Genomic DNA, 72,089 nt, shown 5'->3' with positions numbered 1-72,089 from the left:
CCAATTTCATGTGTTAAAATTGTGTTTTGATATGTTTAATATCTCTTTTACAATCTTAGTCTATTAATTGATTGAAACACTTTTATGAATGAATATCTTTGAAAAACAATTTCGTGTGTTGAAATTGTGTTTTCATATGTTTAACATATTTTTTACAATCTAAGGTCTATCGATTGATTCAAACACTTATGATGATACCTTTGAAAAACCATTTCATGTGCTCAAATTGTATTTTGATATGTTTAATACTTCTTTTACAATCTAAGGTCTGTTAATTGATTGAAGCACTTATGATATCTTTGAAGAACAATTTCATGTGTTAAAATGATACGTTTAATACTTCTTTCATTTACAATCTAAGGTTTTATAGCCTAGGAAACTATAAGAAAGTGAATGTTCTGTATAATAATAGTTTAAAAGCATCTTAACTATTGAAAACAAGCGTATTATTACTTAACTAAATGTTTGCAACTTGTTCTTTTCGCTATTAATTGATTGAGAACACTTATTATGAATGAATATCTTTGAAAACCAATTTCATGTGTTAAAATTGTGTTTTGATATGTTTAATATCTCTTTTACAATCTTAGTCTATTAATTGATTGAAACACTTTTATGAATGAATAATATCTTTGAAAAACAATTTCATGTGTTGAAATTGTGTTTTCATATGTTTAACATATTTTTTACAATCTAAGGTCTATTGATTGATTCAAACACTTATGATGATACCTTTGAAAAACCATTTCATGTGCTCAAATTGTATTTTGATATGTTTAATACTTCTTTTACAATCTAAGGTCTGTTAATTGATTGAAGCACTTATGATATCTTTGAAGAACAATTTCATGTGTTAAAATGATACGTTTAATACTTCTTTCATTTACAATCTAAGGGTTTATAGCCTAGGAAACTATAAGAAAGTGAATGTTCTGTATAATAATAGTTTAAAAGCATCTTAACTATTGAAAACAAGCGTATTATTACTTAACTAAATGTTTGCAACTTGTTCTTTTCGCTATTAATTGATTGAGAACACTTATTATGAATGAATATCTTTGAAAACCAATTTCATGTGTTAAAATTGTGTTTTGATATGTTTAATATCTCTTTTACAATCTTAGTCTATTAATTGATTGAAACACTTTTATGAATGAATATCTTTGAAAAACAATTTCATGTGTTGAAATTGTGTTTTCATATGTTTAACATATTTTTTACAATCTAAGGTCTATTGATTGATTCAAACACTTATGATGATACCTTTGAAAAACCATTTCATGTGCTCAAATTGTATTTTGATATGTTTAATACTTCTTTTACAATCTAAGGTCTGTTAATTGATTGAAGCACTTATGATATCTTTGAAAAACAATTTCATGTGTTAAAATGATACGTTTAATACTTCTTTCATTTACAATCTAAGGTTTTATAGCCTAGGAAACTATAAGAAAGTGAATGTTCTGTATAATAATAGTTTAAAAGCATCTTAACTGCAGAAAACAATTACTTAACTAAATGTTTGCAACTTGTTCTTTTCGCTATTAATTGATTGAGAACACTTATTATGAATGAATATCTTTGAAAACCAATTTCATGTGTTAAAATTGTGTTTTGATATGTTTAATATCTCTTTTACAATCTTAGTCTATTAATTGATTGAAACACTTTTATGAATGAATAATATCTTTGAAAAACAATTTCATGTGTTGAAATTGTGTTTTCATATGTTTAACATATTTTTTACAATCTAAGGTCTATTGATTGATTCAAACACTTATGATGATACCTTTGAAAAACCATTTCATGTGCTCAAATTGTATTTTGATATGTTTAATACTTCTTTTACAATCTAAGGTCTGTTAATTGATTGAAGCACTTATGATATCTTTGAAGAACAATTTCATGTGTTAAAATGATACGTTTAATACTTCTTTCATTTACAATCTAAGGGTTTATAGCCTAGGAAACTATAAGAAAGTGAATGTTCTGTATAATAATAGTTTAAAAGCATCTTAACTATTGAAAACAAGCGTATTATTACTTAACTAAATGTTTGCAACTTGTTCTTTTCGCTATTAATTGATTGAGAACACTTATTATGAATGAATATCTTTGAAAACCAATTTCATGTGTTAAAATTGTGTTTTGATATGTTTAATATCTCTTTTACAATCTTAGTCTATTAATTGATTGAAACACTTTTATGAATGAATATCTTTGAAAAACAATTTCATGTGTTGAAATTGTGTTTTCATATGTTTAACATATTTTTTACAATCTAAGGTCTATTGATTGATTCAAACAATACCTTTGAAAAACCACTTCATGTGCTCAAATTGTATTTTGATATGTTTAATACTTCTTTTACAATCTAAGGTCTGTTAATTGATTGAAGCACTTATGATATCTTTGAAGAACAATTTCATGTGTTAAAATGATACGTTTAATACTTCTTTCATTTACAATCTAAGGTTTTATAGCCTAGGAAACTATAAGAAAGTGAATGTTCTGTATAATAATAGTTTAAAAGCATCTTAACTGCAGAAAACAATTACTTAACTAAATGTTTGCAACTTGTTCTTTTCGCTATTAATTGATTGAGAACACTTATTATGAATGAATATCTTTGAAAACCAATTTCATGTGTTAAAATTGTGTTTTGATATGTTTAATATCTCTTTTACAATCTTAGTCTATTAATTGATTGAAACACTTTTATGAATGAATATCTTTGAAAAACAATTTCATGTGTTGAAATTGTGTTTTCATATGTTTAACATATTTTTTACAATCTAAGGTCTATTGATTGATTCAAACACTTATGATGATACCTTTGAAAAACCATTTCATGTGCTCAAATTGTATTTTGATATGTTTAATACTTCTTTTACAATCTAAGGTCTGTTAATTGATTGAAGCACTTATGATATCTTTGAAAAACAATTTCATGTGTTAAAATGATACGTTTAATACTTCTTTCATTTACAATCTAAGGTTTTATAGCCTAGGAAACTATAAGAAAGTGAATGTTCTGTATAATAATAGTTTAAAAGCATCTTAACTGCAGAAAACAATTACTTAACTAAATGTTTGCAACTTGTTCTTTTCGCTATTAATTGATTGAGAACACTTATTATGAATGAATATCTTTGAAAACCAATTTCATGTGTTAAAATTGTGTTTTGATATGTTTAATATCTCTTTTACAATCTTAGTCTATTAATTGATTGAAACACTTTTATGAATGAATATCTTTGAAAAACAATTTCATGTGTTGAAATTGTGTTTTCATATGTTTAACATATTTTTTACAATCTAAGGTCTATTGATTGATTCAAACACTTATGATGATACCTTTGAAAAACCATTTCATGTGCTCAAATTGTATTTTGATATGTTTAATACTTCTTTTACAATCTAAGGTCTGTTAATTGATTGAAGCACTTATGATATCTTTGAAGAACAATTTCATGTGTTAAAATGATACGTTTAATACTTCTTTCATTTACAATCTAAGGGTTTATAGCCTAGGAAACTATAAGAAAGTGAATGTTCTGTATAATAATAGTTTAAAAGCATCTTAACTATTGAAAACAAGCGTATTATTACTTAACTAAATGTTTGCAACTTGTTCTTTTCGCTATTAATTGATTGAGAACACTTATTATGAATGAATATCTTTGAAAACCAATTTCATGTGTTAAAATTGTGTTTTGATATGTTTAATATCTCTTTTACAATCTTAGTCTATTAATTGATTGAAACACTTTTATGAATGAATATCTTTGAAAAACAATTTCATGTGTTGAAATTGTGTTTTCATATGTTTAACATATTTTTTACAATCTAAGGTCTATTGATTGATTCAAACACTTATGATGATACCTTTGAAAAACCATTTCATGTGCTCAAATTGTATTTTGATATGTTTAATACTTCTTTTACAATCTAAGGTCTGTTAATTGATTGAAGCACTTATGATATCTTTGAAGAACAATTTCATGTGTTAAAATGATACGTTTAATACTTCTTTCATTTACAATCTAAGGTTTTATAGCCTAGGAAACTATAAGAAAGTGAATGTTCTGTATAATAATAGTTTAAAAGCATCTTAACTATTGAAAACAAGCGTATTATTACTTAACTAAATGTTTGCAACTTGTTCTTTTCGCTATTAATTGATTGAGAACACTTATTATGAATGAATATCTTTGAAAACCAATTTCATGTGTTAAAATTGTGTTTTGATATGTTTAATATCTCTTTTACAATCTTAGTCTATTAATTGATTGAAACACTTTTATGAATGAATATCTTTGAAAAACAATTTCATGTGTTGAAATTGTGTTTTCATATGTTTAACATATTTTTTACAATCTAAGGTCTATTGATTGATTCAAACAATACCTTTGAAAAACCACTTCATGTGCTCAAATTGTATTTTGATATGTTTAATACTTCTTTTACAATCTAAGGTCTGTTAATTGATTGAAGCACTTATGATATCTTTGAAGAACAATTTCATGTGTTAAAATGATACGTTTAATACTTCTTTCATTTACAATCTAAGGTTTTATAGCCTAGGAAACTATAAGAAAGTGAATGTTCTGTATAATAATAGTTTAAAAGCATCTTAACTGCAGAAAACAATTACTTAACTAAATGTTTGCAACTTGTTCTTTTCGCTATTAATTGATTGAGAACACTTATTATGAATGAATATCTTTGAAAACCAATTTCATGTGTTAAAATTGTGTTTTGATATGTTTAATATCTCTTTTACAATCTTAGTCTATTAATTGATTGAAACACTTTTATGAATGAATATCTTTGAAAAACAATTTCGTGTGTTGAAATTGTGTTTTCATATGTTTAACATATTTTTTACAATCTAAGGTCTATTGATTGATTCAAACACTTATGATGATACCTTTGAAAAACCATTTCATGTGCTCAAATTGTATTTTGATATGTTTAATACTTCTTTTACAATCTAAGGTCTGTTAATTGATTGAAGCACTTATGATATCTTTGAAGAACAATTTCATGTGTTAAAATGATACGTTTAATACTTCTTTCATTTACAATCTAAGGTTTTATAGCCTAGGAAACTATAAGAAAGTGAATGTACTGTATAATAATAGTTTAAAAGCATCTTAACTATTGAAAAGAAGCGTATTATTACTTAACTAAATGTTTGCAACTTGTTCTTTTCGCTATTAATTGATTGAGAACACTTATTATGAATGAATATCTTTGAAAACCAATTTCATGTGTTAAAATTGTGTTTTGATATGTTTAATATCTCTTTTACAATCTTAGTCTATTAATTGATTGAAACACTTTTATGAATGAATATCTTTGAAAAACAATTTCATGTGTTGAAATTGTGTTTTCATATGTTTAACATATTTTTTACAATCTAAGGTCTATTGATTGATTCAAACAATACCTTTGAAAAACCACTTCATGTGCTCAAATTGTATTTTGATATGTTTAATACTTCTTTTACAATCTAAGGTCTGTTAATTGATTGAAGCACTTATGATATCTTTGAAAAACAATTTCATGTGTTAAAATGATACGTTTAATACTTCTTTCATTTACAATCTAAGGTTTTATAGCCTAGGAAACTATAAGAAAGTGAATGTTCTGTATAATAATAGTTTAAAAGCATCTTAACTATTGAAAACAAGCGTATTATTACTTAACTAAATGTTTGCAACTTGTTCTTTTCGCTATTAATTGATTGAGAACACTTATTATGAATGAATATCTTTGAAAACCAATTTCATGTGTTAAAATTGTGTTTTGATATGTTTAATATCTCTTTTACAATCTTAGTCTATTAATTGATTGAAACACTTTTATGAATGAATATCTTTGAAAAACAATTTCATGTGTTGAAATTGTGTTTTCATATGTTTAACATATTTTTTACAATCTAAGGTCTATTGATTGATTCAAACAATACCTTTGAAAAACCACTTCATGTGCTCAAATTGTATTTTGATATGTTTAATACTTCTTTTACAATCTAAGGTCTGTTAATTGATTGAAGCACTTATGATATCTTTGAAGAACAATTTCATGTGTTAAAATGATACGTTTAATACTTCTTTCATTTACAATCTAAGGTTTTATAGCCTAGGAAACTATAAGAAAGTGAATGTTCTGTATAATAATAGTTTAAAAGCATCTTAACTGCAGAAAACAATTACTTAACTAAATGTTTGCAACTTGTTCTTTTCGCTATTAATTGATTGAGAACACTTATTATGAATGAATATCTTTGAAAACCAATTTCATGTGTTAAAATTGTGTTTTGATATGTTTAATATCTCTTTTACAATCTTAGTCTATTAATTGATTGAAACACTTTTATGAATGAATATCTTTGAAAAACAATTTCATGTGTTGAAATTGTGTTTTCATATGTTTAACATATTTTTTAAAATCTAAGGTCTATTGATTGATTCAAACACTTATGATGATACCTTTGAAAAACCATTTCATGTGCTCAAATTGTATTTTGATATGTTTAATACTTCTTTTACAATCTAAGGTCTGTTAATTGATTGAAGCACTTATGATATCTTTGAAAAACAATTTCATGTGTTAAAATGATACGTTTAATACTTCTTTCATTTACAATCTAAGGTTTTATAGCCTAGGAAACTATAAGAAAGTGAATGTTCTGTATAATAATAGTTTAAAAGCATCTTAACTGCAGAAAACAATTACTTAACTAAATGTTTGCAACTTGTTCTTTTCGCTATTAATTGATTGAGAACACTTATTATGAATGAATATCTTTGAAAACCAATTTCATGTGTTAAAATTGTGTTTTGATATGTTTAATATCTCTTTTACAATCTTAGTCTATTAATTGATTGAAACACTTTTATGAATGAATATCTTTGAAAAACAATTTCATGTGTTGAAATTGTGTTTTCATATGTTTAACATATTTTTTACAATCTAAAGTCTATTGATTGATTCAAACAATACCTTTGAAAAACCACTTCATGTGCTCAAATTGTATTTTGATATGTTTAATACTTCTTTTACAATCTAAGGTCTGTTAATTGATTGAAGCACTTATGATATCTTTGAAAAACAATTTCATGTGTTAAAATGATACGTTTAATACTTCTTTCATTTACAATCTAAGGTTTTATAGCCTAGGAAACTATAAGAAAGTGAATGTTCTGTATAATAATAGTTTAAAAGCATCTTAACTGCAGAAAACAATTACTTAACTAAATGTTTGCAACTTGTTCTTTTCGCTATTAATTGATTGAGAACACTTATTATGAATGAATATCTTTGAAAACCAATTTCATGTGTTAAAATTGTGTTTTGATATGTTTAATATCTCTTTTACAATCTTAGTCTATTAATTGATTGAAACACTTTTATGAATGAATATCTTTGAAAAACAATTTCATGTGTTGAAATTGTGTTTTCATATGTTTAACATATTTTTTACAATCTAAGGTCTATTGATTGATTCAAACACTTATGATGATACCTTTGAAAAACCATTTCATGTGCTCAAATTGTATTTTGATATGTTTAATACTTCTTTTACAATCTAAGGTCTGTTAATTGATTGAAGCACTTATGATATCTTTGAAAAACAATTTCATGTGTTAAAATGATACGTTTAATACTTCTTTCATTTACAATCTAAGGTTTTATAGCCTAGGAAACTATAAGAAAGTGAATGTTCTGTATAATAATAGTTTAAAAGCATCTTAACTGCAGAAAACAATTACTTAACTAAATGTTTGCAACTTGTTCTTTTCGCTATTAATTGATTGAGAACACTTATTATGAATGAATATCTTTGAAAACCAATTTCATGTGTTAAAATTGTGTTTTGATATGTTTAATATCTCTTTTACAATCTTAGTCTATTAATTGATTGAAACACTTTTATGAATGAATATCTTTGAAAAACAATTTCATGTGTTGAAATTGTGTTTTCATATGTTTAACATATTTTTTACAATCTAAGGTCTATTGATTGATTCAAACACTTATGATGATACCTTTGAAAAACCATTTCATGTGCTCAAATTGTATTTTGATATGTTTAATACTTCTTTTACAATCTAAGGCCTGTTAATTGATTGAAGCACTTATGATATCTTTGAAAAACAATTTCATGTGTTAAAATGATACGTTTAATACTTCTTTCATTTACAATCTAAGGTTTTATAGCCTAGGAAACTATAAGAAAGTGAATGTTCTGTATAATAATAGTTTAAAAGCATCTTAACTGCAGAAAACAATTACTTAACTAAATGTTTGCAACTTGTTCTTTTCGCTATTAATTGATTGAGAACACTTATTATGAATGAATATCTTTGAAAACCAATTTCATGTGTTAAAATTGTGTTTTGATATGTTTAATATCTCTTTTACAATCTTAGTCTATTAATTGATTGAAACACTTTTATGAATGAATATCTTTGAAAAACAATTTCATGTGTTGAAATTGTGTTTTCATATGTTTAACATATTTTTTACAATCTAAGGTCTATTGATTGATTCAAACACTTATGATGATACCTTTGAAAAACCATTTCATGTGCTCAAATTGTATTTTGATATTTTTAATACTTCTTTTACAATCTAAGGCCTGTTAATTGATTGAAGCACTTATGATATCTTTGAAAAACAATTTCATGTGTTAAAATGATACGTTTAATACTTCTTTCATTTACAATCTAAGGTTTTATAGCCTAGGAAACTATAAGAAAGTGAATGTTCTGTATAATAATAGTTTAAAAGCATCTTAACTATTGAAAACAAGCGTATTATTACTTAACTAAATGTTTGCAACTTGTTCTTTTCGCTATTAATTGATTGAGAACACTTATTATGAATGAATATCTTTGAAAACCAATTTCATGTGTTAAAATTGTGTTTTGATATGTTTAATATCTCTTTTACAATCTTAGTCTATTAATTGATTGAAACACTTTTATGAATGAATATCTCTGAAAAACAATTTCATGTGTTGAAATTGTGTTTTCATATGTTTAACATATTTTTTACAATCTAAGGTCTATTGATTGATTCAAACACTTATGATGATACCTTTGAAAAACCATTTCATGTGCTCAAATTGTATTTTGATATGTTTAATACTTCTTTTACAATCTAAGGCCTGTTAATTGATTGAAGCACTTATGATATCTTTGAAAAACAATTTCATGTGTTAAAATGATACGTTTAATACTTCTTTCATTTACAATCTAAGGTTATATAGCCTAGGAAACTATAAGAAAGTGAATGTTCTGTATAATAATAGTTTAAAAGCATCTTAACTATTGAAAACAAGCGTATTATTACTTAACTAAATGTTTGCAACTTGTTCTTTTCGCTATTAATTGATTGAGAACACTTATTATGAATGAATATCTTTGAAAACCAATTTCATGTGTTAAAATTGTGTTTTGATATGTTTAATATCTCTTTTACAATCTTAGTATATTAATTGATTGAAACACTTTTATGAATGAATATCTTTGAAAAACAATTTCATGTGTTGAAATTGTGTTTTCATATGTTTAACATATTTTTTACAATCTAAGGTCTATTGATTGATTCAAACACTTATGATGATACCTTTGAAAAACCATTTCATGTGCTCAAATTGTATTTTGATATGTTTAATACTTCTTTTACAATCTAAGGCCTGTTAATTGATTGAAGCACTTATGATATCTTTGAAAAACAATTTCATGTGTTAAAATGATACGTTTAATACTTCTTTCATTTACAATCTAAGGTTTTATAGCCTAGGAAACTATAAGAAAGTGAATGTTCTGTATAATAATAGTTTAAAAGCATCTTAACTGCAGAAAACAATTACTTAACTAAATGTTTGCAACTTGTTCTTTTCGCTATTAATTGATTGACAACACTTATGAATGAATATCTTTGAAAACCAATTTCATGTGTTAAAATTGTGTTTTGATATGTTTAATATCTCTTTTACAATCTTAGTCTATTAATTGATTGAAACACTTTTATGAATGAATATCTTTGAAAAACAATTTCATGTGTTGAAATTGTGTTTTCATATGTTTAACATATTTTTTACAATCTAAGGTCTATTGATTGATTCAAACACTTATGATGATACCTTTGAAAAACCATTTCATGTGCTCAAATTGTATTTTGATATGTTTAATACTTCTTTTACAATCTAAGGTCTGTTAATTGATTGAAGCACTTATGATATCTTTGAAAAATATTTTCATGTGTTAAAATGATACGTTTCATACTTCTTTCATTTACAATCTAAGGTTTTATAGCCTAGGAAACAATAAGAAAGTGAATGTTCTGTATAATAATAGTTTAAAAGCATCTTAACTATTGAAAACAAGCGTATTATTACTTAACTAAATGTTTGCAACTTGTTCTTTTCGCTATTAATTGATTGAGAACACTTATTATGAATGAATATCTTTGAAAACCAATTTCATGTGTTAAAATTGTGTTTTGATATGTTTAATATCTCTTTTACAATCTTAGTATATTAATTGATTGAAACACTTTTATGAATGAATATCTTTGAAAAACAATTTCATGTGTTGAAATTGTGTTTTCATATGTTTAACATATTTTTTACAATCTAAGGTCTATTGATTGATTCAAACACTTATGATGATACCTTTGAAAAACCATTTCATGTGCTCAAATTGTATTTTGATATGTTTAATACTTCTTTTACAATCTAAGGCCTGTTAATTGATTGAAGCACTTATGATATCTTTGAAAAACAATTTCATGTGTTAAAATGATACGTTTAATACTTCTTTCATTTACAATCTAAGGTTTTATAGCCTAGGAAACTATAAGAAAGTGAATGTTCTGTATAATAATAGTTTAAAAGCATCTTAACTGCAGAAAACAATTACTTAACTAAATGTTTGCAACTTGTTCTTTTCGCTATTAATTGATTGAGAACACTTATGAATGAATATCTTTGAAAACCAATTTCATGTGTTAAAATTGTGTTTTGATATGTTTAATATCTCTTTTACAATCTTAGTCTATTAATTGATTGAAACACTTTTATGAATAAATATCTTTGAAACACAATTTCATGTGTTGAAATTGTGTTTTCATATGTTTAACATATTTTTTACAATCTAAGGTCTATTGATTGATTCAAACACTTATGATGATACCTTTGAAAAACCATTTCATGTGCTCAAATTGTATTTTGATATGTTTAATACTTCTTTTACAATCTAAGGTCTGTTAATTGATTGAAGCACTTATGATATCTTTGAAAAATATTTTCATGTGTTAAAATGATACGTTTCATACTTCTTTCATTTACAATCTAAGGTTTTATAGCCTAGGAAACAATAAGAAAGTGAATGTTCTGTATAATAATAGTTTAAAAGCATCTTAACTATTGAAAACAAGCGTATTATTACTTAACTAAATGTTTGCAACTTGTTCTTTTCGCTATTAATTGATTGAGAACACTTATTATGAATGAATATCTTTGAAAACCAATTTCATGTGTTAAAATTGTGTTTTGATATGTTTAATATCTCTTTTACAATCTTAGTCTATTAATTGATTGAAACACTTTTATGAATGAATATCTTTGAAAAACAATTTCATGTGTTGAAATTGTGTTTTCATATGTTTAACATATTTTTTACAATCTAAGGTCTATTGATTGATTCAAACACTTATGATGATACCATTGAAAAACCATTTCATGTGCTCAAATTGTATTTTGATATGTTTAATACTTCTTTTACAATCTAAGGTCTGTTAATTGATTGAAGCACTTATGATATCTTTGAAAAACAATTTCATGTGTTAAAATGATACGTTTAATACTTCTTTCATTTACAATCTAAGGTTTTATAGCCTAGGAAACTATAAGAAAGTGAATGTTATGTTCTGTATAATAATAGTTTAAAAGCATCTTAACTGCTGAAAACAATTACTTAACTAAATGTTTGCCACTTGTTCTTTTCGCTATTGATTGATTGATTGAGAACACTTATTATGAATGAATATCTTTGAAAACCAATTTCATGTGTTAAAATTGTGTTTTGATATGTTTAATATCTCTTTTACAATCTTAGTCTATTAATTGATTGAAACACTTATATGAATGAATATCTTTGAGAAAAACAATTTCATGTGTTGAAATTGTGTTTTCATATGTTTAACATATTTTTTACAATCTAAGGTCTATTGATTGATTCAAACACTTATGATGATACCTTTGAAAAACCATTTCATGTGCTCAAATTGTATTTTGACATGTTTAATACTTCTTTTACAATCTAAGGTCTGTTAATTGATTGAAGCACTTATGATATCTTTGAAAAACAATTTCATGTGTTAAAATGATACGTTTAATACTTCTTTCATTTAAAATCTAAGGTTTTATAGCCTAGGAAACTATAAGAAAGTGAATGTTCTGTATAATAATAGTTTAAAAGCATTTTAACTATTGAAAACAAGCGTATTATTACTTAACTAAATGTTTGCAACTTGTTTTTTCGCTATTAATTGATTGAGAACACTTATGAATGAATATCTTTCAAAACCAATTTTATGTCTTAAAATTGTGTTTTGATATGGTTAATATCCCTTTTACAATCTTAGTCTATTAATTGATTGAAACACTTTTATGAATGAATATCTTTGAAAAACAATTTCATGTGTTGAAATTGTGTTTTCATATGTTTAACATATATTTTACAATCTAAGGTCTATTGATTGATTCAAACACTTATGATGATACCTTTGAAAAACCATTTCATGTGTTCAAATTGTATTTTGATATGTTTAATACTTCTTTTACAATCTAAGGTCTGTTAATTGATTGAAGCACTTATGATATCTTTGAAAAACAATTTCATGTGTTAAAATGATACGTTTAATACTTCTTTCATTTACAATCTAAGGTTTTATAGCCTAGGTATAAGAAAGTGAATGCTCTGTATAATAATAGTTTAATAGCATTTTAACTATTGAAAACAAGCGTATTATTACTTAACTAAATGTTTGCAACTTGTTCTTTTCGCTATTAATTGATTGAGAACACTTATGAATGAATATCTTTGAAAACCAATTTCATGTGTTAAAATTGTGTTTTGATATGTTTAATATCTCTTTTACAATCTTAGTCTATTAATTGATTGAAACACTTTTATGAATGAATATCTTTGGAAAATAATTTCATGTGTTGAAATTGTGTTTTCATATGTTCAACATATTTTTTACAATCTAAGGTCTATTGATTGATTCAAACACTTATGATGATACCTTTGAAAAACCATTTCATGTGTTCAAATTGTATTTTGATATGTTGAATACTTCTTTTACAATCTAAGGTCTCTTAATTGATTGAAGCACTTATGATATCTTTGAAAAACAATTTCATGTGCTAAAATGATACGTTTAATACTTCTTTCATTTACAATCTAAGGTTTTATAACCTAGGAAACCATAAGAAAGTGAATGTTATGTTCTGTATAATAATAGTTTAAAAGCATCTTAACTGCTGAAAACAATTACTTAACTAAATGTTTGCAACTTGTTCTTTTCGCTATTAATTGATTGAGAACACTTATGAATGAATATCTTTGAAAACCAACTTCATGTGTTAAAATTGTGTTTTGATATGTTTAATATCTCTTTTACAATCTTAGTCTATTAATTGATTGAAACACTTTTATGAATGAATATCTTTGGAAAACAATTTCATGTGTTGAAATTGTGTTTTCATATGTTCAACATATTTTTTACAATCTAAGGTCTATTGATTGATTCAAACACTTATGATGATACCTTTGAAAAACCATTTCATGTGTTCAATTAGTATTTTGATATGTTGAATACTTCTTTTACAATCTAAGGTCTATTAATTGATTGAAGCACTTATGATATCTTTGAAAAACAATTTCATGTGCTAAAATGATACGTTTAATACTTCTTTCATTTACAATCTAAGGTTTTATAACCTAGGAAACCATAAGAAAGTGAATGTTATGTTCTGTATAATAATAGTTTAAAAGCATCTTAACTGCTGAAAACAATTACTTAACTAAATGTTTGCAACTTGTTCTTTTCGCTATTAATTGATTGAGAACACTTATGAATGAATATCTTTGAAAACCAACTTCATGTGTTAAAATTGTGTTTTGATATGTTTAATATCTCTTTTACAATCTTAGTCTATTAATTGATTGAAACACTTTTATGAATGAATATCTTTGGATAACAATTTCATGTGTTGAAATTGTGTTTTCATATGTTCAACATATTTTTTACAATCTAAGGTCTATTGATTGATTCAAACACTTATGATGATACCTTTGATAAACCATTTCATGTGTTCAATTAGTATTTTGATATGTTGAATACTTCTTTTACAATCTAAGGTCTATTAATTGATTGAAGCACTTATGATATCTTTGAAAAGCAATTTCATGTGCTAAAATGATACGTTTAATACTTCTTTCATTTACAATCTAAGGTTTTATAACCTAGGAAACTATAAGAAAGTGAATGTTATGTTCTGTATAATAATAGTTTAAAAGCATCTTAACTGCTGAAAACAATTACTTAACTAAATGTTTGCAACTTGTTCTTTTCGCTATTAATTGATTGAGAACACTTATGAATGAATATCTTTGAAAACCAATTTCATGTGTTAAAATTGTGTTTTGATATGTTTAATATCTCTTTTACAATCTTAGTCTATTAATTGATTGAAACACTTTTATGAATGAATATCTTTGGAAAACAATTTCATGTGTTGAAATTGTGTTTTCATATGTTCAACATATTTTTTACAATCTAAGGTCTATTGATTGATTCAAACACTTATGATGATACCTTTGAAAAACCATTTCATGTGTTCAAATTGTATTTTGATATGTTGAATACTTCTTTTACAATCTAAGGTCTCTTAATTGATTGAAGCACTTATGATATCTTTGAAAAACAATTTCATGTGCTAAAATGATACGTTTAATACTTCTTTCATTTACAATCTAAGGTTTTATAACCTAGGAAACCATAAGAAAGTGAATGTTATGTTCTGTATAATAATAGTTTAAAAGCATCTTAACTGCTGAAAACAATTACTTAACTAAATGTTTGCAACTTGTTCTTTTCGCTATTAATTGATTGAGAACACTTATGAATGAATATCTTTGAAAACCAACTTCATGTGTTAAAATTGTGTTTTGATATGTTTAATATCTCTTTTACAATCTTAGTCTATTAATTGATTGAAACACTTTTATGAATGAATATCTTTGGAAAACAATTTCATGTGTTGAAATTGTGTTTTCATATGTTCAACATATTTTTTACAATCTAAGGTCTATTGATTGATTCAAACACTTATGATGATACCTTTGAAAAACCATTTCATGTGTTCAATTAGTATTTTGATATGTTGAATACTTCTTTTACAATCTAAGGTCTATTAATTGATTGAAGCACTTATGATATCTTTGAAAAACAATTTCATGTGCTAAAATGATACGTTTAATACTTCTTTCATTTACAATCTAAGGTTTTATAACCTAGGAAACTATAAGAAAGTGAATGTTATGTTCTGTATAATAATAATTTAAAAGCATCTTAACTGCTGAAAACAATTACTTAACTAAATGTTTGCAACTTGTTCTTTTCGCTATTAATTGATTGAGAACACTTATGAATGAATATCTTTGAAAACCAATTTCATGTGTTAAAATTGTGTTTTGATATGTTTAATATCTCTTTTACAATCTTAGTCTATTAATTGATTGAAACACTTTTATGAATGAATATCTTTAAAAAATAATTTCATGTGTTGAAATTGTGTTTTCATATGTTCAACATATTTTTTACAATCTAAGGTCTATTGATTGATTCAAACACTTATGATGATACCTTTGAAAAACCATTTCATGTGTTCAAATTGTATTTTGATATGTTTAATACTTCTTTTACATTCTAAGGTCTATTAATTGATTGAAGCACTTATGATATCTTTGAAAAACAATTTCATGTGCTAAAATGATACGTTTAATACTTCTTTCATTTAGAATCTAAGGTTTTATAACCTAGGAAACTATAAGAAAGTAAATGTTATGTTTTGTATAATAATAGTTTAAAAGCATCTTAACTGCTGAAAACAATTACTTAACTAAATGTTTGCAACTTGTTCTTTTCGCTATTAATTGATTGAGAACACTTATGAATGAATATCTTTGAAAACCAATTTCATGTGTTAAAATTGTGTTTTGATATGTTTAATATCTCTTTTACAATCTTAGTCTATTAATTGATTGAAACACTTTTATGAATGAATATCTTTGAAAAATAATTTCATGTGTTGAAATTGTGTTTTCATATGTTCAACATATTTTTTACAATCTAAGGTCTATTGATTGATTCAAACACTTATGATGATACCTTTGAAAAACCATTTCATGTGTTCAATTAGTATTTTGATATGTTGAATACTTCTTTTACAATCTAAGGTCTATTAATTGATTGAAGCACTTATGATATCTTGGAAAAGCAATTTCATGTGCTAAAATGATACGTTTAATACTTCTTTCATTTACAATCTAAGGTTTTATAACCTAGGAAACTATAAGAAAGCGAATGTTATGTTCTGTATAATAATAGTTTAAAAGCATCTTAACTGCTGAAAACAATTACTTAACTAAATGTTTGCAACTTGTTCTTTTCGCTATTAATTGATTGAGAACACTTATGAATGAATATCTTTGAAAACCAATTTCATGTGTTAAAATTGTGTTTTGATATGTTTAATATCTCTTTTACAATCTTAGTCTATTAATTGATTGAAACACTTTTATGAATGAATATCTTTGAAAAACAATTTCATGTGTTGAAATTGTGTTTTCATATGTTTAACATATTTTTTACAATCTAAGGTCTATTGATTGATTCAAACACTTATGATGATACCTTTGAAAAACCATTTCATGTGTTCAAATTGTATTTTGATATGTTGAATACTTCTTTTACAATCTAAGGTCTCTTAATTGATTGAAGCACTTATGATATCTTTGAAAAACAATTTCATGTGCTAAAATGATACGTTTAATACTTCTTTCATTTACAATCTAAGGTTTTATAACCTAGGAAACCATAAGAAAGTGAATGTTATGTTCTGTATAATAATAGTTTAAAAGCATCTTAACTGCTGAAAACAATTACTTAACTAAATGTTTGCAACTTGTTCTTTTCGCTATTAATTGATTGAGAACACTTATGAATGAATATCTTTGAAAACCAACTTCATGTGTTAAAATTGTGTTTTGATATGTTTAATATCTCTTTTACAATCTTAGTCTATTAATTGATTGAAACACTTTTATGAATGAATATCTTTGGAAAACAATTTCATGTGTTGAAATTGTGTTTTCATATGTTCAACATATTTTTTACAATCTAAGGTCTATTGATTGATTCAAACACTTATGATGATACCTTTGAAAAACCATTTCATGTGTTCAATTAGTATTTTGATATGTTGAATACTTCTTTTACAATCTAAGGTCTATTAATTGATTGAAGCACTTATGATATCTTTGAAAAACAATTTCATGTGCTAAAATGATACGTTTAATACTTCTTTCATTTACAATCTAAGGTTTTATAACCTAGGAAACTATAAGAAAGTGAATGTTATGTTCTGTATAATAATAGTTTAAAAGCATTTTAACTGCTGAAAACAATTACTTAACTAAATGTTTGCAACTTGTTCTTTTCGCTATTAATTGATTGAGAACACTTATGAATGAATATCTTTGAAAACCAATTTCATGTGTTAAAATTGTGTTTTGATATGTTTAATATCTCTTTTACAATCTTAGTCTATTAATTGATTGAAACACTTTTATGAATGAATATCTTTGAAAAATAATTTCATGTGTTGAAATTGTGTTTTCATATGTTCAACATATTTTTTACAATCTAAGGTCTATTGATTGATTCAAACACTTTTGATGATACCTTTGAAAAACCATTTCATGTGTTCAAATTGTATTTTGATATGTTTAATACTTCTTTTACATTCTAAGGTCTATTAATTGATTGAAGCACTTATGATATCTTTGAAAAACAATTTCATGTGCTAAAATGATACGTTTAATACTTTTTTCATTTACAATCTAAGGTTTTATAACCTAGGAAACTATAAGAAAGTGAATGTTATGTTCTGTATAATAATAGTTTAAAAGCATCTGAACTGCTGAAAACAATTACTTAAATAAATGTTTGCAACTTGTTCTTTTCGCTATTAATTGATTGAGAACACTTATGAATGAATATCTTTGAAAACCAATTTCATGTGTTAAAATTGTGTTTTGATATGTTTAATATCTCTTTTACAATCTTAGTCTATTAATTGATTGAAACACTTTTATGAATGAATATCTTTGAAAAATAATTTCATGTGTTGAAATTGTGTTTTCATATGTTCAACATATTTTTTACAATCTAAGGTCTATTGATTGATTCAAACACTTATGATGATACCTTTGAAAAACCATTTCATGTGTTCAAATTGTATTTTGATATGTTTAATACTTCTTTTACATTCTAAGGTCTATTAATTGATTGAAGCACTTATGATATCTTTGAAAAACAATTTCATGTGCTAAAATGATACGTTTAATACTTCTTTCATTTACAATCTAAGGTTTTATAACCTAGGAAACTATAAGAAAGTGAATGTTATGTTCTGTATAATAATAGTTTAAAAGCATCTTAACTGCTGAAAACAATTACTTAACTAAATGTTTGCAACTTGTTCTTTTCGCTATTAATTGATTGAGAACACTTATGAATGAATATCTTTGAAAACCAATTTCATGTGTTAAAATTGTGTTTTGATATGTTTAATATCTCTTTTACAATCTTAGTCTATTAATTGATTGAAACACTTTTATGAATGAATATCTTTGAAAAATAATTTCATGTGTTGAAATTGTGTTTTCATATGTTCAACATATTTTTTACAATCTAAGGTCTATTGATTGATTCAAACACTTATGATGATACCTTTGAAAAACCATTTCATGTGTTCAAAATGTATTTTGATATGTTTAATACTTCTTTTACATTCTAAGGTCTATTAATTGATTGAAGCACTTATGATATCTTTGAAAAACAATTTCATGTGCTAAAATGATACGTTTAATACTTCTTTCATTTACAATCTAAGGTTTTATAACCTAGGAAACTATAAGAAAGTGAATGTTATGTTCTGTATAATAATAGTTTAAAAGCATCTTAACTGCTGAAAACAATTACTTAACTAAATGTTTGCAACTTGTTCTTTTCGCTATTAATTGATTGAGAACACTTATGAATGAATATCTTTGAAAACCAATTTCATGTGTTAAAATTGTGTTTTGATATGTTTAATATCTCTTTTACAATCTTAGTCTATTAATTGATTGAAACACTTTTATGAATGAATATCTTTGAAAAATAATTTCATGTGTTGAAATTGTGTTTTCATATGTTCAACATATTTTTTACAATCTAAGGTCTATTGATTGATTCAAACACTTTTGATGATACCTTTGAAAAACCATTTCATGTGTTCAAATTGTATTTTGATATGTTTAATACTTCTTTTACATTCTAAGGTCTATTAATTGATTGAAGGACTTATGATATCTTTGAAAAACAATTTCATGTGCTAAAATGATACGTTTAATACTTCTTTCATTTACAATCTAAGGTTTTATAACCTAGGAAACTATAAGAAAGTAAATGTTATGTTCTGTATAATAATAGTTTAAAAGCATCTTAACTGCTGAAAACAATTACTTAAATAAATGTTTGCAACTTGTTCTTTTCGCTATTAATTGATTGAGAACACTTATGAATGAATATCTTTGAAAACCAATTTCATGTGTTAAAATTGTGTTTTGATATGTTTAATATCTCTTTTACAATCTTAGTCTATTAATTGATTGAAACACTTTTATGAATGAATATCTTTCGAAAACAATTTCAACATGAAATTGTGTTTTCATATGTTTAACATATTTTTTACAATCTAAGGTCTATTGATTGATTCAAACACTTATGATGATACCTTTGAAAAACCATTTCATGTGTTCAAATTGTATTTTGATATGTTTAATACTTCTTTTACAATCTAAGGTCTATTAATTGATTGAAGCACTTATGATATCTTTGAAAAACAATTTCATGTGTAAAAATGATACGTTTAATACTTCTTTTCATTTACAATCTAAGGTTTTATAACCTAGGAAAATATAAGAAAGTGAATGCTATGTTCTGTATAATAATAATAGTTTAAAAGCATATTAACTGCTGAAAACAATTACTTTACTAAATGTTTGCAACTTGTTCTTTTCGCTATTAAATGATTGAGAACACTTATGAATGAATATCTTTGAAAACCAATTTCATGTGTTAAAATTGTGTTTTGATATGTTTAATATCTCTTTTACAATCATAGTCTATTAATTGATTGAAACACTTTTATGAATGAATATCTTTGAAAACCAATTTCATGTGTTAAAATTGTGTTTTGATATGTTTAATATCTCTTTTACAATCTTAGTCTATTAATTGATTGAAACACTTTTATGAATGAATATCTTTGAAAAACAATTTCATGTGTTGAAATTGTGTTTTCATATGTTCAACATATTTTTTACAATCTAAGGTCTATTGATTGATTCAAACACTTATGATGATACCTTTGAAAAAGCATTTCATGTGTTCAAATTGTATTTTGATATGTTTAATACTTCTTTTACAATCTAAGGTCTGTTATTTGATTGAAGCACTTATGATATCTTTGAAAAACAATTTCATGTGTTAAAATGATACGTTTAATACTTCTTTCATTTACAATCTAAGGTTTTATAGCCTAGGAAACTATAAGAAAGTGAATGTTCTGTATAATAATAGTTTAAAAGCATCTTAACTATTGGAAACAAGCGTATTATTACTTAACTAAATGTTTGCAACTTGTTCTTTTCACTATTAATTGATTGAGAACACTTATGAATGAATATCTTTGAAAACCAATTTCATGTGTTAAAATTGTGTTTTGATATGTTTAATATCTCTTTTACAATCTTAGTCTATTAATTGATTAAAACACTTTTATGAATGAATATCTTTGAAAAACAATTTCATGTGTTGAAATTGTGTTTTCATGTGTTTAACATATTTTTTACAATCTAAGGTCTATTGATTGATTCAAACACTTATGATGATACCTTTGAAAAACCATTTCATGTGTTCAAATTGTATTTTGATATGTTTAATACTTCTTTTACAATCTAAGGTCTGTTAATTGATTGAAGCACTTATGATATCTTTGAAAAACAATTTCATGTGTTAAAATGATACGTTTAATACTTCTTTCATTTACAATCTAATGTTTTATAGCCTAGGAAACTATAAGAAAGTGAATGCAACTTGTTCTTATGAATGAAAACAAGCAAATTATTACTTAACTAAATGTTTGCAACTTGTTCTTTTCGCTATTAATTGATTGAGAAAACTTATGAATGAATATCTTTGAAATCCAATTTCATGTGTTAAAATTGTGTTTTGACATGTTTAATATCTCTTTTACAATCTTAGTCTATTAATTGATTGAAACACTTTTATGAATGAATATCTTTGAAAAACAATTTCATGTGTTGAAATTGTGTTTTCATATGTTTAACATATTTTTTACATTCTAAGGTCTATTGATTGATTCAAACACTTATGATGATACCTTTGAAAAACCATTTCATGTGCTCAAATTGTATTTTGATATGTTTAATACTTCTTTTACAATCTAAGGTCTGTTAATTGATTGAAGCACTTATGATATCTTTGAAAAACAATTTCATGTGTTAAAATGATACGTTTAATACTTCTTTCATTTACAATCTAAGGTTTTATAGCCTAGGAAACTATAAGAAAGTGAATGCTCTGTATAATAATAGTTTAAAAACATCTTAACTATTGAAAACAAGCGTATTATTACTTAACTAAATGTTTGCAACTTGTTCTTTTCGCTATTAATTGATTGAGAACACTTATGAATGAATATCTTTGAAATCCAATTTCATGTGTTAAAATTGTGTTTTGATATGTTTAATATCTCTTTTACAATCCTAGTCTATTAATTGATTGAAACACTTTTATGAATGAATATCTTTGAAAAACAATTTCATGTGTTGAAATTGTGTTTTCATATGTTTAACATATTTTTTACAATCTAAGGTCTATTGATTGATTCAAACACTTATGATGATACCATTGAAAAACCATTTCATGTGCTCAAATTGTATTTTGATATGTTTAATACTTCTTTTACAATCTAAGGTCTATTAATTGATTGAAGCACTTATGATATCTTTGAAAAACAATTTCATGTGCTAAAATGATACGTTTAATAGTTCTTTCATTTACAATATAAGGTTTTATAACCTAGGAAACTATAAGAAAGTGAATGTTATGTTCTGTATAATAATAGTTTAAAAGCATTTTAACTTCTGAAAAACAATTACTTAACTAAATGTTTGCAACTTGTTCTTTTTGCTATTAATTGATTGAGAACTCTTATGAATGAATATCTTTGAAAACCAATTTCATGTGTTAAAATTGTGTTTTGATATGTTTAATATCTCTTTTACAATCTTAGTCTATTAATTGATTGAAACACTTTTATGAATGAATATCTTTGGAAAACAATTTCATGTGTTGAAATTGTGTTTTCATATGTTCAACATATTTTTTACAATCTAAGGTCTATTGATTGATTCAAACACTTATGATGATACCTTTGAAAAACCATTTCATGTGTTCAAATTGTATTTTGATATGTTTAATACTTCTTTTACAATCTAAGGTCTATTAATTGATTGAAGCACTTATGATATCTTTGAAAAACAATTTCATGTGCTAAAATGATACGTTTAATACTTCTTTCATTTACAATCTAAGGTTTTATAACCTAGGAAACTATAAGAAAGTGAATTTTATGTTCTGTATAATAATAGTTTAAAAGCACCTTAACTGCTGAAAACAATTACTTAACTAAATGTTTGCAACTTGTTCTTTTCGCTATTAATTGATTGAGAACACTTATGAATAAATATCTTTGAAAACCAATTTCATGTGTTAAAATTGTGTTTTGATATGTTTAATATCTCTTTTACAATCTTAGTCTATTAATTGATTGAAACACTTTTATGAATGAATATCTTTGGAAAACAATTTCATGTGTTGAAATTGTGTTTTCATATGTTCAACATATTTTTTACAATCTAAGGTCTATTGATTGATTCAAACACTTATGATGATACCTTTGAAAAACCATTTCATGTGTTCAAATTGTATTTTGATATGTTTAATACTTCTTTTACAATCTAAGGTCTATTAATTGATTGAAGCACTTATGATATCTTTGAAAAACAATTTCATGTGCTAAAATGATACGTTTAATACTTCTTTCATTTACAATCTAAGGTTTTATAACCTAGGAAACTATAAGAAAGTGAATGTTATGTTCTGTATAATAATAGTTTAAAAGCATCTTAACTGCTGAAAACAATTACTTAACTAAATGTTTGCAACTTGTTCTTTTCGCTATTAATTGATTGAGAACACTTATTGATCCTGCCTGTTGACCGGAACGCTGGAAACTGCCTCGTCAAAGGATCGACGTGCGCACCGCTTCACACCTCCGTTCCTCTTCGAGATCCACTTCAAGAACCTGCAAAGAAACAGAGCGGCGCCGCTGCGATCGATCGCACTCCAACGCCCAAGTCAGTGACCGAATCACCAAATACTAAGAGAACAAGAACCGCGCAAATCCTCTCTCACAGTCAGCTCTATAACTCGCAAGCGTAAAGAGTATAAACTGAACGTGCGTACCTCAGAAAGTTTGTTGAGAACTCTTATATACCTGGTTGTTTTCTCTCTCCTGGCAGTTACAGACCTGGACACGTGGCTCGCATCCAGTCGTACACGTGCCATCATCTGGAGCCTCCTTGACTTGGCGCTTCTTCTACTCTCATTTTGGCTAAGTTACTTATGCATGGTACTGCCCAGTGCATAGCTAACTTGGGAGTGCGATCTCTACTGGAGTTGGCGAGTTAGGGTGTCCTCATACACCTTCCCTGTGGTCTCGCCGGCCGCCTTCATAATTTGCTTCTCCTTCATCTTCGGCGATGTGCTTTCTCCGGCGATCTCCAACTGCTTGGTCGCCTGAGTTCACATCTGGCGACTTCATCTTTTAACCCGGTGATCGCCTATTCTGATATGCTGGAGATCGGAACACGCCAACTTAATAACTGGCGGCTTCACGAGCCCCCCGACTTCCTTCCCTTCTGCCAGCCTGGCGCCTTGCCAACACGCCTATACTGTAGCAGGATGCCACGTCATCACTCCCGACTACCAGGGCGGTACACAAGCCCCTCAGTCTTAAGCGAAGACTTGTCTAGCGAAAAGACTGAAAGAGTCACGTCAACACCGGTCTACGTGGCACTGACGCAGAATTCCAAACGGTTGTACCTTCTGCTTTTCTGACGCTCCACCAAACCCCTCACTCATCGCTCGACACGTGGCTTCATCAACGGCTCTCTTCAGTTGCCGTTTGCGCTTCCTAAACCCATTTCGAAAAAACCCTTAAACCCATTTTCACTCAACACTGTTCCATCACTTTCCCTCGCATTCACGAACGCTCTAACTTTCTTCTGCGGAAAACTCTCAGCACTCTCTAGCATTCTGAATCACCATCCACCTTCATTGTCTTCCTGATCATCAAAAGGTACCTACTTTCCTTCTTTTGCTGGTTTTCCTTGCATTTTAACCGATTCGCATCATCCTGTAACTGCCTGGTGCATACGCTGTGGGTTGCTTTTCCATTTCTCCTTCTGCGTAACTTAGGGCTTCGTCAATCGTCGCAACGAACCTACATTCGTTCGTTTTTCACCTTCCTTCTATGATCGAGTCAGCCTCTGTAACCCCTGATCATTTTTCCTTTTCTTCTTCCTTTGCAGCTGCAACCATGACTCGCACAAAGATCACCCCGAATCCTCCTCCTTCATCAAGAAACCCCCCTTCTCAAGCACACGATCCACCACGAGTTCGTGGCGCTTCATCTTCCCAGGCTGAGAGGCCTGCGTCTTCCCGTCCTGTCCTGGCCCAGGCGACTCCACCTATCGCCGGAGGAGCCCCCGTTCCCTTGCCAGACTTCAAAACCTTGTATCCCTGGGCCAATTCGACCCTTCTGAGGAAGACATCCTCTGTGAACACCGCGGGAGCAGTTTTGCGGCTGACTAAGGGGGATGAGCCTCATCAATCATTTCATAAGGAGCACGACGAAAAGATGATGGTGTTGCCTTGCCCCCCCGATCTGCCTGTTTGTGCTGATGACAAGGTGAGCGCCGACGGGCCCTTCTGCTTCGTCTACACGACCTTATTCAAGAAGGTGAAGCTTAAGTTCCCTTTCACCCGATTCGAGAGGGAACTCCTTACCGAGCTCAACATTGCCGCCGCCTAGCTTCACCCCAACAGCTGGGCGTTTGTTCGAGCTTTTCAAGTGATGTGCGACCACCTGGGGTTGCCCGCATCCGTGGATGTATTCCTATTTCTCTTCGAAGCCAAGCACCCAGGAGACCGCCTGTGGGTTAGCTTGAACGCGATTGCTGGGAGGTCCATCTTTGCTATCTTCCAGCAATCCTACAAGGACTGGAAGGGAAAGTTCGTCCAAGTGCGCGCTAATGACAAGGACGCCTCCCTTCTCGACGGCTTTCCCTTGTACTGGGTGGACAAGGGGAAGAAAGAGTCCAAGAGCTGCTTCAGGAGACCCAGAAGTCCTGACAGCATGGGAGCATTGGACAGAGATCTCTGTCTCTTCTGGAAAAGGGTGGCGGACGCCAACATTACTTTCCTTACCACCACCTTGATCTGCTTCGAATTCTACGAAGACCAGCTAGAAATTCGAATAGGTTAGAACATTAAAAACTGTTGTTTTAATACTGCTTCTGTTTAGCTGTTTCTGGGCGTCTTGTGCGTTATGCGCAAGACTTTGGTTTTATCTTTCCTGCACATATCATCTGCTTTGCTGTGTACTACCTTATGCACTTATTTTTTCCTTGAGTTAACCCATGCATTCTCGTTCCATGCAGATAACATGTTGGGCAAAGGCATGCTCGCTGAACTGAAGGCGCTCGCCCGAAACCACGGGTTGGCGACGGGTTCTCAAACGGTGCCCAACTCGGTGGTGGAGACAGCCATCGTCCACGGGCGATCACCACCCAAGGAACCTGCCCAACGCAAGAAATTGGTCCTCAAGAGACCTAAAAGGAAAGCCCCTCAGGTGATCCACGAGGAAGAGGAAGAAGATGACGAGGCCACCGAAGACGGTTTGGTCTCAAAGAGGAAGAGGGTGGCACCTTCTTCACCGCCTGCTCCACCCCCTCTTCCAACCTCAACACCTCCATCGACGCCTGCTCCTCCTCCATCATCGCCACCCCCACAGGCTCCTGCCTCACCAGTCCAAGCGGTCCCACTGGCCACTGCGCCACCTGCAGTTGAGGCCCAAGAGCCAAATTTCATGGAGGACCCCCCAAGCGCCTCTACACCATATGTGTCAGCTGGAGGGGGTCCCCCTTCAAACGCCTCAGCTGCAGAAGATGCTCCAATCGGGGATGAGGTTGCTCATACCTCTCCGATTCTGATCACCGAATCCCCGATTCCGTCGCCACGCCAAGAAACGCCTACTGAAGAACCCGCTAAGGAAAGTGGCGACGAGAACCGACAACAGGCTCACCTGGTGCCTCTCCAAGCAGCAAACCTCCCTTTGGAGGTCACTAGGATGTGGGAGCCTCTATCTGCTAAGCTGAAGACCATAGCAGAAGATATCCCGGCGATCATAACCAGAGCTGTGGAAAGCTCAACCAGGAGGCTCCAAGACGACCTCTTCAACCTCAAAACCGAAAACAGCACCATGAGGGTCGAGGTGGAGAAGTTGTCTTTCAGCGTGACGCTCGCAGAAATCGAACACTCCCGAGTGGAGGATGCAATGAACACCGAGCTCAGGCTGGCGCGCAAGGAGGCCGCTGACCTTCGCCACAAGGTGCATCAACTTGCTCAAGAGAAGGTCGAACTGGAGAGCAAGATTGTGCCCCTTCGCGTCAGGGTGGTTGACCTGGAAGCTCTCATGAAGGCCGACGCCGTCAAGGTGCAAAAACTAGAGAAAAGGTCAACCGACCGAGAGACCCTCCTTGGGCAGGTGGAAAAGGCGAGGGACGACGCCATAGCAGATCTTGCCAAAGCCAACGAAGAGAAAGGAAAGGCAGTTGCTGAACTGGCCCAAGCGCAAGCGGAGTCCAAGAGGGTTACTGAAGACCTTCTCCAGGCTCAAGAGACCAATGAACAACTCAAGAAACAGGTTGAAGAGCTGGAGCAACAGAATAAAGAGCTGAAAGAGCAAACTGAAGACCTCAAGAAGCGGATTGAGGAACTTCAGAAGCAAATTGAAGAACTCAAGTTGAACTCTGCTCAAATTCTGGCTGCTGGATTCGAAGCTGCGCGGGAACAATTTGCTTGCCTGTTCCCCGACCTGGATCTCAGCATGGTGTCGCTGAACAATGAAGTGGTGGATGGAAAAGTCGTTCCTGCTGAAGACTAATCAACTCTTCTTCATCTGCTACCTTTGTGCTTTCCCTTGTATTATAACTTGTAATAAACTTTATGTCCCTTCGTGTATATGCTCTGAACTGTTAACTGTTAATGACAAAGGCTACGTTTTTCCTTTTATAACTTCTTCACTCGCTTCAACTTTCCTTGCTTGTTTAATTTCAAAGAAATGACTTAGGAAAACTGTAGGTATAACCTTTGACTTAACTGCTTCGGATCACTTCAGCCTTAAGCAACAAACACTTAACAATTCGTAACCTTAAGGCAATTAACCTTATCGTAAAAATATCCCTCAAGCGATGAACTGTAACTCAGTTACTGGCTTAAACACCGCTCCACTCGACCTGCTTCATCAAACAGGTGTTTTAACCTTTTCGCCGCTGTTTGAACTCTTCTTGATCGCCAAAGACTCTTGGCGATATCAGCTTCTTTCTGGCCTCATGCTTTGGCCATTGCTTCTTTGTCTGGGGGTAGAAACGCCTTTTAGGATCCTTCTTTACCTCCCTGAACTTCAAAACAAAAGACCGGGTGACTAGGCGTTCTCTTCGAACCTACCTTAGCCACCTTCCAAACTTCTTCCACCCTCTGCGCCATACCTGAACTCGTTCGAGACGAGAAGGATTTTATCTTGCCTAAGCTCGCATGTAGGCGAGAAGGTCTTTAACTCGCCTAAACTCGCTCATCGGCGAGAAGGTCTTTAACTCGCCTGAACTCGCTCATCGGCGAGAAGGTCTTTAACTCGCCTGAACTCGCTCATCGGCGAGGAGGTTTTTAACTCGCCTCTACATTGCCCCAGGGGTTACATCTTCTCGCCCCCAGAAACACGGAGGACTTTTTACTGGCGCCTCTACATTGCCCCAGGGGTTACATCTTCTCGCCCCCAGAAACACTGAGGACTTTTTACTCTTCCTCGCCTGCACTCGCTCGACGGCGAGGAGGTCTTTATCTCGCCTCAGAACGCGCGAGGGCGTTGAGGTCTTTCATCTGGTGCCTCCGATCGCCGAAAGACGATGAGGACTTTAAAACTTTAACTGGTGCCTCCAATCGCCGAAAAACGATGAGGACTTAAAAGCTTTAACTGGTGCCTCCAATCGCCGAAAAACGATGAGGACTTAAAAACTTTTACTGGCGCCTCCAATCGCCGAAAAACGATGAGGACTTAAAAACTTTTTAGAAAACATGCGATATATCTTTACTTGCCTTAAATCACGTACAAACGACAAGGTCTTTCTTCAAAACTTTTGGAAAAAAGCAAACATGCAATCTGAAAACGCCTTATACTTCGAAAACTCTTCTTTTATTGGGTGGCCTCATTAAAAACCCTCCTTAGGGAAAAAAAGAGTGCCCCCTTCAAACTGTTTCATCAGAGACATTGTAATATGACCTTTGTGTTTGTCTTTACTTACAAAGCTCTTAACTATAGTACAACTTCAGGTGCGTGGCGTTCCAGGTGCGAGGAATCGCCCCTCCTTCCAGCGTCTCTAAGCGGTAGGCGCCGTTCCCGAGCGCCTCGGTTATTCTGAACGGTCCAGTCCACTTGGGCGACAGTTTATTCTCCATCTCGTACTGGTGGGCCTTCCTCATCACCAGATCGCCCTCTCTAAACTGCCTTGGCGTCACCTTCGAGTTGTATCTTCGTTCGATCCTCCTCTTCACCGCCTCAGCTTTCAGTCTCGCCTCTTCCCTGACCTCGTCCAGTAGATCCAGGTTCAGCCTTCTCTCTTCATTCGAGTCTTCCTCTACGAAGTTCTGGAATCTCGGCGAGCTCTCCTGGATCTCTACTGGAATCATGGCATCACACCCATAGACCAAGCTGAACGGGGTCTCATGGGTTCCTGACTGCTCGGTGGTGTGGTACGCCCAGACTATACGGGGTACCTCCTCAGCCCAACTTCCCTTGGCTTTCTCAAGCCTTCTCTTCAAACCTCTCAACAACACCCGATTAGCTGACTCCACCTGGCCGTTTGTCTGAGGGTGCTCGATGGATGCAAACACTTGTTGAATTCCCACCCCTTCGCATAGCTTCTTCAACAGGTGGCTTGCAAACTGAGTCCCATTATCCGACACCAGGCGTTTAGGCACTCCAAACTGGCACACGATGTTCTTCCACACGAAACCTTCGATCTTGTGTGCGGTGATCTGGGCCACTGGTTCTGCTTCGATCCACTTGGTGAAATATTCAATCGCCACCACCAAGTACTTCATCTGCCTGATCGCCAGCGGGAAAGGTCCCAGGATGTCGATTCCCCAGGTATGAAATGGCCAAGGGCTATAAATCGACTTCAACTCCTCGGGAGGCGCCTTATGCCAATCGGCGTGCTGCTGGCATTGTTTACAACATTGGGCATACTTCTTGCAATCTTCTCTCATGGATGGCTAGTAGTATCCTGCACGGAGAGTCCTCGCGGCCAGAGCTCGACCCCCGACGTGGCTTCCGCATATACCTTCGTGGAGCTCCGCCATGATTCTCGTGCACTTCTCGCCGTGTATACATTCCAGGAGCGGGTGAGTGAACCCAAACCTGTACAGATCGCCATCAATCAGGGTGTACTTGCTAGAATTCTTCTTTACCTTCCTAGCCTCAGTCGGATCCAGCGGGAGAAGGCCATCTGCCAGGCACCGCTTGTACTGTGTTATCCAAGTGTCTGGCTCATGGGTCGCGCAGACCTGCATCACGTTCACCTTCTCTCCCCGGCAAGCTCTAATTCTCGGCGATCTCAGAGTTTCTTGCGTCAAGGACTTATGGCTTCTCGCGGCTTTCTCCGTCGACTTGCTGATCTGAAGGACCAGGTGATCTGCCACAAATGCTCTCGGCGTCTTCAGAGTTTCTTGAATCACCGTCCTCTGCCTACCCCCCTTGCCTGAGCTGGCGAGCTTAGCAAGCAAGTCAGCTCGGGCATTCTGCTCTCTGGGCACATGTACTACTTCAAAGGAGGCAAAGGAACTCTTCAATTCCTGCACATACGCCAAGTAAGCCGCCATTTGTGGATCTTTAGCCTGGAACTCGCCTGTTACTTGCCCCGTGACTAGCAGCGAGTCACTCTTAGCCATCAGCACCCTAGCTCCCATCTCCTTGGCCAGCAGAATCCCGGCGATCAGCGCCTCATACTCTGCTTGATTGTTACTGGCTTTGAAGGCAAACCTCAGAGATTGTTCGATCAGCACGCCGTTGGGTCCTTCCAATATGACTCCAGCACCGCTGCCCTGCTGGTTCGACGATCCATCCACCGAAAGTACCCAACGGAAATCGTCCCCTTCAACTCGCGTTGCCTCAGATGAGAGCTCGACCACGAAATCTGCAAAGATTTGCCCCTTGATCGGGCCTCGGGGCTCATATTTAATGTCAAACTCTGACAACTCTACTGCCCACTTCACCATCCTTCCCGCAACGTCAGGTTTCTTCAAGACCTTCTGGATGGGCAGGTCAGTCATCACCAGTATTGTGAAACTATGAAAGTAGTGGCGCAACCTCCTCGCCGAAAATACCACAGCCAGCGCAGCCTTCTCCAGGGCCTGATATCTCGTTTCTGGGCCATGCAACACCTTGCTCACAAAATAAATAGGCTTCTGAGCCTGATCTTGATCCTAGGCGAGCACCGCACAGAACCGGCGGTTTGCACAGAACCGGCGGGCTCGCCAAATACTCCTTCAGTTTGACGAAAGCTTCCTCGCACTCTTTCGTCCAAACAAACTTATTATTGTGCCGCAGACACTGAAAATAGGGATGCCCCTTTTCTCCGCTAGCTGACACGAAGCGAGATAGGGCTGCCATCCGACCTGTTAGCTGCTGGACTTCTTTCACCGTAGCTGGGCTCCTCATCGCCAAGATGGCGGCACACTTGTCTGGGTTGGCTTCTATTCCTCTTTCAGTCAAGAGGAAGCCCAAAAACTTTCCAGCCTCCACGTCGAAAATGCATTTCTCCGGATTGAGCTTTAACCTGAACTTGGCGATCGTCGTGAACAATTCTTCCAAGTCTGCAACGTGCTTGCTTTTTTCCTGCGAGGTCACGACCATGTCATCGACGTACGCTTGCACGTTCCTTCCCAACATTGGTGCAAGTACTCGATCCATCAGCCTCTGGTATGTGGCCCCCGCGTTCTTCAGCCCAAACGGCATCACCTTATAGCAATAGCACGATCTCTCCGTCATGAAGGCTGTCTTCTCTTCATCCATGGGATGCATCTTGCCCTGATTATATCCTGAGAAGGCATCCAGGAAACTCAGCAACTTACACCCTGCAGCACTATCGACCAGGGCATCTATGCTTGGTAAAGGATACGAATCCTTTGGGCAAGCTTTGTTCAGGTCGGTGAAGTCGACGCACATGCGCCATTTCCCGTTACTCTTCTTCACCAGCACGACATTTGCCAGCCATTCAGGGTACCGGACTTCCCTGATGTGGCCTGCAGCGAGGAGTTTCTGTGTTTCGTCCCTGATCGCCTGCCTCCTCTCCTCGTTGAACTTTCTTCTCCTTTGTCGTACTGGTCTCACCAAATTGTCCATCGCCAGATGATGGCACAAGAAGTCGGGATCAATCCCGGGCATGTCCGAAGCGGACCATGCAAACGCGTCCAGATGCCGCTCAATCACCTCAGCGATCTGGTCCTGGAGCTTGACCTCCAGAGATCTTCCCAGCTTGAAGATCTTTCCTCCGATCTCCTTTTCGAGCCACTGCTCGACAGGTTTTGGCCTGGATTCCCTGGCGATCACCGCCCTAGCGATTCCCTGTTCCCTCGCTTCCTCAGGGCGATTCCGCTCCTCTTCCTCCTCCAGACCAGCATTCTTCTCCCCCAGCTCAGCGTCCACCATCTCCACATCTCTTCCGGCGGCCTCCTCTGTTACCGTCGATCTGGGCTTCACACCGGGAGGTGGGGTGGTTGTTACATAACTCACTGATCTCTTGTTTTTCAGGCTATTCTCATAGCACTTTTTCGCTTCTTTCTGATCAGACTTGATCGTGATCACCACCCCTTCCATGGACGGCAACTTTACCTTCATGTGCCGAGTCGACGGGATGGCGCCTATCCTGTTAAGCGTGGGCCTTCCCAACAGGATGTTGTATGCTGAAGGAGCGTTTACGATGAGGTACTTGATTTTCTCCGTCCTCGACCCAGCCTCATCTGTAAACGTGGTTCTCAGCTCAATGTACCCCCTGACCTCCACCTGGTCACCAGCGAACCCATATAGGCACCCTCCATAGGGCCTTAGCTGGTCAAGGGGCAACTCCAGCTGCGTGAAAGTCGGCCAGAACATCACGTCTGCCGAGCTTCCTTGGTCCACCAGAACTCTGTGGACCTTCCTTCCCGCTGTAACCAACGAAATGACTATGGGATCGTTGTCATGAGGCACAACGTCCCGAAGATCCTGTTTGGTGAACGTAATGTCCACTTCCGGCGAGTGATCTTCAAACATATCCACTGTCATCACCGATCGCGCGTACTTCTTCCTCTGCAACGCGGTGCACCCACCACCTGAGAAGCCCCCTGCAATGGTGTGGATCTCCCCGTGGATAGGCATCTCGTGTTGCTGGGCTTCTCCACCTGCTGGCTGGGAACTCGACGCTCCCCCCGTCCTCCTGTCCAGCAGATAGTCATTTAGGAACCCGCTCTTAACCAGATCGTCGAGCTGATATCCCAAGGACAAACACGAGTCCAAAGTGTGGCCAAAACCTTGGTGAAACTCACACCAGGCATCCGGCTTTGACCCCAGCACCTTGTCGCCCACCTTCTCAGGCGCTTTCAACCTAGCAGATATATTAGGAATGGCGATTAGATCCGCTAGTCCCATGACAAACTTATGCTTAGGCGGGCGATTGTATTCCCGGCGTGCTGGTTGCTGGCGCCCCTGGCTCCTTCCCTTGTTCCTCCTATCGTAAGGATGGCGAGTCCTCTGGTCCTTCCTGGCCGCCGCCGCTGTTTCCAGCACCCTCTGCGGCTGGATCCTGGTCTGGGCGCGTGGCCTGGCGGGAGCCACGCTTCCTCTCTTCTCGGCGACTTCACTTTCGTCGGCAATGTGAGCCACCGCAAGTCGCCTGACTTCAGCAAACGTCGCGGGGTGAGCCCTGATCAAGGCCTCGCAGAATGGTCCTGGCTGCACGCCCTTTAGAAGGCATAGACCAGCATTTCTTCATCTTTGGCCGGCGATCTGACCATCTGCGCTCCAAAGCGATTCAGGTAATCTCTGAGGGACTCTCCCTGGTACTGCCTTATATCAAACAGATCATAAGACACCCTGGGCGGTGCCTTATTCACGATGTACTGCTCGACAAAAATCTTCGAGAACTGTTGAAAATTGGTTATGTGGCCGTTAGGCAGGCTCACAAACCACTCCATCGCCGTTCCCTGGAGCGTACTCACGAACATCTTGCAGTAGACGGCGTCTGACACTCCCGACAGCATCATCTGCGTATGGAACGTGGTTAGATGAGCCTCTGGATCCTCCATGCCGGTAAAGACAGCCTTAACCGGAACCACGCTCGTGGGAATAGGCGTGTCAGTAATCGCCTGAATAAAAGGCATAGGGAAAACACGAGGTGGCGTCGACGGCGCCACCTCTTCAGCAGAAGAACGCCCTTGCTGCTCCTGAAGAGCTTGACGCAGCTCCTCAGTCACCTTGCTGAGCTCCTCGTTCCTGGCGCGAGAGGCGACCAGGTCCTCATGCATTCTCGCCTCCTCTACGCGTGAGGCTTCCACAGTCGCCTGCAACGAACGCATCATCTCTGCCATCTGCGCCATGGTCATGGCAGCGGAGCCTTCGGCAGCAACGGGCGCAACTGGACTTGAACGATTGCTTCTCATTTTTCTCATGAACTCAGCGAATCCCAGAATGCAGCGAACGACACTTCAACCACGATCGATTCAGCGATCAATCGGAGAAAACTGTGCGAAACTGCGCAAGAAAACTCAAGAACACCGTAAACCTTCAAAGAAAACCACAACTTCACCAGAAACCACCGCTTCCCCACGGACAACCAAACGAGCGAAAGAACTCGAACTTCCACCAAACAAATTACGTGTAAACAACAGGAAACCTCACTCCACCGATCGAAAACCCAAACGAACGGTATATAACGCGAATTCACCGAACGAAACTCAAGCAAACAGCAAACGATGGTTGCACCAGCACACAACCACGCAGAAAACTTCGAAAACCTCCAAGAACTCACGCTGTGGATGGGAGCAAGTTTTACACGGCCCCACGGTGGGCGCCTGATGATCCTGCCTGTTGATCGAAACGCTGGAAACTGCCTCGTCAAAGGATCGACGTGCGCACCGCTTCACACCTCCGTTCCTCTTCGAGATCCACTTCAAGAACCTGCAAAGAAACAGAGCGGCGCCGCTGCGGCCGATCGCACTCCAACACCCAAGTCAGTGACCGAATCACCAAATACTAAGAGAACAAGAACTACGCAAATCCTCTCTCACAGTCAGCTCTATAACTCGCAAGCGTAAAGAGTATAAACTGAACGTGCGTACCTCAGAAAGTTTGTTGAGAACTCTTATATACCTGGTTGTTTTCTCTCTCCTGGCAGTTACAGACCTGGACACGTGGCTCGCATCCAGTCGTACACGTGCCATCATCTGGAGCCTCCTTGACTTGGCGCTGCTTCTACTCTCATTTTAGCTAAGTTACTTATGCATGGTACTGCCCAGTGCATAACTAACTTGGGAGTGCGATCTCTACTGGAGTTGGCGAGTTAGGGTGTCCTCATACACCTTCCCTGTGGTCTCGCCGGCCGCCTTCATAATTTGCTTCTCCTTCATCTTCGGCGATGTGCTTTCTCCGGCGATCTCCAACTGCTTGGTCGCCTGAGTTCACATCTGGCGACTTCATCTTTTAACCCGGTGATCGCCTATTCTGATATGCTGGAGATCGGAACACGCCAACTTAATAACTGGCGGCTTCATGAGCCCCCCGACTTCCTTCCCTTCTGCCAGCCTGACGCCTTGCCAACACGCCTATACTGTAGCAGGATGCCACGTCATCACTCCCGACTACCAGGGCGGTACACTTATGAATGAATATCTTTGAAAACCAATTTCATGTGTTAAAATTGTGTTTTGATATGTTTAATATCTCTTTTACAATCTTAGTCTATTAATTGATTGAAACGCTTTTATCAATGAATATCTTTGGAAAACAATTTCATGTGTTGAAATTGTGTTTTCATATGTTTAACATATTTTTTACAATCTAAGGTCTATTGATTGATTCAAACACTTATGATGATACCTTTGAAAAACCATTTCATGTGTTCAAATTGTATTTTGATATGTTTAATACTTCTTTTACAATCTAAGGTCTATTAATTGATTGAAGCACTTATGATATCTTTGAAAAACAATTTCATGTGCTAAAATGATACGTTTAATACTTCTTTCATTTACAATCTAAGGTTTTATAACCTAGGACACTATAAGAAAGTGAATGTTATGTTCTGTATAATAATAGTTTAAAAGCATCTTAACTGCTGAAAACAATTACTTAACTAAATGTTTGCAACTTGTTCTTTTCGCTATTAATTGATTGAGAACACTTATGAATGAATATCTTTGAAAACCAATTTCATGTGTTAAAATTGTGTTTTGATATGTTTAATATCTCTTTTACAATCTTAGTCTATTAATTGATTGAAACACTTTTATGAATGAATATCTTTGGAAAACAATTTCATGTGTTGAAATTGTGTTTTCATATGTTTAACATATTTTTTACAATCTAAGGTCTATTGATTGATTCAAACACTTATGATGATACCTTTGAAAAACCATTTCATGTGTTCAAATTGTATTTTGATATGTTTAATACTTCTTTTACAATCTAAGGTCTATTAATTGATTGAAGCACTTATGATATCTTTGAAAAACAATTTCATGTGCTAAAATGATACGTTTAATACTTCTTTCATTTACAATCTAAGGTTTTATAACCTAGGAAACTATAAGAAAGTGAATGTTATGTTCTGTATAATAATAGTTTAAAAGCATCTTAACTACTGAAAACAATTACTTAACTAAATGTTTGCAACTTGTTCTTTTCGCTATTAATTGATTGAGAACACTTATGAATGAATATCTTTGAAAACCAATTTCATGTGTTAAAATTGTGTTTTGTGATGTTTAATATCTCTTTTACAATCTTAGTCTATTAATTGATTGAAACACTTTTATGAATGAATATCTTAGGAAAACAATTTCATGTGTTGAAATTGTGTTTTCATATGTTTAACATATTTTTTACAATCTAAGGTCTATTGATTGATTCAAACACTTATGATGATACCTTTGAAAAACCATTTCATGTGTTCAAATTGTATTTTGATATGTTTAATACTTCTTTTACAATCTAAGGTCTATTAATTGATTGAAGCACTTATGATATCTTTGAAAAACAATTTCATGTGCTAAAATGATACGTTTAATACTTCTTTCATTTACAATCTAAGGTTTTATAACCTAGGAAACTATAAGAAAGTGAATGTTATGTTCTGTATAATAATAGTTTAAAAGCATCTTAACTACTGAAAACAATTACTTAACTAAATGTTTGCAACTTGTTCTTTTCGCTATTAATTGATTGAGAACACTTATGAATGAATATCTTTGAAAACCAATTTCATGTGTTAAAATTGTGTTTTGTGATGTTTAATATCTCTTTTACAATCTTAGTCTATTAATTGATTGAAACACTTTTATGAATGAATATCTTAGGAAAACAATTTCATGTGTTGAAATTGTGTTTTCATATGTTTAACATATTTTTTACAATCTAAGGTCTATTGATTGATTCAAACACTTATGATGATACCTTTGAAAAACCATTTCATGTGTTCAAATTGTATTTTGATATGTTTAATACTTCTTTTACAATCTAAGGTCTATTAATTGATTGAAGCACTTATGATATCTTTGAAAAACAATTTCATGTGTTAAAATGATACGTTTAATACTTCTTTCATATACAATCTGTACCGCCCTGGTAGTCGGAAGTGATGACGTGGCGTCAAGCTACAGTATAGGCGTGTTGACGAGATGCCAGGTTGGCAGAAGGGACGGAAGTCGGGGGGCTCGTGAAATCGCCAGTTATTAAGTTGGCGTGCTCCGATCTCCAGTATACCAGAACCGGCGGTCACCGGGTTAAAGATGAAGTCGCCAGGTGTAAACTCAGGCGACTAAGTGATTAGAGATCGCCGGAGCAAGCACATCGCCGAAGATGAAGGTGGTGCAGATTATGAAGGTGGCCGGCGAGACCACAGGGAAGGTGTACGAAGGCACCCTAGCTCGCCAATTCCAGTAGAGATCGCGCTCCAAGTTAGCTATGCACTGAGCAGTATCATGCATAAGTAACTTAGCCAAAGGAGAGTCAGAAGCAGCGCCCAAGTCAAGGAGGCTCTAGATGATGGCACGTGTACGACTGGATGCGAGCCACGTGTCCAGATGTGTAACTGCCAGGAGAGAGAAAGTGACCAGGTATATAAGGGTTTCCTAACGAACTTCTGAGGTACGCACGTTCAGATTGTATTCTTTACGCTTGCGAGTTCTTGAGCATACTGTGAGAGAGAGAACTGGTTCACGGTTCCTTGAGAGTTCTTGAGTGTTACTCTTGAAGTATTTGGTGGTTCAGTCACTGACTTGGGCGTTGGAGTGCGATCGGCCGCAGCGGCGCCGTTCTATTCTTTTGCAGGTTCTTGAGGTGGATTGTGACGAAGGACGGAGGTTGACGCGGTGCACACGTCGATCCAAGTTTGACGAGGCAAGTTCCAACGTTCTGGTCAACAGGCAGGATCATCAGGCGCCCACCGTGGGGCCGTGTAAAACCTGTTCCCATCCACAACGTGAGTTCTTGTAGGTTTTCGTAGTTTTCTGTGTGGTTGTGTGCCGGTGCAACCGCTGTTCGCTGTTCATCTAGGTTTTGTTCGGTGATTTCGCGTTTTCCACCGTTCGTTTGGGTTTTTGTTCGGTGAAGTGAAGTTTTTTGCTGTTTACGCGAGATTTGTTCGGTGAGATTTGAGTTCTTTGGCTCGTTTGGTTTTTCGCGGGAGAAGCGGTGGTTTCTGGTGGAGTTGCAGGTTTCTGTGGAGGTTCGCTGTGTTCTTGAGTTTTCTTGCGGAGTTTCGCGAAGTTTTGACCGATTGATCGCTGAATCGATCGTCGCTGAAGGAAGTGTTGTTCATTACACTCTGTGAATTGCCAAGATTTCATGAGAAAAATGAGAAGCAACCGTTCAAGTCCAGTTGCGCCTGCTGCTGCTGAAGGCGTCGGCGCCATGACGATGGCGCAGATGGTGGAGATTATGCGTTCGTTGCAGGCAACTGTGGAAGCCTCGCGCATAGAACAGGCGAGAATGCATGAGGACCTGGTCGCCTCTCGGGCCAGGAATGATGAGCTTGGTAAAGTGACTGAAGAGCTGCGTCAAGCTCTTCAGGAGCAGCAAGGGCGTCCTATTGCTGAAGAGGTCGCGCCGTCAACGCCGCCTCGTGTTTTTCCCATGCCCTTCGCTCAGGCGATTACTGACACGCCTATTCCTGCGAGTGTGGTACCTGTTAAGGCTGTTTTTACCGGCGTGGAGGATCCTGAGGCTCATCTCACCACGTTCCATACGCATATGATGCTGTCAAGAGGATCAGACGCCGTGTACTGCAAGATGTTCGTGAGCACACTCCAGGGAACGGCGCTGGAATGGTTTGTGAGCCTGCCTACAGGTCACATAACCAACTTCCAACAGTTCTCGAAGATTTTCGTCGAGCAGTACATCGTTTATAAGGCACCGCCCAGGGTGTCTTATGATTTGTTTGATATAAGGCAGTATCAGGGAGAGTCCCTCAGGGACTACCTGAATCGTTTTGGGGCGCAGATGGTCAGATCGCCGGCCAAAGATGAAGAAATGCTGGTTTACGCATTTAAGAAGGGCGTGCTGCCGAGACCTTTCTGCGAGGCATTGATTAGGGCTCACCCCGCCACGTTTGCTGAGGTTAGGCGACTTGCGGTGGCCCACATCGCCGACGAGAGTGAAGTCGCCGAGAAGAGAGGAAGCGTGGCTCCCGCTAGGCCACGCGCCCAGACCAGGATCCAGCCACAGAGGGTGCTGGAGACAGCGGCGGCCAGAAGGGATCAGAGGACTCGCCATCCTTATGATCCAAGGAAGAACAAGGGCAGGGGCCAAGGACGCCCGCAACCAGCACGCCGGGAATACAATCGCCCGCCTAAGCACAAGTTTGTCATGGGATTGGCGGACCTGATCACCATTCCCAACATATCAGCTAGGTTGAAAGCGCCCGAGAAGGTAGGCGACAAGGTGCTGGGACCAAAGCCAGACGCCTGGTGTGAGTTTCACCAGGGCTTTGGCCACACCGTGGATTCGTGCTTGGCTTTAGGATACCAGCTCGACGATTTGGTTAAGAGCGGGTTCCTAAATGACTATTTGCTGGATAGAAGGACGGGGGGCGCGTCGAGCTCCCAACCAGCAGGTGGAGAGGCTCAGCAGCACGAGATGCCTACGCACGGGGAAATCCATACCATTGCGGGGGGTTTCTCGGGTGGTGGATGCACCGCATCACAGAGAAAGAGGTACGCGAGGTCTGTGATGACAGTGGATATGTTTGAAGACCACTCGTCGGATGTGGACATTACGTTCACCAAGCAAGATCTTCGGGATGTTGTGCCTCATGACAACGATCCCATAGTCATCTCGTTGATCACAGCAGGAAGAAAGGTCCACAGGGTCTGGTGGACCAAGGAAGCTCGGCAGACGTGATGTTCTGGCCGACTTTCACGCAGTTGGAGCTACCCCTTGACCAGCTGAGGCCCTATGGAGGGTGTTTGTATGGTTTCGCTGGTGACCAGGTGGAGGTCAGGGGGTACATTGAGTTGAGGACTACGTTTACAGATGAGGCGGGTTCGAGAACGAAGAAAATCAAATACCTTGTCGTGAACGCTCCTTCAGCATACAACATTCTGTTGGGAAGGCCCACGCTCAATAGAATAGGCACTATACCGTCGACTCGGCACATGAAGGTGAAGTTGCCGTCTATGGAGGGGGTGGTGATCACCATCAAATCCGATTAGAAAGAAGCAAAGAAGTGCTATGAGAATAGCCTGAAAAACAAGAGATCAGTGAGTTACGTGACGACCACCCCGCCTCCGGGTGTGAGGCCCAGATCGACAGTAATAGAAGAGACCGCCGGAAGAGACGTGGAAATGGTGGATGCTGAGCTAGGGGAGGGGAACGTCGGTCTGGAGGAAGAAGAGGCGAGGAATCGCCCTGAGGAAGCGAGAGAGCTGGGAATCGCCAGGGCGATGATCGCTAGAGAGACCAAGCCAAAACCCGTCGAGCAGTGGCTCGAGAGAGAGATCGGGGGAAAGATCTTCAAGCTGGGAAGATCCCTGGAGGTTGAGCTCCAGGACCAGATCGCCAAGGTGATAGAACGGCATCTGGATGCGTTTGCATGGTCCGCTTCGGACATGCCCGGGATCGATCCCGACTTCTTGTGCCATCATCTGGCGATGGACAACTTGGTGAGACCAGTGCGACAAAGGAGAAGAAAGTTCAACGAGGAGAGGAGGCAGACGATTAGGGACGAAACCCAGAAGCTCCTCGCTGCAGGCCACATCAGGGAAGTCCAGTACCTTGAGTGGCTGGCCAATGTCGTGCTGGTAAAGAAGAGTAATGGGAAATGGCGCATGTGCGTTGATTTCACTGATCTAAACAAGGCTTGTCCAAAGGACTCATATCCTTTACCAAGCATAGACGCCCTGGTGGATAGTGCTGCAGGGTGTAAGTTGTTGAGTTTCCTGGATGCCTTCTCGGGGTATAACCAGATCAAGATGCATCCCATGGATGAAGAGAAGACTGCCTTCATGACCGAGAGATCGTGCTACTGCTACAAGGTGATGCCGTTGGGGCTGAAGAACGCGGGGGCCACGTACCAGAGGTTGATGGATCGAGTACTTGCACCGATGCTGGGAAGGAATGTGCAAGCGTACGTCGATGACATGGCCGTGACCTCGCCAGAAAAAAGCAAGCACGTTGCAGACTTGGAGGAATTGTTCACGACGATCGCCAAGTTCAAGTTGAAGCTGAATCCAGAGAAGTGCATCTTTGGCGTGGAGGCTGGAAAATTCCTGGGATTCTTCTTAATTGAGAGAGGAATAGAGGCCAACCCGGATAAGTGCGCCGCCATCTTGGCGATGAGAAGCTCAGCCACTGTGAAGGAAGTACAACAACTAACAGGTCAGATGGCCGCCCTGTCTCGCTTCGTGTCAGCTAGCGGAGAGAAGGGCCATCCCTATTTCCAGTGTTTAAGGCGCAATAATAAGTTTGCCTGGACGAAGGAGTGTGAGGAAGCCTTCGTCAAACTCAAGGAGTATCTGGCGAGCCCGCCGGTTTTGTGCAAACCGTTGGTGGGAACCCCTCTCAGGTTGTATTTTGCTGTAACTGAGAAGGCGGTGAGTGCGGTGCTCGCCCAGGACCAAGATCAGGCCCAGAAGCCTATTTATTTTGTTAGTAAGGTGCTGCAGGGCCCCGAAACGAGATATCAGGCCCTGGAGAAGGCTGCGCTGGCTGTGGTATTTTCGGCGAGGAGGTTGCGCCACTATTTCCATAACTTTACGATACTGGTGATGACCGACTTGCCCATCCAGAAGGTTTTGAAGAAGCCTGACGTTGCTGGGAGGATGGTGAAGTGGGCGGTAGAGCTGTCGGAGTTTGACATTAAGTATGAGCCCCGAGGCCCGATTAAGGGGCAAATCTTCGCAGATTTCGTGGTCGAGCTCTCATCTGAGGCAACACGAGTTGAAGGGGACGATTTCCGTTGGGTGCTCTCGGTGGATGGATCGTCGAACCAGCAGGGTAGCGGTGCTGGAGTCATCTTGGAGGGGCCCAACGGCGTGCTGATCGAACAATCTTTGAGGTTTGCCTTCAAGGCCAGCAACAATCAAGTAGAGTATGAGGCGCTGATCGCCGAAATTTTGCTGGCCAAAGAGATGGGAGCCAGGGTGCTGATGGCTAAGAGTGACTCGCTGCTAGTCACGGGGCAAGTAACAGGCGAGTTCCAGGCTAAAGATCCACAAATGGCGGCTTACCTGGAGTATGTACAGGAGTTGAAGAGTTCCTTTGCCTCCTTTGAAGTGGTGCATGTGCCCAGAGAGCAGAATGCCCGAGCTGACTTGCTGGCTAAGCTCGCCAGTTCAGGCAAGGGGTGTAGGCAGAGGACGGTGATTCAAGAAACTCTGAAGACGCCGAGAGCATTTGTAGCAGATCACCTGGTTCTTCAGATAAGCAGGTCGACGGAAAAAGCGGCAAGAAGTCACAGGTCTTTGACGCAAGAAACATTGAGATCGCTGAGAATTAGAGCATGTCGAGGAGAGAAGGTGAACATGACGCAGGTCTGCGCTACCCATGAGCCAGAAACCTGGATAACACAGTACAAGCGGTGCCTGGCAGATGGCCTTCTCCCGCTGGATCCGACAGAGGCTAGGAAGATAAAGAAAAATTCTAGCAAGTACACAATGATTGATGGCGAGTTGTACAGGTTTGGGTTCACTCACCCACTCCTGGAATGTGTGCATGGCGAGAAATGCACGAGGATTATGGCAGAGCTCCATGAAGGGATATGCGGAAGCCACGTTGGGGGTCGAGCTCTGGTCGCAAGGACTCTCCGTGCAGGTTACTACTGGCCAACGATGAGAGAAGATTGCAAGAGGTATGCACAGTGTTGCAAACAATGCCAACAGCACACCGATTGGCACAAAGCGCCTCCCGAGGAGTTGAAGTCGATTTACAGCCCTTGGCCGTTTCATACTTGGGGAATCGACATCCTGGGACCATTCCCGCTGGCGATCAGGCAGATGAGGTACTTGGTGGTGGCGATTGAGTATTTCACCAAGTGGATCGAAGCAGAACCAGTGGCCCAGATCACCGCACACAAGATCGAAGGTTTCGTGTGGAAGAACATTGTGTGCCGGTTTGGTGTGCCCAAGCGCCTGGTGTCAGACAACAGGACTCAGTTTGCAAGTCACCTGTTGAAGAAGCTGTGCGAAGGGGTGGGAATTCAACAAGTGTTTGCATCCGTCGAGCACCCTCAGACAAATGGCCAAGTAGAGTTAGCTAATCGGGTGTTGCTAAGAGGATTGAAGAGAAGGCTAGAGAAAGCCAAAGGAAGCTGGGCTGAGGAGGTACCCCACATAGTCTGGGCGTACCACACCACCGAACAGTCAGGAACCCATGAGACCCCGTTCAGCTTGGTCTATGGGTGTGATGCAATGATTCCAGTGGAGATCCAGGAGAGCTCGCCGAGATTCCAGAACTTCGTAGAGGAAGACTCGAATGAGGAGAGAAGGTTGAACCTGGATCTACTGGATGAGGTCAGGGAAGAGGCGAGATTAAAAGCTGAGGCGGTGAAGAGAAGGATTGAACGAAGATATAACTCGAAGGTGATGTCGAGACAGTTTAGAGAAGGCGACCTGGTGATGAGGAAAGCCCACCAGTACGAGATGGAGAATAAACTGTCGCCCAAGTGGACGGGACCGTTCAGAATAACCGAGGCGCTCAGGAACGGCGCCTACCGCTTAGAGACATTGGAAGGAGGGGCGATTCCTCGCACTTGGAACGCCACGCACCTCAAGTTGTATTACAGTTAAGAAGCTTTGTAAGTAAAGACAAACACGAAGTTATATTACAATGCCTCTGTTAAAACAGTTTGAAGGGGGCACTCTTTTTTCCCTAAGGAGGGTTTTTAATGAGGCCACCCAATAAAGAAGAGTTTTCGAAGCTTAAGGTTGTTTTAGATTGCATGCTTGCTGTTTTCCAAAGTTTTGAAGAAAGACCTTGTCACTTATATGTGATTTAAGGCAAGTTAAAGATATATTGCATGCTTTCTAAAAAGTTCTTAAGTCTTCATCGTCTTTCGGCGATCGGAGGCACCAGTTAAAGTTAAAGTCCTCATCGTCTTTCGGCGATCGGAGGCACCAGTTAAAAGACCTCAACGCCCTCGCGCGTCCTGAGACGAGATAAAGACCTCCTCGCCGTCGAGCGAGTGCAGGCGAGGAAGAGTGAAAAGTCCTCAGTGTTTCTGGGGGGGAGAAGATGTAACCCCTGGGGCAATGTAGAGGCACCAGTGCAAAGTCCTCAGTGTTTCTGGGGGCGAGGAGATGTAACCCCTGGGGCAATGTAGAGGCAAGTTAAAGACCTTCTCGCCTATGAGCGAGTTCAGGCGAGTTAAAGACCTTATCGCCTATGAGCGAGTTCAGGCAAGATAAAATCCTTCTCGTCTCGAACGAGTTCAGGTATGGTGTAAAGGGTGGAAGAAGTTTGGAGGGTGGCTAAGGTAGGTTCGAAGAGAACGCCTGGTCACCCGGTCTTTTGTTCTGAAGTTCAGGAAGGTAGAGAAGGACCCGAAAGGCGCCTCTACCCCCAGATGAAGGAACAATGGCCAAGTTGAGAAGGCAGAAAGAAGCTGATATCGCCAAGGGTCTTTGGCGACCAGGAAAAGTTCATGCAGTGGCAAGAAAGTTAAAGACCCGTTTTGATGAAGCAGGTCGGTTTAGCGGTGTCTTAAGCCGTTAGTTGAGTTAAAGTTCGTTGTTTGAAGAGTGATTTTACGCTAAGGTTCATTGCCTTGAGATTACAAGTTGTTAGAATGATTGATTATTCGAAATCGAAGTGGTTCGAAGCAGTTAAGTATATGATTGCGCTTACGAAATCGCTAAGTTAATTTCTTGAAGCAAATTGTGCAAGGAAAGTTAAAGCAGCCAAAGAAGTTATAAGAAGAAATACAAGGACTTTATCATTAAGTAAGTATCAGATTCAAGGCACATGTACAGAAAAAGAAAAAGTTCATTACAATCATATGAAAGGAGAAAGCATAAAGGTAGTGGATGGGGGGGAATCAATCAGTCTTCAGCGGGAACAACCTTCCCATCCACCACCTCGTTGTTGAGGGACACCATGCTGAGATCTAGATCGGGGAACAAGCAGACGAACTGTTCCCGGGCAGCCTCGAATCCAGCAGCAAGAATCTGGGCAGAACTCAGATTAAGTTCTTCGATCTGTTTCTTAAGTTCTTCAGTTTGTTTCTTCAGCCCCTCGTTCTGCTGCTCCAGCTCTTCAGCTTGCTTCTTGAGTTCTGCAATGGTTTCCTGAGCTTGAAGAAGGTCTTCAGCAACCTTCTTGGATTCTGCCTGCACCTGGCCCAGTTCAACAGCGATCTTCCCTTTTTCTTCGTTGGCTTCGGCAAGCTTAGCCATGGTGTCGTCCCTCTCCTTCTCCACCTTTCCCAGGAAGACCTCCCGATCGGCTGACCTTTGTTCGAGTTTCTTCACCTTGGCGACGTCAGTTTTAATCAAGGCCTCCAGGTCAGCCACTTTGACGCGATAAGGCACCAGCTTGCTCTCTAGCTCAATTTTCTCTTGAGCCAAAAGCTGCACCTTATGGCGTAGATCGGTGGCGTCCTTACGCGCCACCCGGAGCTCGGTGCTCATTGCATCTTCTACTCGGGAGTGCTCAATCTCGGCGAGTGTCAGATTGCAGGATAACCTCTCCGCCTCAATCCTTATGGAGTTATTCTCGGTTCGGAGTGTGAAGAGGTCGTCCTGGAGCTTCCTGGTGGAGCTCTCCACAGCTTTTGATATAATGGCGGGGAAATCCTCCGCCATCATCTTTAGTTTGGCTGAGAAGGGCTCCCACATCCTCGTGACCTCAAGAGAGAGGTTTGCTTGTGGAGGCACCGGGTGGGCTTGTTGTTGGTTTTCATCGCCACCTTCTTGAGTTGGTTGCTCAGCAGGTGCTTCTTGGCGTGGTGGCGGCGTCGGGGATTCAGTAATCAGAATCGGAGAGTTGTGGGCACCCTCATCCCCGATTGGTGCAACATTTGCGGTTGAGGCATTTGAAGGAGGACCCCCTCCAGCTGATACATAAGGCGTGGAGGCGCTCGGGGGGTCCTCCATGAAGTTAGGCTCGGCGGCCTCAACCACAGAAGGCGCAGATGCCAAAGGGATCGCTTGGACTGGCGAGGCGGGAGCTGGTGGAGGAGGCAATGTTGGAGGCGGGGCAGGTGTAGATGGTGGTGTTGATGTTGGAAGAGGGGGTGGAGCAGATGGTGAAGAAGGTGCCACCCTCTTCCTCTTCGTGACGAGGCCATCCTCAGTCACCTCGTCGTCTTCTTCTTCCTCCTCATGGACTACTTGGGGGGCTTTCCTCTTTGGTTTCCTGATGATAAGCTTTTTTTTGCGTTGGTTGGCAGGTTGGGCCTCAGAGGAAGTTGGGCCTTTGGGTGGCGATCTGCCCTGAGCGGCGGCGATCTCCACCATAGAGTTTGGCACGGTTTGGGAACCCGATGCCAACCCGTGGGATCGGGCGAGCGCCCTCAGTTCAGCGAGCTTGCCCTGGCCCAACATACGATCTGCATAAAGCAAAAATGCATGGGTTAGCTCAGAAAGAAAAAATAGATGCATAAGGCAGTATGCAGCGAAGCAGATAAATGGTGCAGAAAATAAAACCAAAGTCTTGCGCACAACGCACAAGACGCCCAGAAACAGTTAACAGAGGTAATGTCAAAATAAAGACTTAGACGTTGAGGTGAGTTCTAACCTATGCGAATTTCAAGTTGATCTTCGAAGAACTCGAAGCAGATGAGCGTGGTGGTGAGGAAGGTAATGTTGGCGTCTGCCACACTCTTCCAGAAGAAGCATAGGTCCCTGTCCAAGGCACCCATGCTATCAGGACTCCTTGGCCTCCTGAAGCTGCTTTTGGACTCTTTGTTCCCCTTGTTTACCCAATACAAGGGGAAACCGTCGAGCAAAGAAGCGTCCTTGTCATTGGGGCGCACCTGGACGAACTTGCCCTTCCAGTCTTTGTAGGATTGCTGGAAGATAGAGAGGATCGACCTCCCAGCAATCCCGTTCAAGCTTACCCACAGGCGATCTCCTGGGTGCTTGGCTTCAAAAAGAAAGAGGAAGACGTCCACTGACGCTGGCAGCCCCAAGTGGTCGCACATAATCTGGAAGGCCCGTACAAACGCCCAGCTGTTGGGGTGGAGCTGGGCGGCGGCGATGTCGAGCTCGGTGAGAAGCTCCCTTTCAAAGCGAGTGAAGGGAAACCTAAGTTTCACCTTCTTGAACAGGGTGGTGTAGATGAGGCAGAACAACCCGCCGGTGTTCCCCTTATCATCAACGCACACCGGCATGTCGGGAGAGCAAGGCAGCACCATCATCTTCTTGTCGTGCTCCTTGTGGAACGATAGGTGAGGCTCGTCCCCTTTCTTCAATCGCAGAACTGCCCCAGCAGAGTTTACAGAAGATGTTTCCTTCAATAAAGTCGAGGTGGCCCATGGGTACAGCTTTTTGAAATCTGGAGAAGGCACGGAGGCTCCTCCGGCAACGGGTGGAGTGGCCTGAGCCAAGTTGGGGCGGGAGGGTGTAGGCCTCTCAGCCTGAGAAGAAGAAGCACCACGTGCTCGCGGTGGGTTGTGTGCTTGTGAGGAGGGGTTTCGTGACGAAGGAGGAGGATTTGGGGTGATCTTTGAGCGAGTCATTGCGGAAGCTGCAAAGGAAGAAGAAAAGAAAAGGTGATAAGGACTCACAGAGGCTGACTCGATCATGAACGAAGGGTGAAAAAAAAAACGAACGAACGAAGGTTCGTTGTAACGAAGACGAAGCCCTAAGTTACGAAGAAGGAGAAATAGAAAAAACAACCCACAACGTATGCACCAGACAGTTAAAGGATGATGCGAATCGGTTAAAATGCAGGAAAAACCAGCAGAAGAAGGAAAGGAAGTACCTTTTTATGATCGGAAAAGTGATGAAGGATGTTGGTGATTCAGGAGGTTGAAGAACGTTGAGAGCTTTTGCAGAAGAGAGTTGGAGCGTCTGAGAATACGAAGAAAGTGATGGAACAGTGGAGCAAAATGAGTTTAAGGGTTTTTCGATATGGGTTTGGGAAGCGCAAACATTAACTGAAGGTAACCGTTGATGAAGCCACGTGTCGAACGATGGGAGGAGTGTTTGGTGGAGCGTCAGAGAAGCAGAAAGTACAACCGCTTGGAATTCTGCGCCAGTGCCACGTAGACCGGTATTGACGTGACTCTTTTAGTCTTTTCGCTGGACAAGTCTTCGCTTAAGACTGGGGGCTTGTGTACCGCCCTGGTAGTCGGAAGTGATGACGTGGCGTCAAGCTACAGTATAGGCGTGTTGACGAGATGCCAGGTTGGCAGAAGGGACGGAAGTCGGGGGGCTCGTGAAATCGCCAGTTATTAAGTTGGCGTGCTCCGATCTCCAGTATACCAGAACCGGCGGTCACCGGGTTAAAGATGAAGTCGCCAGGTGTAAACTCAGGTGACTAAGTGATTAGAGATCGCCGGAGCAAGCACATCGCCGAAGATGAAGGTGGTGCAGATTATGAAGGCGGCCGGCGAGACCACAGGGAAGGTGTACGAAGGCACCCTAGCTCGCCAATTCCAGTAGAGATCGCGCTCCAAGTTAGCTATGCACTGAGCAGTATCATGCATAAGTAACTTAGCCAAAGGAGAGTCAGAAGCAGCGCCCAAGTCAAGGAGGCTCCAGATGATGGCACGTGTACGACTGGATGCGAGCCACGTGTCCAGATGTGTAACTGCCAGGAGAGAGAAAGTGACCAGGTATATAAGGGTTTCCCAACGAACTTCTGAGGTACGCACGTTCAGATTGTATTCTTTACACTTGCGAGTTCTTGAGCATACTGTGAGAGAGAGAACTGGTTCACGGTTCCTTGAGAGTTCTTGAGTGTTACTCTTGAAGTATTTGGTGGTTCAGTCACTGACTTGGGCGTTGGAGTGCGATCGGCCGCAGCGGCGCCGCTCTGTTCTTTTGCAGGTTCTTGAGGTGGATCGTGACGAAGGACGGAGGTTGACGCGGTGCACACGTCGATCCAAGTTTGACGAGGCAAGTTCCAACGTTCTGGTCAACAGGCAGGATCACAATCTAAGGTTTTATAGCCTAGGAAACTATAAGAAAGTGAATGTTCTGTATAATAATAGTTTAAAAGCATCTTAACTATTGAAAACAAGCGTATTATTACTTAACTAAATGTTTGCAACTTGTTCTTTTCGCTATTAATTGATTGAGAACACTTATGAATGAATATCTTTGAAAACCAATTTCATGTGTTAAAATTGTGTTTTGATATGTTTAATATCTCTTTTACAATCTTAGTCTATTAATTGATTGAAACACTTTTATGAATGAATATCTTTGGAAAACAATTTCAACATGAAATTGTGTTTTCATATGTTTAACATATTTTTTACAATCTAAGGTCTATTAATTGATTCAAACACTTATGATGATACCTTTGAAAAACCATTTCATGTGTTCAAATTGTATTTTGATATGTTTAATACTTCTTTAACAATCTAAGGTTTATTAATTGATTGAAGCACTTATGATATCTTTGAAAAACAATTTCATGTGCTAAAATAATACGTTTAATACTTCTTTCATTTACAATCTAAGGTTTTATAACCTAGAAAACTATAAGAAAGTGAATGTTATGTTCTGTATAATAATAGTTTAAAAGCATCTTAACTGCTGAAAACAATTACTTAACTAAATGTTTGCAACTTGTTCTTTTCGCTATTAATTGATTGAAAACACTTATGAATGAATATCTTTGAAAACCAATTTCATGTGTTAAAATTGTGTTTTGATATGTTTAATATCTCTTTTATAATCTTAGTCTATTAATTGATTGAAACTCTTTTATGAATGAATATCTTTGAAAAACAATTTCATGTGTTGAAATTGTGTTTTCATATCTTTAACATATTTTTTACAATCTAAGGTCTATTGATTGATTCAAACACTTATGATGATACCTTTGAAAAACCATTTCATGTGTTCAAATTGTATTTTGATATGTTTAATACTTCTTTTACAATCTAAGGTCTATTAATTGATTGAAGCACTTATGATATCTTTGAAAAACAATTTCATGTGTTAAAATGATACGTTTAATACTTCTTTCATTTACAATCTAAGGTTTTATAACCTAGGAAACTATAAGAAAGTGAATGTTATGTTCTGTATAATAATAGTTTAAAAGCATCTTAACTGCTGAAAACAATTACTTAACTAAATGTTTGCAACTTGTTCTTTTCGCTATTAATTGATTGAGAACACTTATGAATGAATATCTTTGAAAACCAATTTCATGTGTTAAAATTGTGTTTTGATATGTTTAATATCTCTTTTACATTCTTAGTCTATTAATTCATTGAAACACTTATGAATGAATATCTTTGAAAAACAATTTCATGTGTTGAAATTGTGTTTTCATATGCTTAACATATTTTTTACAATCTAAGGTCTATTGATTGATTCAAAACACTTATGATGATACCTTTGAAAAACCATTTCATGTGTTCAAATTGTATTTTGATACGTTTAATACTTCTTTTACAATCTAAGGTCTATTAATTGATTGAAGCACTTATGATATGTTTGAAAAACAATTTCATGTGTTAAAATGATACGTTTAATACTTCTTTCATTTACAATCTAAGGTTTTATAGCCTAGGAAACTATAAGAAAGTGAATGTTCTGTATAATAATAGTTTAAAAGCATCTTAACTATTGAACACAAGCGTATTATTACTTAACTAAATGTTTGCAACTTGTTCTTTTCGCTATTAATTGATTGAGAACACTTATGAATGAATATCTTTGAAAACCAATTTCATGTGTTAAAATTGTGTTTTGATATGTTTAATATCTCTTTTACAATCTTAGTCTATTAATTGATTGAAACACTTTTATGAATGAATATCTTTGGAAAACAATTTCAACATGAAATTGTGTTTTCATATGTTTAACATATTTTTTACAATCTAAGGTCTATTGATTGATTCAAACACTTATGATGATACCATTGAAAAACCATTTCATGTGTTCAAATTGTATTTTGATATGTTTAATACTTCTTTTACAATCTAAGGTCTATTAATTGATTGAAGCACTTATGATATCTTTGAAAAACAATTTCATGTGTTAAAATGATACGTTTAATACTTCTTTCATTTACAATCTAAGGTTTTATAACCTAGGAAACTATAAGAAAGTGAATGTTATGTTCTGTATAATAATAGTTTAAAAGCATCTTAACTGCTGAAAACAATTACTTAACTAAATGTTTGCAACTTGTTCTTTTCGCTATTAATTGATTGAAAACACTTATGAATGAATATCTTTGAAAACCAATTTCATGTGTTAAATTTGTGTTTTGATATGTTTAATATCTCTTTTACAATCTTATTCTATTAATTGATTGAAACACTTATGAATGAATATCTTTGAAAAACAATTTCATGTGTTGAAATTGTGTTTTCATATGTTTAAGATATTTTTTACAATCTAAGGTCTATTGATTGATTCAAACACTTATGATGATACCTTTGAAAAACCATTTCATGTGTTCAAATCGTATTTTGATATGTTTAATACTTCTTTTACAATCTAAGGTCTATTAATTGATTGAAGCACTTATGATATCTTTGAAAAACAATTTCATGTGTTAAAATGATACGTTTCATACTTCTTTCATTTACAATCTAAGGTTTTATAACCTAGGAAACTATAAGAAAGTGAATGTTCTGTATAATAATAGTTTAAAAGCATCTTAACTGCTGAAAACAATTACTTAACTAAATGTTTGCAACTTGTTCTTTTCGCTATTAATTGATTGAAAACACTTATGAATGAATATCTTTGAAAACCAATTTCATGTGTTAAATTTGTGTTTTGATATGTTTAATATCTCTTTTACAATCTTAGTCTATTAATTGATTGAAACACTTATGAATGAATATCTTTGAAAAACAATTTCATGTGTTGAAATTGTGTTTTCATATGTTTAACATATTTTTTACAATCTAAGGTCTATTGATTGATTCAAACACTTATGATGATACCTTTGAAAAACCATTTCATGTGTTCAAATTGTATTTTGATATGTTTAATACTTCTTTTACAATCTAAGGTCTATTAATTGATTGAAGCACTTATGATATCTTTGAAAAACAATTTCATGTGTTAAAATGATACGTTTAATACTTCTTTCATTTACAATCTAAGGTTTTATAACCTAGGAAACTATAAGAAAGTGAATGTTATGTTCTGTATAATAATAGTTTAAAAGCATCTTAACTCCTGAAAACAATTACTTAACTAAATGTTTGCAACTTGTTCTTTTCGCTATTAATTGATTGAAAACACTTATGAATGAATATCTTTGAAAACCAATTTCATGTGTTAAATTTGTGTTTTGATATGTTTAATATCTCTTTTACAATCATAGTCTATTAATTGATTGAAACACTTATGAATGAATATCTTTGAAAAACAATTTCATGTGTTGAAATTGTGTTTTCATATGTTTAACATATTCTTTACAATCTATGATCTATTGATTGATTCAAACACTTATGATGATACCTTTGAAAAACCATTTCATGTGTTCAAATTGTATTTTGATATATTTAATACTTCTTTTACAATCTAAGGTCTATTAATTGATTGAAGCACTTATGATATCTTTGAAAAACAATTTCATGTGTTAAAATGATACGTTTTAATACTTCTTTCATTTACAATCTAAGGTTTTATAACCTAGGAAACTATAAGAAAGTGAATGTTATGTTCTGTATAATAATAGTTTAAAAGCATCTTAACTGCTGAAAACAATTACTTAACTAAATGTTTGTAACTTGTTCTTTTCGCTATTAATTGATTGAAAACACTTATGAATGAATATCTTTGAAAACCAATTTCATGTGTTAAATTTGTGTTTTGATATGTTTAATATCTCTTTTACAATCTTAGTCTATTAATTGATTGAAACACTTATGAATGAATATCTTTGAAAAACAATTTCATGTGTTGAAATTGTGTTTTCATATGTTTAACATATTTTTTACAATCTAAGGTCTATTGATTGATTCAAACACTTATGATGATACCTTTGAAAAACCATTTCATGTGTTCAAATTGTATTTTGATATGTTTAATACTTCTTTTACAATCTAAGGTCTGTTAATTGATTGAAGCACTTATGATATCTTTGAAAAACAATTTCCTGTGTTAAAATGATACGTTTTAATACTTCTTTCATTTACAATCTAAGGTTTTATAACCTAGGAAACTATAAGAAAGTGAATGTTATGTTCTGTATAATAATAGTTTAAAAGCATCTTAACTGCTGAAAACAATTACTTAACTAAATGTTTGTAACTTGTTCTTTTCGCTATTAATTGATTGAAAACACTTATGAATGAATATCTTTGAAAACCAATTTCATGTGTTAAATTTGTGTTTTGATATGTTTAATATCTCTTTTACAATCTTAGTCTATTAATTGATTGAAACACTTATGAATGAATATCTTTGAAAAACAATTTCATGTGTTGAAATTGTGTTTTCATATGTTTAACATATTTTTTACAATCTAAGGTCTATTGATTGATTCAAACACTTATGATGATACCTTTGAAAAACCATTTCATGTGTTCAAATTGTATTTTGATATGTTTAATACTTCTTTTACAATCTAAGGTCTGTTAATTGATTGAAGCACTTATGATATCTTTGAAAAACAATTTCATGTGTTAAAATGATACGTTTAATACTTCTTTCATTTACCATCTAAGGTTTTATAACCTAGGAAACTATAAGAAAGTGAATGTTCTGTATAATAATAGTTTAAAAGCATCTTAACTCCTGAAAACAATTACTTAACTAAATGTTTGCAACTTGTTCTTTTCGCTATTAATTGATTGAAAACACTTATGAATGAATATCTTTGAAAACCAATTTCATGTGTTAAATTTGTGTTTTGATATGTTTAATATCTCTTTTACAATCTTAGTCTATTAATTGATTGAAACACTTATGAATGAATATCTTTGAAAAACAATTTCATGTGTTGAAATTGTGTTTTCATATGTTTAACATATTTTTTACAATCTAAGGTCTATTGATTGATTCAAACACTTATGATGATACCATTGAAAAACCATTTCATGTGTTCAAATTGTATTTTGATATGTTTAATACTTCTTTTACAATCTAAGGTCTATTAATTGATTGAAGCACTTATGATATCTTTGAAAAACAATTTCATGTGTTAAAATGATACGTTTAATACTTCTTTCATTTACAATCTAAGGTTTTATAACCTAGGAAACTATAAGAAAGTGAATGTTATGTTCTGTATAATAATAGTTTAAAAGCATCTTAACTCCTGAAAACAATTACTTAACTAAATGTTTGCAACTTGTTCTTTTCGCTATTAATTGATTGAAAACACTTATGAATGAATATCTTTGAAAACCAATTTCATGTGTTAAATTTGTGTTTTGATATGTTTAATATCTCTTTTACAATCATAGTCTATTAATTGATTGAAACACTTATGAATGAATATCTTTTAAAAACAATTTCATGTGTTGAAATTGTGTTTTCATATGTTTAACATATTCTTTACAATCTATGATCTATTGATTGATTCAAACACTTATGATGATACCTTTGAAAAACCATTTCATGTGTTCAAATTGTATTTTGATATATTTAATACTTCTTTTACAATCTAAGGTCTATTAATTGATTGAAGCACTTATGATATCTTTGAAAAACAATTTCCTGTGTTAAAATGATACGTTTTAATACTTCTTTCATTTACAATCTAAGGTTTTATAACCTAGGAAACTATAAGAAAGTGAATGTTATGTTCTGTATAATAATAGTTTAAAAGCATCTTAACTGCTGAAAACAATTACTTAACTAAATGTTTGTAACTTGTTCTTTTCGCTATTAATTGATTGAAAACACTTATGAATGAATATCTTTGAAAACCAATTTCATGTGTTAAATTTGTGTTTTGATATGTTTAATATCTCTTTTACAATCTTAGTCTATTAATTGATTGAAACACTTATGAATGAATATCTTTGAAAAACAATTTCATGTGTTGAAATTGTGTTTTCATATGTTTAACATATTTTTTACAATCTAAGGTCTATTGATTGATTCAAACACTTATGATGATACCTTTGAAAAACCATTTCATGTGTTCAAATTGTATTTTGATATGTTTAATACTTCTTTTACAATCTAAGGTCTGTTAATTGATTGAAGCACTTATGATATCTTTGAAAAACAATTTCCTGTGTTAAAATGATACGTTTTAATACTTCTTTCATTTACAATCTAAGGTTTTATAACCTAGGAAACTATAAGAAAGTGAATGTTATGTTCTGTATAATAATAGTTTAAAAGCATCTTAACTGCTGAAAACAATTACTTAACTAAATGTTTGTAACTTGTTCTTTTCGCTATTAATTGATTGAAAACACTTATGAATGAATATCTTTGAAAACCAATTTCATGTGTTAAATTTGTGTTTTGATATGTTTAATATCTCTTTTACAATCTTAGTCTATTAATTGATTGAAACACTTATGAATGAATATCTTTGAAAAACAATTTCATGTGTTGAAATTGTGTTTTCATATGTTTAACATATTTTTTACAATCTAAGGTCTATTGATTGATTCAAACACTTATGATGATACCTTTGAAAAACCATTTCATGTGTTCAAATTGTATTTTGATATGTTTAATACTTCTTTTACAATCTAAGGTCTGTTAATTGATTGAAGCACTTATGATATCTTTGAAAAACAATTTCATGTGTTAAAATGATACGTTTAATACTTCTTTCATTTACCATCTAAGGTTTTATAACCTAGGAAACTATAAGAAAGTGAATGTTCTGTATAATAATAGTTTAAAAGCATCTTAACTCCTGAAAACAATTACTTAACTAAATGTTTGCAACTTGTTCTTTTCGCTATTAATTGATTGAAAACACTTATGAATGAATATCTTTGAAAACCAATTTCATGTGTTAAATTTGTGTTTTGATATGTTTAATATCTCTTTTACAATCTTAGTCTATTAATTGATTGAAACACTTATGAATGAATATCTTTGAAAAACAATTTCATGTGTTGAAATTGTGTTTTCATATGTTTAACATATTTTTTACAATCTAAGGTCTATTGATTGATTCAAACACTTATGATGATACCATTGAAAAACCATTTCATGTGTTCAAATTGTATTTTGATATGTTTAATACTTCTTTTACAATCTAAGGTCTATTAATTGATTGAAGCACTTATGATATCTTTGAAAAACAATTTCATGTGTTAAAATGATACGTTTAATACTTCTTTCATTTACAATCTAAGGTTTTATAACCTAGGAAACTATAAGAAAGTGAATGTTCTGTATAATAATAGTTTAAAAGCATCTTAACTACTGAAAACAAGCGTATTATTACTTAACTAAATGTTTGCAACTTGTTCTTTTCGCTATTAATTGATTGAAAACACTTATGAATGAATATCTTTGAAAACCAATTTCATGTGTTAAATTTGTGTTTTGATATGTTTAATATCTCTTTTACAATCATAGTCTATTAATTGATTGAAACACTTATGAATGAATATCTTTGAAAAACAATTTCATGTGTTGAAATTGTGTTTTCATATGTTTAACATATTCTTTACAATCTATGATCTATTGATTGATTCAAACACTTATGATGATACCTTTGAAAAACCATTTCATGTGTTCAAATTGTATTTTGATATATTTAATACTTCTTTTACAATCTAAGGTCTATTAATTGATTGAAGCACTTATGATATCTTTGAAAAACAATTTCATGTGTTAAAATGATACGTTTTAATACTTCTTTCATTTACAATCTAAGGTTTTATAACCTAGGAAACTATAAGAAAGTGAATGTTATGTTCTGTATAATAATAGTTTAAAAGCATCTTAACTGCTGAAAACAATTACTTAACTAAATGTTTGTAACTTGTTCTTTTCGCTATTAATTGATTGAAAACACTTATGAATGAATATCTTTGAAAACCAATTTCATGTGTTAAATTTGTGTTTTGATATGTTTAATATCTCTTTTACAATCTTAGTCTATTAATTGATTGAAACACTTATGAATGAATATCTTTGAAAAACAATTTCATGTGTTGAAATTGTGTTTTCATATGTTTAACATATTTTTTACAATCTAAGGTCTATTGATTGATTCAAACACTTATGATGATACCTTTGAAAAACCATTTCATGTGTTCAAATTGTATTTTGATATGTTTAATACTTCTTTTACAATCTAAGGTCTGTTAATTGATTGAAGCACTTATGATATCTTTGAAAAACAATTTCCTGTGTTAAAATGATACGTTTTAATACTTCTTTCATTTACAATCTAAGGTTTTATAACCTAGGAAACTATAAGAAAGTGAATGTTATGTTCTGTATAATAATAGTTTAAAAGCATCTTAACTGCTGAAAACAATTACTTAACTAAATGTTTGTAACTTGTTCTTTTCGCTATTAATTGATTGAAAACACTTATGAATGAATATCTTTGAAAACCAATTTCATGTGTTAAATTTGTGTTTTGATATGTTTAATATCTCTTTTACAATCTTAGTCTATTAATTGATTGAAACACTTATGAATGAATATCTTTGAAAAACAATTTCATGTGTTGAAATTGTGTTTTCATATGTTTAACATATTTTTTACAATCTAAGGTCTATTGATTGATTCAAACACTTATGATGATACCTTTGAAAAACCATTTCATGTGTTCAAATTGTATTTTGATATGTTTAATACTTCTTTTACAATCTAAGGTCTGTTAATTGATTGAAGCACTTATGATATCTTTGAAAAACAATTTCATGTGTTAAAATGATACGTTTAATACTTCTTTCATTTACCATCTAAGGTTTTATAACCTAGGAAACTATAAGAAAGTGAATGTTCTGTATAATAATAGTTTAAAAGCATCTTAACTCCTGAAAACAATTACTTAACTAAATGTTTGCAACTTGTTCTTTTCGCTATTAATTGATTGAAAACACTTATGAATGAATATCTTTGAAAACCAATTTCATGTGTTAAATTTGTGTTTTGATATGTTTAATATCTCTTTTACAATCTTAGTCTATTAATTGATTGAAACACTTATGAATGAATATCTTTGAAAAACAATTTCATGTGTTGAAATTGTGTTTTCATATGTTTAACATATTTTTTACAATCTAAGGTCTATTGATTGATTCAAACACTTATGATGATACCATTGAAAAACCATTTCATGTGTTCAAATTGTATTTTGATATGTTTAATACTTCTTTTACAATCTAAGGTCTATTAATTGATTGAAGCACTTATGATATCTTTGAAAAACAATTTCATGTGTTAAAATGATACGTTTAATACTTCTTTCATTTACAATCTAAGGTTTTATAACCTAGGAAACTATAAGAAAGTGAATGTTATGTTCTGTATAATAATAGTTTAAAAGCATCTTAACTCCTGAAAACAATTACTTAACTAAATGTTTGCAACTTGTTCTTTTCGCTATTAATTGATTGAAAACACTTATGAATGAATATCTTTGAAAACCAATTTCATGTGTTAAATTTGTGTTTTGATATGTTTAATATCTCTTTTACAATCATAGTCTATTAATTGATTGAAACACTTATGAATGAATATCTTTTAAAAACAATTTCATGTGTTGAAATTGTGTTTTCATATGTTTAACATATTCTTTACAATCTATGATCTATTGATTGATTCAAACACTTATGATGATACCTTTGAAAAACCATTTCATGTGTTCAAATTGTATTTTGATATATTTAATACTTCTTTTACAATCTAAGGTCTATTAATTGATTGAAGCACTTATGATATCTTTGAAAAACAATTTCCTGTGTTAAAATGATACGTTTTAATACTTCTTTCATTTACAATCTAAGGTTTTATAACCTAGGAAACTATAAGAAAGTGAATGTTATGTTCTGTATAATAATAGTTTAAAAGCATCTTAACTGCTGAAAACAATTACTTAACTAAATGTTTGTAACTTGTTCTTTTCGCTATTAATTGATTGAAAACACTTATGAATGAATATCTTTGAAAACCAATTTCATGTGTTAAATTTGTGTTTTGATATGTTTAATATCTCTTTTACAATCTTAGTCTATTAATTGATTGAAACACTTATGAATGAATATCTTTGAAAAACAATTTCATGTGTTGAAATTGTGTTTTCATATGTTTAACATATTTTTTACAATCTAAGGTCTATTGATTGATTCAAACACTTATGATGATACCTTTGAAAAACCATTTCATGTGTTCAAATTGTATTTTGATATGTTTAATACTTCTTTTACAATCTAAGGTCTGTTAATTGATTGAAGCACTTATGATATCTTTGAAAAACAATTTCCTGTGTTAAAATGATACGTTTTAATACTTCTTTCATTTACAATCTAAGGTTTTATAACCTAGGAAACTATAAGAAAGTGAATGTTATGTTCTGTATAATAATAGTTTAAAAGCATCTTAACTGCTGAAAACAATTACTTAACTAAATGTTTGTAACTTGTTCTTTTCGCTATTAATTGATTGAAAACACTTATGAATGAATATCTTTGAAAACCAATTTCATGTGTTAAATTTGTGTTTTGATATGTTTAATATCTCTTTTACAATCTTAGTCTATTAATTGATTGAAACACTTATGAATGAATATCTTTGAAAAACAATTTCATGTGTTGAAATTGTGTTTTCATATGTTTAACATATTTTTTACAATCTAAGGTCTATTGATTGATTCAAACACTTATGATGATACCTTTGAAAAACCATTTCATGTGTTCAAATTGTATTTTGATATGTTTAATACTTCTTTTACAATCTAAGGTCTGTTAATTGATTGAAGCACTTATGATATCTTTGAAAAACAATTTCATGTGTTAAAATGATACGTTTAATACTTCTTTCATTTACCATCTAAGGTTTTATAACCTAGGAAACTATAAGAAAGTGAATGTTCTGTATAATAATAGTTTAAAAGCATCTTAACTCCTGAAAACAATTACTTAACTAAATGTTTGCAACTTGTTCTTTTCGCTATTAATTGATTGAAAACACTTATGAATGAATATCTTTGAAAACCAATTTCATGTGTTAAATTTGTGTTTTGATATGTTTAATATCTCTTTTACAATCTTAGTCTATTAATTGATTGAAACACTTATGAATGAATATCTTTGAAAAACAATTTCATGTGTTGAAATTGTGTTTTCATATGTTTAACATATTTTTTACAATCTAAGGTCTATTGATTGATTCAAACACTTATGATGATACCATTGAAAAACCATTTCATGTGTTCAAATTGTATTTTGATATGTTTAATACTTCTTTTACAATCTAAGGTCTATTAATTGATTGAAGCACTTATGATATCTTTGAAAAACAATTTCATGTGTTAAAATGATACGTTTAATACTTCTTTCATTTACAATCTAAGGTTTTATAACCTAGGAAACTATAAGAAAGTGAATGTTCTGTATAATAATAGTTTAAAAGCATCTTAACTACTGAAAACAAGCGTATTATTACTTAACTAAATGTTTGCAACTTGTTCTTTTCGCTATTAATTGATTGAAAACACTTATGAATGAATACCTTTGAAAACCAATTTCATGTGTTAAAATTGTGTTTTGATATGTTTAATATCTCTTTTACAATCTTAGTCTATTATTTGATTGAAACACTTATGAATGAATATCTTTGAAAAACAATTTCATGTGTTGAAATTGTGTTTTCATATGTTTAACATATTTTTTACTATCTAAGGTCTTGTACCGTCCCGTACCCGGGCGTTGACTAAGTCAAAGTCAAAGTCAACGCGAGGCGTCGCCTAGCTGGAGAGACGCCAAGAGGAAACGTCGCCAAGGCAAGGCGTCGCCTAGGTGAAGGCGTCGCCTCGCTGGAGAGACGCCAAGAGGAAGCGTCGCCAAGGCAGGGTGTCGCCCAACTAAGGTGTCGCCAGATCAAACAGCGCTAAAGTAAGGGAATCGCGGTGTGGTTCCCCGATACCCATGGGTAGGAAAGACCATGGAGGGAGCGACGCCGTGGGAAGGCCTCAGGTCCCAATAGCACGGGGCAGTAGTAAAGAGAAGGAAAAGGTGGCTTCAAGGCCATAGTAATAGTACCAGTGAAGGGCAGCCTGACTCGTGAAGTGCTCCTGCCGCCCAGAGACGCCTGTGGGGCAGATACGACTCAAGAAGAAAGTCACGCCCAGGGCAACCGGGTGCAGAGTACAAAAGGAAGGCAGATACGCTCTCAAAGTAAGTGACTAGATACTTGGGGGCATGAGTTGGCACCCAAAAAGTCACCCCTAGCGCAGTAGCACTCCCAGCAGGAGGACTCACACGTAGAAACGTCCCCATGTGGGCAGGAGCGCCCCCGGATGGGGTCATGGCGTCGTGAGGCCCTCCACGTGTACGACAGCCATGCCAGAATAGAAACACCTTTCAGTCAGGTGCCAGGTAATTAAAAGTCATTCGATACAGTTTCCCTTTTTAGCATTCAGGTACTATAATGGCTCTCGAGCGTTTCAACGTCTTAAATGCGCTACGTTTTCTAATTAAGCGCTTTAACGAGCACGTTACGTTTGTGATTAAAAGCGCTTTAAGACGCTTTAAATGCTTGGGTAGTTTAAATAGCGCGGAGAATGTTGGAAAAAGGGTTGGAACTTTCGGCAAATTTACCAGAGAACTCTCTAGTTGCTTGCTCGTGCTTCAAGGTTACGTACAAGTGACTGGGGAATATTTTTGCCTGAAGGAGACAACACACACATATACACAGTTCTTTTACCACCTTCAGAGTGCCATACGCGGTGCTCAGACACGTAGGTGGACAGTTTTTGGTGTTTCTTGCTGGCTGACTTGAGCGTCGGAGTGCACACGGCCGCTAGGGCGCCTTTTTGTCCTCTTTTTTGCAGGAATCCACGGGCAACCAGTGGGAAGGAGTCCCTAGCTGACGGTTGAGGTCGCGCACGAAGACGTCCCGGTCAACCGGACGGAACATTTGGCGCCCACCGTGGGGCCGATATAAAACATCAGTCCCATCACAAGTTCGAGAAAATCTACCAAGTTACAGTAACGTTGAAGGAGGTTGGAGTGACAATGGCTCCCACCAGACGAAGAGCAGCACGCGCAGCCCCAGCAGACCTATCCATGCAGCAAGTCCTGGAAATAATGAGGGGGCTGCAGCAGGACATGGCGGATTCGAAAATGGAGCAGGAACGCATGCAAGCAGACCTTGACGCCTCGCATGAGCGGAACGAAGAGCTCCACCGTGTGAATGAGGAGTTGCGCTAGGGCCTGAGAAACGATAGGAGACGACCTGGGCAAGACGAGATGGAGAACCATTCCCCACCAAGGGAGTTTTCCACTCCTTTCTCGCAGGAGATCCTAGACGCAGCGATCCCAAACACGTTCGCGGGACCCAAGGTGATCTTCACCGGGATGGAGGACCCAGAGACGCACCTGGCTGCATTTCACACGCAGATGGTCCTGATAGGCGGTTCTGATGCTGCCAAGTGCAAGCTCTTCATGAGCACCCTGACCGGGATGGCTATGGACTGGTTTATTAACCTCCCAGAAGGTCATATCACATCTTTCCGCCAATTGTCGCGATTGTTCCGAGAACAGTACTTAGCCAACAAGGCCCCGCCGCCGTTCGACGTAAAGCAGTACCAGGGAGAGACCCTGAAGGAATATATCAATCGCTTTGGGGCCCAGGTCGTGAAGGTTGGCACGACAAAGGAGCCTATGATTGTGTACGCATTTGTAAAAGGCGTGTGCCCCGGCCCCTTCGGAGAATCCATCATCCGTAATCGCCCTAGGACTTTCGCTGAGTTACGGCGCAGGGCGGTAGAGCATATTGCATCGGAAGGGGAGGTCTGTGTGAAGCGCACCAGCGTCGTGCCCTCACGCCCGAGGGGACCGGCGCGTGTTCAACCCGTCAGAGTCAATGAGACCACGACGGGGAGAAAGAAGCCAGAGGCGAGACGCCCCTACGAGGCCAGAAAGCCCCAGCCCCGGGGTCCAGCAGGAGGCGAACGCCCCGCCAGAGAAAGAGCAAGACCGGCGAGGTACAACTTCGTGGTCGAGTTGAAGGATTTAATCGTCGTGCCCAACATAGCTGAGAGGCTGAGGCGACCGGCGAAGACCGACAAGGTGTTAGGGCCCCGTAAAGACTCTTGGTGCGAATTCCACGAGGCTTTCGGGCACCAAATCGATAATTGCCTGTCGTTGGGTTACCAGCTAGATGAGCTGGTGAGGACTGGGTTTTTGAAAGATTATGTCGCAGATACCACAACGACCGCCACCTTGCCGCCGCCGGCAGAGGAGCCAGCACACGAGATGCCAGTGCTTGGCGAGGTCCACACTATTGCTGGAGGTTTTTCCGGCGGAGGACCCACCGCCTCCCAGCGGAAGAAATACGCGAGGGGGGTGAATTCAGTCGAAGAGAGGCTCTCGGGGGAGCCTTGGGAGTCAGATATTGTGTTCACGAGAAGAGACCTCCGGGATGTGGTACCCCACGACAACGACCCCGTTGTCATCTCAGTCGTCACAGCTGGAAGGAAGGTCCACAGAGTGCTCGTTGACCAAGGGAGCTCGGCAGACGTCATGTTTCTGTCGACCTTTAATAAGTTACGGCTGTCCCCTGATTTGTTGAGTCCCTATACTGGGTGCTTGTATGGGTTCGGGGATAACCAGGTAGAAGTCCGGGGGTACCTGGAGTTGAGAATTACGTTCACAGACGGAGAGGCCTCCCGCACCGAGAGCATCCGGTATCTCGTCGTGAACGCTAATTCCGCCTACAATATATTGCTGGGCCGACCGGCGTTAAATCGTCTGAGCGCGGTGTCCTCCACCCGTCACATGAAGATGAAGCTGCCGGACCTCAGTGGTCGGGTGATAGTCATCAGGTCAGACCAGGAGGAGGCGAGGAAATGCTATGAAAACAGCCTGAAAACGAAGAGAGGCGTATTCATGGTGTATGAGCGTCCGCCAAGCGTGGACGCGGCGATGATTGAGGCGACGCCCGCTGGGCTGACGCCTGAAGAGGCCATAGCGGAGAGGGCGACGCCCGAAGCAGATGTGCCAATGGAGGAAGGCCCAGACGCCGCGGCGCTCGCGGAAGAGGTGGCGCCCGTCGAAGAGGCGGCGCCCGTCGAAGATGATAGCAGGGAACAGCCTGCGGCTAACGCCATAGAAAGGGAGATTGGCGGCAAAACTTTCAAATTAGGAAGTTCGCTAAGCCCAGAAGAACAGGAGGGGGTGGCAGGAGTGATTTCACGCCACCTGGATGCCTTCGCATGGTCTGCATCGGATATGCCAGGCATCGACCCCGATTTCCTGTGTCACCACCTCAGCATGGACGCCACGGTCCGCCCCGTGCGTCAGAGAAGGAGGAAGTTCAATGAGGAACGACAACAGGTGGTGAAAGACGAAACGCAGAAGCTGCTGAGCGCTGGCCACATCAGGGAGATTCAGTACCCTGAGTGGCTCGCCAACGTCGTCTTGGTGAAAAAGGCGAACGGAAAGTGGAGGATGTGCATCGACTTCACGGACCTGAATAAGGCATGCCCAAAGGACTCGTATCCGTTGCCCAGCATCGACGCCTTAGTAGACAGTGCGTCCGGCAGCAAGGTGCTAAGTTTCTTGGACGCCTTTTCAGGGTACAACCAAATTAAGATGCACCCAAGAGACGAGAGCAAGACTGCATTCATGACCGAGACATGCAGTTACTGCTATAAGGTGATGCCCTTCGGGCTGAAAAATGCGGGAGCCACATACCAGAGACTAATGGACAAAGTCCTGGCGCCAATGCTTGGGAGGAACGTGTATGCTTATGTAGACGACATGGTGGTGGCGTCGCAAAGTAGGGTGCAGCACATGGCAGACCTGGAAGAGCTGTTCCACACAATATCCAAGTACCGCCTCAAGTTGAACCCCGAGAAGTGTGTTTTCGGGGTAGAGGCCGGTAAGTTCTTGGGTTTTCTGCTCACCGAGAGGGGGATAGAGGCGAACCCCGACAAATGCGCGGCTATTATCGCCATGCGGAGCCCGACATCGGTTAAGGAGGTGCAACAGTTGACGAGGCGGATGGCGGCGCTCTCGAGGTTTGTTTCCGCCGGAGGAGAAAAGGGGCACCCATACTTCCAGTGCCTCAAGAGAAACAGTCGCTTTGCATGGACTGATGAATGCGAAGCGGCTTTCATTAAACTGAAGGAGTACCTGGCGACGCCACCGGTCCTCTGCAAGCCGGTAACGGGCGTGCCCCTCCGGTTGTATTTTACTGTAACAGAGCGGGCCATCAGTTCTGTGTTGGTCCAAGAGCAGGACCAGAGTCAGAAGCCCATCTACTTCGTAAGTAAGGCCTTACAGGGGGCTGAGACGAGGTACCAAGCACTAGAGAAGGCGGCGCTGGCGGTAGTGTTCTCTGCTAGGAGGCTCCGTCATTACTTCCACAGTTTTACGGTGGTGGTGATGACCAATCTCCCTATACAAAAAGTGCTGCAGAAACCCGATGTGGCAGGAAGAATGGTACGCTGGGCAGTGGAACTGTCAGAATTCGACATCCAGTACGAGCCTAGGGGATCCATCAAGGGGCAGGTGTACGCAGATTTTGTAGCAGAACTTTCGCCCGGAGGTGAGCAAGAGGTGGAAGCGGGTTCGCAGTGGCTGCTCTCGGTTGATGGCTCTTCAAACCAACAGGGGAGCGGTGCCGGAATAGTTTTGGAGGGACCCGATGGCATACTGATCGAGCAGGCCTTGCGTTTTGCCTTCAAGGCAAGTAACAATCAGGCAGAATATGAAGCCCTGATAGCAGGAATGCTCTTGGCCAAGGAGATGGGTGCACAGAACCTCCTGGTGAATAGCGACTCTCAGTTGATTACGGGACAGGTGTCGGGTGAGTTCCAGGCGAAGGACCCACAGATGGCAGCGTATCTAAAATACGTCCATTTGTTGAGGGGGGCGTTCAACGCTCTTGAGTTGATACACGTCCCGAGGGAGCAGAATGCCAGAGCTGACCTGCTCGCAAAGCTGGCCAGCTCAGGCAAAGGGGGTAGACAGAGGACAGTGATCCAGGAAACCCTCAAAGCTCCGCGTCGTTTCGTGGAAGACAACAGGGTGGATGTCCTCCAGATTTATACATCAAGGGGAAGGCCGAGGAGTCATTCCTCTTTGACCCAAGATACGCAGAGGGCGCCCCGCATCAGCATATACGCGGGTGTGCCTGAAGAAGAGCAGATGCAGGTCTGCGTTTTGTCCAGGGGAGACACCTGGATGAAGCCCTATAAACGATACCTGGCGGATGGGGTTCTTCCAGTGGACCCTGAAGAGGGTAAAAAAGTCAAAAGAAATGCCGCAAGGTATACTTTGGTGGATGGGGTGCTGTTCAGGCACGGTTTCACTCACCCTATCCTAACATGCGTCAGTGGCGATGAGTGCACCAGGATAATGGCGGAGCTACACGAAGGCATCTGTGGAAGCCATGTGGGAGGAAGGTCCTTAGCCTCCAAGGTAATACGCGCAGGATTCTTCTGGCCAACAGTGAAAGAGGATTGCGCACGGCACGCCCAGCGGTGTAAGCAATGCCAAAAGCACGCCGACTGGCACAAGGCGCCGCCAGAGGAGTTGCGGTCCATATACAGCCCGTGGCCTTTTCATACATGGGGAATTGACATCCTGGGCCCTTTCCCACTGGCAATCAGGCAAATGAAGTATCTGATCGTCGCCATCGAATACTTCACTAAGTGGATAGAGGCAGAGCCCGTGGCACAGATCACTGCGCATAAGGTACAACATTTCGTGTGGAGAAACATTGTGCGTCGCTTCGGCGTACCTAGGCGCCTGATATCTGACAACGGGACCCAGTTTGCCAGCCAGCAGTTGAGAAATCTGTGTGCTGAAGTAGGGATCAAACAGGTGTTTGCATCAGTTGAGCACCCCCAGACTAATGGGCAGGTAGAATCGGCAAAACAGAGTTCTGCTGAGGGGGTTAAAAAGAAGGTTGGAGAAAGCCAAAGGGGCCTGGGCGGAAGAGGTGCCAAGGATTGTATGGGCATATCACACCACGCCCCAATCCTCTACTATGGAGACACCTTTCAGTTTGGTATACGGGTCGGATGCAATGATTCCAGTAGAAATACATGAAAGCTCACCACGTTTTCAAAACTTTGTGGTGGAGGAGTCCAATGAAGAGAGGCGGGTAAACCTCGATCTGCTAGAGGAGGCCAGGGAAGAAGCTAGAAGAAAAGCTGAAGCGATGAAGAGAAGAGTAGAGCGGCAATATAGCTCTAAGGTAAAGCCGCGACAGTTTCAGGTGGGCGACCTAGTGATGAGGAAAGCCCACCCATACGAGTTGGAGAATAAGCTGTCTCCCAAGTGGACTGGACCCTTCAGGGTGACTGAGGCTAAGGGCAATGGTTCGTACAGCCTGGAGACCTTAGATGGAGGCCCTATCCCGCGCAGTTGGAATGCAGCCAACTTAAAATTTTATTTCAGTTGACTTATGTAAGCAGTATGTAACAATTTAGTTGAAGGGGACGCTCTTTTTCCCTTTCGGGGGTTTTTTAACGAGGTCACCCTAATAAAAGGAAAAACCAGTTGAGAAAAAGAAGTGCCTTGGTTTTCAGCCTTTATCTTTCCTTGTCAGAAGTAATGTGATGCGTCGCCCAGACCTTGGCGTCCACAAGAAAGAAGGCGTCGCCCAGGTCATGGCGTCGCCCAGAAAGAAGGCGTCACCTAAGATAAGGGCGTCGCCCTGAGCAGGCGTCGCCCAAGTGAAGTGAAGGCATGCATCGTTGGAAGAACGAGACGAAAAGAAAGCGCGCAGTACATGAAGCATATGCAAAGTAAAGTAGCGTTACAAAAATCAAGTATGACATTGAAAATTTGTTGTTACAAGCAATGTTCAGTACAATGGGAACAGCACAAACGACACAAACGCTACAAGTCATGCAAAAACACGAACATGCCATTTCTCAGCGCTCATCAGAGTCATCACTGGAGGAAGGCGAAGCCTCTTTTCCAGCTCGCAGCGCTCGAGTAAGTCGTGTCCTCTTTTCTTGGTTTAGCTTCGAACCTGCACCAGGGAAAAAGACGTATTAGAGACACATGAAGGAAGACAGGCGCAGTTAGAAAGCAACGAGGGTCGAGTTTCCTGAGGCAGTGGTTCTTACGTATGTACTTCTCAAGAGTCCCAGCGTTGAACTCCAGGCTGATCACCGTAGCAGAGTCAAAACCTCCCGCCTCAGCAAGAATCCGGCAAGCTATTTGATCACTTGGAGCTAGATTCTTGAGGGGTTTGGCTTTGAGGACCTTTTCCTCTCTCACCCAGTACAGCGGAAACCCATCCAGAGCGTCGGGGACAAGGTCAGTACGACAGATCTTGAAGAACCGGCCTTTCCACCCGGTGAACGAGCTCTGGAAGGGTGTGAAGAGAACTCTCCCGGGTACATTACTGAGAGTTACCCAGAGGTTGTGTCTCTGCCTCTTCACCTCAAAGAAGTGAAGAAAGAGGTCAACCGAGGGTGCACAACCCAGAAACCCGAAGAGAATGTCCAAGGCTTTGACAAAGGCCCAGCTGTTGGGGTATAACTGAGCCGGAGCGACGTTGATCTCCATCAGCAGTTCCTTCTCGAACCAGGAGAAGGGTAAGCGCACCCCGATGGTCTTGAACACCACCTGGTAAAAGTAAAAGAAAGGGACCCCGTCGTTGGCCCGTTCGTCCCCACATACCGGCTCCCCTAGAGTGCAAGGGAGCACAGCGATGTCGTCGTCATGCCTCCTCGCAAAGGCCCGGTGGTCATAGGAACATGACTCTCCTTTGTGCTCCCGTATGGCCCTGGTAGAGAGTAAGCATGAACACTCGTCAAGAAGTTCATTCGAAGCCCAAGGGTACAAGTCCTTGGGACGAACTCTGGAGGAAGCAGCATGAGATGACATTCTTTAACAAGATTAGGACTGCCAGAAATGCAAGAGTTGGGTGAGGGGAGCGAAGACTAGAACAACCCTTCGACAGAGAAGAAAGGGTGCAAGAAGAAAGGGTGCAAGAAGGAAGGGTGCAAGAAGAAAGAACGCAAGTAGGTTATGAAGAGTGAGAAAATGATGAAGATAGTTCCAGAGCCTGAAGAGTTAAATAAAGCGGTTAGAGCGCCAAACGACGAGAATGGATGCACCGCACGATTGATACACGTGGCAGAAGATGAAAGGATGACGCTGGCACCACTGGTTTAAATCAGAAAACGTCGTATCAGCAGAATATCCAGTGGTACGATGCGCCGTCGAAAGTGGGTCAGGGGTACAGCAGGAGTCAGAAAATGGAATGACTAGATGCCCCATCAACCATACAAGCAGCGCCACGTGGATCAAGTCGAATGACGGAACGTCCCATCAGCTATACAAGGAGCGCCACGTGGATGGCACAGACAAAGCTTTGGGCTTTTCGCTGCCATCAGGCATCGACCAAGGCAAGAATCAGAGTCAATGTCGAAGTAAAGGTAACGCCCGAGGCGTCGCCCGGAAGGATGTGAAGGGCGACACCAGCGTGAGACGTCACGGGCGTCGCCAACCCAAATATCAACTGGTGTCGCTTCCCCGATACCCACAGGTAGGAAAGACTGTGGAGGGAGACGAAAGTGAAGGAAGCAGAGTTAGTTACTGGCGTTGTTTCCGCGATACCCACAGGTAGGAAAGACTGTGGAGGGAGACGAGACCGCCAAACGCCAGCAAATCACTGGCAGGGCGTTCCCAGATACCCACAGGTAGGAAAGACTGTGGAGGGAGACGAAATCAAAGAAGGCAAAGCTAGACACAGGCGTCACCTCCCCGAAGCCCACAGGTAGGAAAGACTGTGGAGGGAGACGAGACCGCCAAACGGCAGCAAATCACTGGCAGGGCGTTCCCCGATACCTTTGGGAAGGAAAGACCATGGAGGGAACAGACCCCCCCCCCCCCCCACAGCACTCAGCGTTTTAGACACCCGGGGACGATACGGTGCTGCTGTAGCAGGCCTCTCCTTAGGCGTGGGCGCCGAGCGTTGAGGATCAGAGAAAGGACCTTTCGGTATCAGAGACGTCCCGTGGACGATGCGGCGTCACTAAGTGAGACTCTTCATGGGCGTGAGGGTTGACGTGCAACCTTTCCCAATCATACAAAATCGCCCAACAAAGTGAAAGAAATGGGCGAAACACAGATAAAATAGTCGAAGCGCCATCTCCTGGATAAGAAACTTTTTCTCCTTCTCCAGCTCCTCAATGGTGGCATCTCCAGAGGTCACCTGCTTCTCCAGAGCCTCTTTCTCCACGCGAAGCCGGCTAACCTCGACCTGTAGTTTGTCGTAGTCAGCTCGGAGAAGGTCCATAGCTTTGGTCTGGGTGGCCATTTCCCCCTCCATCCGCTCCATCTTGGCAGCCTGTTCGCAGAAACGGTCCTTCAGGTCCTTTTGAGTTTCCGCATCCGCTTTGACCAATTCCTGAAGACCCGTTACCTGTACTTGGAGAGCAACCTCCCGGGTGTAGAAGCCAGCCTGGAGCTCCAATTCCTCTGCCAGTTGCCTCTCTGTTTCTGCTTTGGACTCTTGTATTTGTTTCAGGGAAGTTTGATAGGCTTCGTTCTGGCGTCCCAGGGTCCTCATTTCCTCTTCCAGGGTAGTTGCCTTTGTTTCCAAGGCCTGGAGGGTTTGAGCTTGCAAGACCGCGTTTCTGGCCTGGGAGCGCCATTCAAGAGCCACCGCCAAGAAGGCCCCCAAGTAGAAAGGCATGCCTTCCCTCCTGTCGGTACCCTCTGGCATAGTCCCACCACTGAAACCCCTCATCAGATGCATGATTGGAGGAGGGATGGCGATGAAATCGGGGGCGGCAGCGTCGGGAGCCGGGGAAGCAGTGGTTTCTGGCGGCGGCGGAGGCGGGGCAGACTCGGCGCCTTCGCCCTTTTCCTCTTGGAGTGTCAGGGGAGGGAGTGAGGTTGCACTCGGAGGGTTGTCCATGAAGGGGTTCCCCCCCTGCGGCGACGTCTCTACCAGAAGAGGAACCCGTGCGGATTTTCTTCTTCTGAAGGGTGCCACGCCTTCTGAGTCCTCATCATCTGATAGAATCTCCAAAACCCTTTTTCCCTTGTCAAGAGGGGTTGGAGCCGGTGACGAGGCTGCAGCTAGGGGAACGGCGGCGATAGGCGGAGGAGAGTTGGGAATTGGAAGCGTTTCAGGACCAGGTGGAGATGACAGAGGCGGGTTAGAGGGAGCTTCAGCAGTGAGGGGAGGTGGCGGTGACATGGTCGGTGGGGAAACAGGATCGGCAGCAGGGGTGGAGGAGGCGCCCGCCCTGGCGG

Source organism: Phaseolus vulgaris, chromosome 1, assembly GCF_051622355.1.
Source record: "Phaseolus vulgaris cultivar YP4 chromosome 1, ASM5162235v1, whole genome shotgun sequence".
Lineage (NCBI taxonomy): Eukaryota > Viridiplantae > Streptophyta > Magnoliopsida > Fabales > Fabaceae > Phaseolus > Phaseolus vulgaris.
Note: the sequence above shows the minus strand (reverse complement) of the source record.